We start from the raw sequence: 68,286 nt of genomic DNA on the forward strand, positions 1-68,286 counted from the left end.
CTTTGAAGCAAGTTTGCTGCCACACCACTGGTGACACGGGGAGGAACAACAGGAGCTCAAACCTCAGCACCAGCTCAGCCCTCATCTGACATCAGTTTCAGCAGGGCCAAGTGACCAAAGAACTGGGCATGGATTTGCATTCTGTTTGGATCATCTCATCCACAGGGAAGGTTGGGGTTGGCACAGCAGCAGGACAGAAGAGACTTGCCTTTGTTGCTGCTGCTCACCCCGAGCTGAGCTCGTCTGTTATGCTTATTTCTCCCCAGGCTCGCCAGGAAATTGCCTCATAGAGAGCAGACAGGGCCAGGCTGCAAAAGTTGTCTTGGAGGTGCAAATTTTGGGGGCTGATTCCAGCACTGAAAGTCTCTCTCTCTCTCTCTCTCTCTCTCTCTCTCTCTCAAAAAAAAAAAAAAAAATCCCACCAAAGAAAACCAAACCCCAAACGCTGGGGGAATTCAGAAACCTGGGATTCTGATTCAGCACTCCATGAGGCAGAGGGGGGGTTTGGACCTTTTCAGGACAAGCATGGGGGTGGTTCCAGGTTAGGTTTGGGCTTTGTCCCCCCCATAGTGCAGGATGTATAGGTGTCTCAATCCCAGTGCCCCATGCCCACAGCAGAAGATGCTTTGCTTTAAGTTGCTCAGCTCAGAAAATCACTTTTTTTGGTGTGGCCACTCATAAGCTCTACCCCTGGTTAAACTTTAAGCCTCAGGAAAAGCTGAAACAAGGGTCTCCTGTTTCTGCTGCTGGCAGGACGCCAGCAGGGGCTGAGTAAGAAGCCAGCACCCCAGCATTCCCACCTTGATCCTGTAGACCTTCTCAATAGCTTGAGGGTGCTTGCAGGAGGCTGCCAGAGCATACACGGTGTCAGTGGGGACCCCACACACTGCCCCAGTGTTCAGCAGATCAGCAATGGTCCTCAGGCCACTGGTACAGTGGGACCTGGGGCAGAGGCAGGGTGGAGGAGCCTCGGTGTCCTTCTCAGAGCTCACAACCTGGCAACAAGCAGGAGGCAACAAATCCATCACCGTGGGAAGAAGCAGGCACACGAAACACAAGGCAGGATTCAGACCAGGCAGGTTCCTGCCATGCTCCAAGGTGATCCAAGGGCAGAGGCAGCACTTGGAAGGATGCTGCACGTAAAGTAGGTGAGATGAATCACAGAGGAGCAGTGACTAGTTCTGTCCCACAAATAAAGTGAGAGGAACTGATGCTGCATATGAGAGGAGATGAATCCCATCCAGCACAGTGCCTGCTTCCTGCAGGGATAACTGTTCTCCAAAAGGACACGAGGAAACTTGCCTGGGCATCTTAAATCCAGAGGAACTGAGTAATCTCAAGTTTCAAGTGCTTTCTCATGAATCCCCACGGTTAGAAATGCTGACTGGATAAAAATGTTCCTCTGCAGGAACTGTCAGGTCAGACAGCCCAGACAGGAGCTTGGCAGAGGAGGTTTTGGGGTAACTGATGGAGAGGGCAGCCCTTGCTGTCCACTTTGGGAAATGTTTAACTCCCTACTTCCCTGTCCCCAAGGTCGTGGCCTTTAAAACCTTACTCTGCCCACAGTTTTTGGAGATGGCTAATTCCCCAGGACCCTGGAGCCAGGCACCTTGGAGCCAGGCAGGGGTTTTGGAGGTATCCCTGCCTTTTCCCCAGGTTTCCATGCATGGGATTGATGGGAGGGAGCTTCCTTTCAGCTCCTGGTTCCCTGCAGAAGTGTGGTGACTGGAACACCAAGTGGCACTAAGGGATCCAAAGGAAGGATATGCCATAGAAGCTGGAACTCCTTTAGATAAGACCAAAGCCCCAGGATACCCCTCCTGGCCAGGGAAGCTCCAGCATCATGCAAGAAGTTTCTTACTGTCAGCAGAGGGGGTCCCATCATCACGAGATCCTTCCCAAACATGCAGTTTGTGAGGGATGCTGTGGCTCCATAGAAGCAGATGATGCTGAGGATGCTTAGCATCACAGCTGGGAAAAAACCAAAACACCAAAACCATAAACAGAGAGGCAAAAGCTGGAAGGGTGATGATAGAGTTCTCTCCTCTTCTGCATCCCCCAGCTTCCCAGCATTGCAAACTCACTCTTGTTTTTCCTGTCACGCAGCACTTGCAGTCCAGCATATTTGTGGGTCTAAAAATCCATGGCATTTCCATGGCATTTCCATGGCATTTCCATGGCATTTCCATGGCATTTCCATGGCATTTCCATGGCATTTCCCACCTCAGCAGCTCTTGCCTTCTTTTTTTTTTTTTTTTTTTTTTTTTAAATCCTGGCAGAAAACCTCCTACAAAGCATCTTGCTGAAACCCTTCATGTAACTACAGATAATAAACCCCTCACTGGCTGCAGAGCCAAAGCTGGGATGGGACTGCAGCCATCCACCCCAAATTCACCCCAGAACTCACTCTCGAGTGGCAGAGGGAGGTTCTCCAAGGTGAAGAGCAGAAAGCAAACGGTCAGGAGCTCCACTCCCAGGGTCAGGCAGAGAAGCACCACGTTGAAAGAGGAAGCTGGGGAAAGAAAAGGAATCACCAGGGACTGGTATCAGAGAAGGACCCATAAAACCAGGTGTGGAACAGCAGAACTGCTCCTCAAGCAGCTCCATCTTCTTTGTTTCAACGGAGGGGTCCCTGCTGTGACTTCCCAGCTCCCGAAGGAGCAGAGAGGCTCAGCTATGGTTTGTTCAGCCCTCAGATCCAAGAGATGAGCTGCCAAGCCCTTGATCTGCCAGGACACTCTGCTCACATGGAAAACACTCCTCAGGCAGCCAGAGGTTCTGATTTACAGCAGCTGGGCTGGAGGTGACTGTGGACAGACACCAGCGGCCCCATCCCCCTCACACTTTCACCTTATCTGAACCTTTTATTTGCTTTGAAATGTTCTTCCTCTGGGCATTCCTGCTCAGCTCCTGCCCCTGACTGCAGGCAGAACATCTCCGTGCCTAATGAGTCCTGGCAGAGAGCAACCTGAGATGTGCTGAGGGCTCTGACCCCAGGTACCCCCCAGCAAACAGCCACACGGGGTGCTGCCACTTACCTAAAATCACCAAGAAAGCGTTGAGCACCAAAAAGGCAACAGACCCAGCTCTGAAGCTTCCCCTGTTCTCCTCACTGATGTTCACCAAGTGGCCTGCAACAGGAGCAGGGGACGTGGCTGTGAGCAAAGCCCCCAGGGCAGTGGGACAAGAGGCTGAGCATCCCTGCAGCTGGAGGGACTGCAAACCAAAGCAGCTGAGGGATAAGGAGAACCTGTCCCACCCAAACCTCACAGCAACACAAAGCATTTTAGGGATCAGCTGAAGGGTGGTGATGGCTGCCCAAAAAGGATTTTACCTCCAGCTTGTAATAAATGAGCTCTGGCTGAAAGCATTAACAGCTTCTGGCTGGTAACAGCTTCTTGCAAGAGCTTTCCTCACAGGTGTTTCCTTTACTAGGACCTGGCAGGGAGGCTGGAGGAACATGCTGCCCACCTGGAGCTAAATGAGGCCTTTAAAAGCCCAGCTCATCACTCCGAGGTCTGCTATGGCCAACTGAGATGAATTGCTCCAGGTTCCTGAAGGGTAAACCCAGAACCTGGAGGCTTCCACTGCCTAAAAAGCATCTCCTGAACTGTTATTCTGGGATATCAGCCTGGAGGCAGTCTGAGGACTGTCTCATAAAGGCTGGGTGGGAAAACCTTGACCTCTGTTGGAGTTGAAGACACGGCTTAGAGTCCTGCAGCTGTGAAGGCACCAAGTGACTGCAGCAATGACCATCAACCCTCTGAATACCAGCTTGGGTGTTACCTTTTTACTAAGAGGAATGGGGGTAAACTGGGTGTCACTGAATCTCCTGGGAGAAGGAATTCTCTTGGAGATCTGAAGTTGCCTTAAAACATCCCCCTTTTGTCTTTATTTTTATTTTTTGTGTAAGCAAAGTGTTATTCCTTGCCTTGGGTTACCTGCAAAGCGAAGCCAGGTCCACGCTCCCCAGAAGACAGCGTAGCAGAACGGAAGGATGCACCCAAACCTCCTCCCTCCTTGGACCTGGATCCTGCAGACGTAGAGCTGCATGATGACTCCTGGGATGAGCACGGAGGGCAGGGAGAGCTGCTGCCTGCTGGGGTCACTCCAGCTCCCCTGGATGGCTGAGAGGGCAGCCAGCCCATTGCAGATGTAGAAGAAGGCATCTGGCACTTGAGTGCTGGTGCCGCTTGGGAAGTCCTTGGACCTCGTGAGGAAGACTCTGGCAGCCATCAGCGTGGTTTGGAGAGCTGAGCTGGACATGGCCTGTGGACCCGTGGGAATCAAAGCCTTCTCACCGATGGAGTTGATGAGGCTGGCGAAGGTGGCATAGGTGGAGAGAGCCACACAAAGGCTGCAGGCAGCCCCCAGGAAGAGGTAAGAGCCTGGCGTGGGGATCTGGTGGATGGAGGAGGCCGCCAGGAGGACGAAGGAGAAGTTTTGCAGCATCTCCAGGGTATCTCTGTGGGCAGACATCAGGAGGAGCAGGCAGGCTGTGGCCAGGAAGAACCATCCTCCAAACATCCCCATCCTGCTGTGCTGAGCCTCGGGCAGCCCCGGGAAGGCGGTGAGGGTGAACTCCTCCCAAGCCATCACCAGCCAGAAGAGGCTGTGGACGCCGAGCTTGGTGGTGCAGTAGGCATCACCTCTCAGGTAGCTGTAGAAGCTGGAGAGCAGCTGGCAGCTGGAGATGATGGATATCCACGCTGCTCCGAGGCAGAAGGTCTGCACGTACCCGAAGAAGTAGAAGGCAAACAGAAAAGCAGAGACGGTGTCGCAGATGTTGCCCAGGGCCATGGGCTCAGCGTACTTCGTGTTCTTCTTCTTTTCTTCCCCGATGGCCTTGGAGGAGCCTTTCTGCCCTGAGCCCAGCAGCAGGATGTTGAAGAGGGGGTGCCCGAAGCCCGGCAGGATGTGCCGTTGGGTGATGCCCTTGAAGAGCAGAGCCAGGGCCCCGTACAGCCCGCAGAGGACGATGCCGAGCTCGGTGACGCCCGAGACCACCAGGGCCCACTGCCCAAACAACGCCACGGCCTCGAACACCAGAGCCAGGGCTATGGCCCCGAACATGAAGGGCATGATGTAGTTCACTGTGGCCGAGCAGAAGGAGAGGATGAAGGAGATGGAGATGTAGGCCACCAGCCCGGCCACCGCGCTCTGGCTGGCAGAGAGGTGGGCCATGCCCGTGGGCAGGAGGTGGGTGCTGTTCCCCACAGAGAGGGTGAAGTTCTGCGGAGAGGGGTAGGAGGCCACGATGATGCGGGTGGCCCCGAAGCTGCTCCACAGGGAGGAGAAGGTGAGGAAGGCTGCACCTCCTAGGTGGTCATACTTCCGGAAGGCAAGAAATCCTGCCAGGAGCTGGACAAAGCCTCCAATCAGGATGAGGTGGACACCTGAGAAACGGGTGAAGAGGTCAGAAAGGAAGTGGCACACGAGAAGGGTTGAGGTGCAGGAGGCAGTGCAGCATCTCCAAGCTCTGGGGGACACCCCACCACAGGTCCCATCTGGCCTGTGACCAACCATATGGCTTCTGTCTTCACATCCCTCCCCACCCTTGGGACAAATTTCTGTGCTGAGCCTTGGTGCGTGGCCACCGAGCCCCTCGGTGTGGCAAGCAAGTCCAGGAGGTGTTTGGATCTATGAAGGTGGGGGAGTGGCTCATGAAATGTTAAGACTGGATTCCTGATGGAGTTGTTGGGAAAGGAAGAGGAGCCATCCATCCTTTAGGAGGACACAGACCTCCTGACCATTGGATGAAGCCCCCCTTCCCCTCCCTGCCCCACCAGTGCCGTCTGTTGGCTCACGGGGATGACCCTCGAAGATGTGCACGGGAATTTCACCTCCTCCCGGCAGCCCCTCAGCCCCCAGGTGGGCAGCACCACCACCCACCTGCCAGGATGTCCTCTCCTCCCTGTGGCCTGAGGCCAGTGTGCACCACGGCCAGGTTCTGCAGGCAGAGGAGGAAGGCGCTGACCACGTTTGCCAGGAGCCCCAGCACCGCCGGTTCGCTGTAGAAGACGGCGGCGAAACCCGCGGCGCTCGCCATGGCCTTTTCAGACAAAACAAAGAACCTCGGCCCTCGCCCCCACAACCTCGACGTCGGCCACGTCTAGACCGGCCCTGCTTTGGCTCGGGCTCTCTGCCAACCTTCAGAGCCCTGCTCCAAAGAGGGAGAAGCTGGTGACAGGCTCAGGTGTTGCCATCGTTGCCTCCCCACTCGTCGCTCCAGACAAAGGCTCGATTCAAAGGAGAAATTTAGGTGCCTACTTTCCGGAGTCCTATCCAGAAAAAACACACACAACCTTATTTAAGCTCCCAGGATTTCTGGCAAAAACATGTTTAGGTGCCCCAAAGCGCTGCAGGTGGTGGTGATGGTTCCTGCCCCCTCTTCTCCAGGCTGCTGGAGATGGAGAGGTATGAATAGCCCAACACAAACCAACAAACACTCAGACGAAACCCACAAGGTATTTTTTGAGCCGTTCCAGGACATTTCTTATCCACTGTTGCAGACAAACAGGCAGGCACGACGCACACATACACAGTCTCCCTTTCCAGATGGAATTTTCCAGCTCCATCCCTTTCTTGAAGCCCTAATGACTAAATCATCTATTTTCAAACCCTTCATATTTCTGCCATTAACTCGTCTGTTTGCCGGCAGCCCCCACATTTCCATTCCTCTGCACTCCTGGGTACCAGGAGCCGGAGTTTGCTCTCTGGAGGTTTCTGTGAGGAAACAAAGATGAAAATAAAACAGCAATGTTCTTGTTGTCCTCCTATTTTTAGAAGGAGCTGGACCAGGAGCAAGTGATGTATTCTGTCCTCAGCCACTCCAAAAAGCCTCTTGGAAGGCAGGGGAAGCAGCACTGCCACTGGTAAGGGAAGCGAGGAGGAGTTGGAGGGGCACCACCCAAAGGAGAAATGGTTTTGTGAATATTAATGATCCTAAATCCCAGTGTCTGCTCTTAAAGTGTTCCCGGGAAAACCTCAGTCACTCTTAGGCTCTTTTGTTCCTTTAACCCCTCCGTGTTCCCCTTCCCTCCATTGATTCTACAGGGTGTAATTCTCACCAAGCTGCAGAGCAGAGGATAAGGTGACCCTGAAGAGCTTGGAACTGGCTGAATGACTTAAACTCTCCTGAAATGTGGGAACTTTCAAGTGGACCATGGGGGTGGGGTGAGGTGAGGGGTGGGCTCAATTAATTAATTCAGTTATTTGGTTGTAGTAGAAGTTCAATTTTGCTGAGGATTTTTTGGCTCAGAAAAAGAGAGGCACCAAATCTCTCTTTCAACAGCAGACATCTGCATAAACCACGGGCTTGACGAATGGGGCACTCTTAGGAGGAGCTGAGCAGCTGCTGTGGAGTCCATGCTATATGTATATTTATATTTTTAAGTGACACTGACATATAAATAAGCGCTTTGGGCTCCCATGGTTATAGTTGGAGGAGGGCCACAACATTAAATTCCTCCAGATGTTTCTCTCTCCAGTGGCTCCGGCAGCGGCTTTCGAGGCACGCGGCAGCAAGCCCCTGGTTGTGTTGGTGGCTGGGGGAGGATGAGGTGTGTTTCTGGGGGAGGAAGAGGGGCCTGCCAGGGGACTGGTTTGCAGAGGTTGTTTTTAAATATGCCAAGGCTCATTTGGTTGGTGGTTCCTGTGTCATGAGCCATGTGAGAGGTTTTAGAGCCCGTGACACGCAGTGTGGTTTTGGTTTGGGTGAGGAGACACAACCAACAGGTGGGTCAACCTTCCTAGGGCATCTGAGGAGGTGAGAAAGAAATACCAGGATATTTCAGGCTATGGAGGTGTAAAGGGGAAGGAAGTGAGAGGATTTAGACCAAGACATGGAAAAGGAGGAGGAAGAAGGAGCTTCCCTTGGGAGGAAAAGGTTTTGGGGTTGGAAACAGCTGCAGAGCTCCTCACTGCTTGCACGTACCCACCACGTCTCCCCATGCACTGCAACCACAGACCTGGGGTCCTTGTCCCCAGACCAACCCAGCCCTTGGGTGTTGCTTCACTCCCTCTGCCCTTGGGGGGGGGGGGTTTAAGAGCTCTCTGTGCACCCAGGGTCCCAGCCAGCACGGCCACTCTCCAGGAAACCGCAGGGGTGGAAGTGTCCCCACTGTGAGGAGGAACCTGGAAACCTGCCCAGCCTTTTGGAGAGCAGCTCTACTAAAGGAAGGGGCAGCCCGGGGTCACCCTTCCCTTGCACAAACCCCTTGTGCAGCACAAAGGCAAAGCCACCTTTCACACCCCCACACTCCCCAACCTCCTCCCTCTTCTTTTCTTTTCCTCCTTCTCCTGGGGTTTGCAGAAGTGGCTTCTGAGGTCCTCCCTCCATCCTGGCTCCTCCATCTCTGAGCTGTGCCCACGTGGTGCCCAGGGAGCTGCAGCCTCCCTGCCACCTTTTCCTTGTCTTGCTGCCTTGTCCTCAGCAGCTCCCTTCCCCCTCTCCAAAAGGGGACATTCCCCTCGGTGTCCCCTTTCCATCCTGCAGTTCCACCTGGGCTTTTGCGGACACCTCTGGAGGCATCAGCTCTGTTCTCCCAGCTCCTGCCTGCCCTGCTTTTCCTTGACTGTCAGTGGACATTGGACGTTGTCTCATGGGAGGCTGGAGCGAGGCTTTAGGGCACGGATGCAAACACCAAGGTGTGAAATTCTCAGGCACTTTCTCCCTGGTGGCATTTGGACACTTTTTCCATCCCACCTCGTTAAGCATAAGGATTGTTTAGGTAGCCCTGAGAAAACCCCACAGCAGGAGAGGGAAGCACGATGCTTTCTGGGGAGAAGCACACAGCAAAGATGAACAGTGCACAGCAACACCCTGCAGCTGGATTCAGCATTCCAACCCTGACCCTCCTCTGCTGGAAACCAACACGAAGCCTCCTCAGATGCATTGCTGCACCCACAGGAACCGAGTGGGCTGGTGGTGAGCAGCAAATCCCAGCTGGTTTTTACACACAAGGTGCATCACCCCCTGTTGCTATCTACACCCCCACACCCCAAAACCCAACCATTCCCATAGGGTCCCAACATCTGGCAGCTCCAGGGCTCCTCATCCTCTCTAAGGTTTCAATGACCCAGCAGCACAGAGCCCATGAGGAGGAGGAGGAGAGCCACAGAAAGCTCCAGCCAAAGGACAAAACCCCTTTCAAGGAAAGCATCAAAGAAAAACCACCACTGGCACACTCCTCCCACTGCAGCCTGGATTTACCTGGTTTGGTGACACTTCTGCTCAATGGGAGGATGCTCTTGTCCCTCTCATTTCCTGGTGAGTACCAGTTTTATAGTCCTCCTCGGGAGGAGGAGCCTGGGGCCGGTTGCTTCACCCATTGGCACCTGTGGAATTTTTGGAGACAGGAATTTCCTTGAACCTTGTCAGTTATTGTCTAAAGTCTTTTTTTTATTATTATTATTATTATTATTTCCTGAAACCAGGGTGCAGCGGGGGTGGGGGGTGGGGGGGTCCCTTCTGTTGAGCAGAGGAAAAACCACCCCTCCTCATCAATTCCCCCCACCCTCTCTGTCCCCAGAGACTGATGTCATCATGTTTGAAATTCAGCTGCAAGGGGAAAAAAAAAAACAACAAAACACCAAACCCAAAAGGCAAATGGCCTTTCAGAAGCATATATAAACCCCGAGAGCCAAGCACCTTGCAGACACCTCTGCCATCCCTCTGAGCGAGAGCAGTGCCGAGCTGGGACCCAGCAGTGGGAACAGCCACCACCATGGTCTACTTCAGCTTCCAGGTAACTCCTGTTGCACCTCCAGACACTTTCCACCTCTGAGTTTTCCTCTTTTCCCTCTGAAGGAGATAAATGTTGTTTTGCAGGCGGTTCCTCAACAGGTCAAAACTTGTCGTGACATTAAATGGTAACAAACTCAGCTGGTTTCCAGGGACACTTTACTCACAGTTACCAATATCTTTGCTCCATGCCTGCCCCTTTTATCCATGCCAGATGTGTTCTGCACAGTGCCACTCTGGGGCTTGTTGTTTTTGGGTGGTTTATCTTATTCCCCCCCATCCTCCCTGGGCAGCAAGAGGATTTGATGGCAGGTCTGTGAAGGCTGTGCTGTCCCTTCTCCTGGATGGCTTCGTTTCTTGGCACTCCTGCTGGACTCAGCTTTGGAAAATACCATTTATTTTTTTCTTTCCTGCCTTAAACACGGAGCTCATTCCACCCGCTCGTTTGATCTGCCTGACAAACCCTGGCTTGGAGGCACAACCGGGAAAACGGCTCCGAAAAAGCCCCAGCAGCTTTAGGTGACAACTTCTTCTTCTTCTTCTCTGCCTTTGCTCTAGAAATCCCAGAAGTTCCTGGCGAGCTCCCGGCAAGTTCACAAAACTGCTGCTCACGGTTTGTATCTCTGCAGGGCATCCTCTCGGGGGGTTTTTTTTTTTTTGTTTTTATTTTTTAAGGAGCATCCCCAAATAACCACACCACGGCTTTTAAAAGCAACAACAACAAGAGAGGAATGTGGTGGGTGAAGTGGGCTGAGATAAAGCCCTCACTCAGGCTTTTTGGAAGAGGAAGCAACACCCTGGGGGCAGGGGAGGGGGGGGGAGTCCTGTGGGGGTTTTTGAGGAGCAAAGAGAAAAGCAACAAGTGGTAAAAACGCTACTGGTTACCCCTGTGCTGAACAAGAAAGTCGAACTGATTTGGAACCAGACTTTCCAAATTCTTACTCTTTGGCCATAAGTGTGAGAGATTTCAATGGGAGCTGCCAGATCCTTAGCTCCCAGCTTGGGGGTTGCTGGCAGGGGTGCCTGGCTCACTCCCTGCTCTCTTCTCCACCCCCCCCCCCCAGTTTCTCTGCTGCAGCCAAGTCAAACAGAACTTTGCTGGGCAGCCACTTGGTTTATTGCATATTTGCCTAATAATTCAAACAAATTCGACAAATGGTGGTTGGTGAACATGTGAGAACAAGAGAACCGCGGATAATCTGTGCAGGTTTGCTCCTGGGCAGAGCTTTATTTTATTAATTTTATTTTATTAAGTGGGACAAAAGCCACCAGAGTCATGAAATGCTTTTACCTGAAGGGTTAAAAAAAAGCCAAAACACTTCCTCCTGAAGTGTTTGAGTTTGGTGAGGGGAGGAATAAAAGTGGGTTTTATGGGTGTGCTGATTTTCCCTCCAGCTTCTCCAACCCCATCCAACTTCAGCCTCTGTTGGTTTGGTTTTAGTTTGTTTTTTTTTTTCATCTGCTGAGGCTGAGGATGCTCCCAGGGCAGGCACAGATTTTCTGTTCTCAGCTGCAGGTTTCCAGGCTGCTGGGATTGCAGAACCCAAGGGCTCCAGGGAGCTCTGCAAGGGGGGAATTTTGTCCCCATGAGTCACGGGGCGCTGGGATCCTGGGCTGTGTTTGTGGGAGGGTTTTAGGTGAGCCCAGCAGGGAGTGAGTCAGCCAGGGTGACATTTAAGGATGAATACAGGCTGGGGAAACTGGGGAATGCTCTTTTTAAAAATTATTTTATTTTATTTATTTTATTGGGATGTTTTCTGCTCTGAAAACATTAAGTGTCAGGCTGGAGCTGCTGGGTTTTGATGGGGTTTCCTGTAAGAGGCTGAAGCAAAGTGTTTTTGTTTTCATGATTCTTCGTTTTAAACTTTTTCATGGGGTTTGTTTCTTTTGGCCATCAATGCCATTTTCTAAATCTGTATCCAAACGTGTGTACCCCCCCTCCCCCCAATCCAGACACACCTCTGTGTAGACATTTGCAGTCATGCAAGCACAGCTAGAGCTGAATTTTCGGGTTTTCCTGCTCTGGGGTACAATCTCAAAATGAGACTTTATAAATGATAACAGGTCTTGAGAGTGATCATCCTAGGAATTATAAATTTATCCAAACAAAAAAGCAATTTGAAGCCAAGGTCCTGAAGCCCCAGGAGGTGACTCTGGGCCCAGATGACCTGGGGACAGCAGAGGGAAGCTGTAGGTCACCTCCCAGGGCCATGTGCAGCCTGGGACATGCTGAGCAGATCCCCCCGTGCTCTCCAGCTGCCTTTTTGGATAAATTCCACGAAACCAGAGCTGTGAGCTGTCAGCATGTGTCCCAGCCCTGCCTGTACCCCCTCCCCTCTCTCTTGGTGCTGCAGTGGTGTCCAGGAGTGCTCCGGAGCAGCCCGTGACCAGCAGCTTCGCCTCCTTCATCCACGCGGTCCGACCCGAGCACTTGTCCCAGACCGTGTGCCACAGGAGCAAGAGGATGATCCTGGACAGCCTGGGGGTTGGTCTGGTGGGCACCACCACCCACGTCTTCAACATTGCCCTGCAGTACTGCCGGGTAGGAGCAGCCCCAGCCTGGTCCTCCCCCTGACACCACCACCCCCGGGACCCACCCTGGTCTGGGGGCTGGATGTGCAGTAAGAGGGGGCTCTGGCATCACCCAGGGTCCTCACCTGGGTTTTCCTCTCTCCCTTCCACAGGAGCTGTACTCCTCGGTGGCTGTCAGCTCTGTCTATGGGAAGCCAGGGGTGAAGCTCTCCCCCACCCTGGCTGCCTTTACCAACGGGGTGGCGGTAAGGTTGGCCCTGCCAGGAGCAGCTCTGCCTCAAGGGGATGAGAGCTGAGGGAATCAGGATGGTGACTGGGAGGGGACAGGAAGTCATTGGCTCCTCTGGGACCCAGCAGACACCACGGGGGACCGCTGGGTGACTGGGTGGATGTTGTTACAGGGTAGAGTTAGGTGAGAACTTAGGAGGAAAACTTTCCTGTGAGATGCTGAGCCCCTGGCCCAGGTTACCCCCAGAAGCTGTGGCTGCCCCATCCCTGGCAGTGTCTCAGCCCAGGTTGGATGGGGCTTCGAGCAGCCTGGGCTGTGGGAAGTGTCCCTGCCAGGGTTAAATGATCTTGAAGGTCCCTTCCAACCATTCAGGGATTTTATGATTCTCGTATCACCAAGGAGCCTCAGCTTCCAGCCCTCCCACCAGCACATCCTTATCTCTGCTTCTCCTGCAGACTCATTCCATGGATTTTGATGATACCTGGCACCCTGCTACTCACCCCTCAGGGGCTGTTCTGCCAGCTCTTCTGGCAGCTTCCCAGATGCTACCTCCCAGTGCCAAACCCACTGGCATGGATTTCCTGCTGGCATTTAACGTGGGCCTGGAAGTGCAAGGAAGACTCATGCATTTCTCCACTGAGGCTCATGACATTCCTAAAAGGTAAAGCTCCTTTTCTTCAGTGAGTAAGAAGAGAGCTGGTGAGTCCCCTTACAGCCCTGCTCAGGGTTTCAAACTGAGAGTTGAAGCCCATCCAAACTTGGGATCAGGGGGAACCTCACTGAGAGCCAAGTGCCAGTTCTGCCAGAGCTGATCAGGCACCATTTGGTGACATCTTGTCTCAAAAATAACCATCAAGAGAACATCACTGGGTCTGCAGTCTCATCATCTAAACTAACCAGGGCAAGAGCCCAGGACAGGCAGTGGGCTCCAGTCCCTGGAGCAATTTCATCCTCTGCCTGTCCAACAGGCATCCCAAGGGATGGCATCAACCAGCAGCACCTTGGGCACGCTGAGTGAGGACACTTAGTTAGGCTAGGGGGACAAAGTTTGGCTGGATGGACACCACGGGCTGTGCCACCTCCTCTCAGCCAAAGTCAAAAATTGCTTTTTGTAGATGCTGAGCTCACTGTGTTGTCTCTGAGGAAGTTTCAAGTAGACACTTGGTTCTCAGGTGAGAACTGAAACCCAGAGTCAGGTGAGGGATTTCCACTGGATGCCTTGGCAGCTCAGGACCTGGAGGGGTTTCAAAGCCACAGAGATGTGGTGCTGTGGGCCGTGGTTTAGTGGTGACTTTGGCAGTGCTGGGGTAAGGCTTGGACTGGATGATCTTCAAGGTCCTTTCCAACCCAAACCATTCTCCCATCAGCAGGTGGGATGTGTGGGTGCTCCCTGGGCCCGGGCAAGCAGGGGTGCTCATATCTGCCATCCCCCCTTTAGGTTCCACCCTCCCTCAGTGGTGGGCACCATGGGCAGTGCCGCAGCCACCGCCAAGCTGCTGGCTCTCAGCTCAGCCCAGTGCACCCACGCCTTGGGCATCGCCGCCTCGCTGGCAGGGGCACCCATGGCCAACGCTGCCACCCAAGCCAAGCCACTGCACATCGGGAATGCCACCCGCCTGGGCTTCGAGGCAGCACTGCTGGCTGCCCGAGGGATGGAGGCCAACCCCTTGATTCTGGATGACATCCCGGGGTGCTCCGGGTTCAGCGCCTTCTACGGCGTCTACCAACCCAAACCGCTCTCCACGCCCAGTGACCGCCACGAGTTCCTCTTGGAGAAGCAGGATATCGCCTTCAAGAGATTCCCAGCTCACCTGGGGATGCACTGGGTGGTGGATGCTGCCTTGTCTGTCCGGAACCTCTTCATCAACTACGCTGGTTCCTTCTCTCCCTCTCTGATCCGCACCATCGTGCTGAAGATCCCGGTGTCCAAGTACATCAATCGGCCTTTCCCCAGCTCCGAGCACCAGGCCAGGCACTCCTTCCAGTTCAACGCCTGCACTGCCCTCCTGGATGGGGAGGTGGATCTCAGCTCCTTCACCGAGAGCAGCATCCACCGCCAGGAGCTGAGGGAACTGCTGGGCAAAGTGGTGGTGGAGCACCCCGAAGACAACGTGGCCAACTTTGACAAGATGTACGGGGAGGTGGCACTGCTCCTGCACAGCGGGGACGTCCTGACAGGCAAATGTGACACTTTCTATGGGCACTGGAGGAAACCTCTGAGCAAGGAGTCGCTCCTGAAGAAGTTCCGATCCAACGCTTCCCATGTGCTTCCGGAAGAAAAAATAGAAGCCATCATCACTATGGTGGACAACCTGGAGAATCTGCCCGATAGTTCCCAGCTGGCCTGCAGCCTGTGAGGGAACAGCAAGTGGGGTTTGGGCGAAGGATTTGTCCTGGTGAAACTCTGATTCCTCTCTTCATTGGTGCTTTACCCTTGATCTCCAATGACAGGGAAGTTCCCACCCCTGGAAGTCAAAGCAGACACTTCAGTAATACCCAAGGAGCCCGGGAGGCAGGAGCTGTGGCTGGGTCAGGAACTGGGACACAGACTCAATTTCCACTCATGGCTGATGCTGTCTGAGGAGCTGAAAGGCCACCACAGTGACAAAAAATAAATCCCACGGGAACTTGAGAGCCCTGGCATGTCATCTGGAAGTGGTTCTGCAGGAGGAACCCTGTCTGGGTAATCTCAAAGCTGCATTCAAAGGGGTTTTTGTGGTTTTTGGTTGGTTTTTTTTTTTTTCCTCTCATCCTGGGAAGCTCCACTGCAAAGTGTGTGTGTTTTTCTTAGTGCTCTTCTGATCCCTGTTAGCTCATGGTCCCACAGCCCTGCTGGGCAGATGGAAACCCCACCAGGTGCTGCAAACATCCCTGCCTGCAAAACACTCCAGCACAAAGGGATTTGATTTGATTCACTTTTCCAGTATTACTCCCATTTCCCCAGCACTTGGGAAGGGTTTTTCCCTTCTCTGTGTACCAGGGATGGTTCAAAGGCCCTCAAAAGCTGAGGTTCTTTTTTGAAGAAAAGGCAGTGGGTGGGTGAGGAACCCTCCATCAGCCCTGCAGCTCCTGTGGGGAGATTCCTGACTGTCCGAAGGCTCTGTCCCACCACCCCTCCTGCCCAGGCACCTCCTCAGAGGTGGGTCCAGCAGAGGTGGTCTCTCCAGCCCCTCTGGAGATGGGCACCTTGGGATGGTGACTCAGGCACACGGACCCAGTGACTCACCTTGGGAAATTCCTGATTGCCTCCCCTGGGAGGAGGGAAAAAGCTTCCTTTTGGAGACTTGGTTCTGAACTCCTCTTGCTCATCCAGATGGGATGAACTCAGCTCTTGTGCTCCTTCCACTCCCTGAAAGGTTTTTACCCCACCTCCCTCCTGAACCATGCAAGGTTCCTCCCTGTTCTAAACAAACACTGACTGTGGATCCAGAGGGCTTGTTTCCAACATCATCCTGATGGGATGGGGTCTGCTGGACAAGTGAGGGTTGTCTTCTGTAAGGGGGACCCAGCTGGGACTAGGCAGGCAAGAAGGAACGTGGGTCAGGTCCTTTCTTGCTTGCAGAGAACTTCTCCTCCAGAGCAGAACAGTTTGCCCGCCTGTTAATCAACTTTCTCATCCTGTCTAGCATGTTCACACTGAACCTTTCTGAATAAAGAAATTATTAAGTTAATTTTTTTTCATAACTATTTAATGCTACCTTATATAGACCATCAGGTTTCCCAGTGTTCTCATTTCTCTGCCTTCTGCCCCGTGCTGCCCCCTGACAGTGAAGCAGAGCAGGAGAAGGGGGGACCCAGCACCTCTCCCCTCTTGGTGCCAGACCAGCACAACCACGCTTTCCAGTTGCATTGCAGGCTACAATTTGCCCCCAAGATCCAGAAACTTTGCTAGACCCCGTTCATGCTTGGCTGACCCATCAGGTGCAGTCCTGGCACCTTGCAGCACACAATTAGGAAAAGAAGGCCCAGGAAGGTTGTCAGGGTCCAATTTACCTTTTATTTAGCCCCTTATCAGATGAAGCAGTACGTGGCTTTTCCAGAGCCTCGAGGAACATAAAAGATACCTTAATTTTTTTTTTTATTTTTTTTTTTTCATTCGTGATGTTTCCTCTAAAAACCAAGGACCCAGAAAACACCTCCGGTGTCCCAGCCCAAGAAAGTGTCTCACTCATTATTTTCTGTTTCAAAAAAGCAAATGTTTCATATCCTTAAGCAATTAAGGAGACTCAACCCCCTGGCAAGAGAAGCCAGGCTTTAAAAGAGCCAAGGGGATAAAAAAAAAACGGCCTGTGAAAGTTACAGCCCAGCTTGTGTGTCACTCAGGGTATGCAGTGATTAATATGGTGCCACCAAAGTCCCTAACCCCTCCTCTCAGGGTGAAGAAGAAAAGAGCCATTGTCCTTCTCCCTCCTGCTGTTCCAAGATAAACAACACAAAATTAAGAAGAAGAAGAAGAACATTTTTTCCACCACCGTGTTTACATCAGCAAGCTCAGGGAACAGAAGGACATTTACAGGGCAGGGCCAGACAGGACCCCGGGGTAGGAATCCAGCAGCATCTACAGCTCCAAGCCAGAATGAGGAGGGCTCCCCTGGCACAATCACAACATGTTTGGGGCTGGAGGAAGCTTAAAGATCATCTGTTCCACCCCCTGCGTGGGCAGGGACCCCTCCCCCAGCCCAGGCTGCTCCGAGCCCCATCCAACCTGGGCTGAGACACTGCCAGGGATGGGGCAGCCACAGCTTAACCAGGGTCAGGGTCTCTCCACCTTCACGGGGAAGATTTTCCTCCTAAGATCCCTCTTCGGTGGCATCAGCCCTGTCCGTGGGGCAGAACCCACCCGTGGAGTCCCGGGATGGGACGGACAGAGCCGCGGAGCTTCAGCACCTTGGAGAGCGGCCGGGAGGGCGCGGGGGCTGCGCAGCCCCGGGGGGTCCCTACCAGGGGGTCCCTTCCTGGGGATCCCTCCCTGGGGGTCCCTTCCTGGGTGTCCCTCCACTGGGGTCTCTTCCTGGAGGACCCTCCCCGGGGGTCCCTACCCGGGAGTCCCTTCCTGGGGGTCCCTTCCTGGGGGTCCCTCCACGGGGGTCCCTTCCGGGGAGTCCCTCCCTGCGGGTCCCTCCCCGGAGGTCCCTCCCGGGGGGTCCCTTCCTGGGGCTCTCTTCCGGGGGGTCCCTCCCCAGGCGTCCCTTCCTGGGGATCCCTTCCTGGGGCTCCCTCCCCGGGGTCCCTTCCTGGGGGTCACTTCCTGGAGGTCCTAGCGTGACGCTAGCGAGGTGCTTGGGGTTTCTGCCATGGCAGCTCTTGTCTTGAATGGCCCTAAATCGTCCATCTCGAGCCCTGTGGCCTCCCCCAGCACAAGCAGGGGGTTATTTTAAAGTTTTGCTTGGTGGAGAATTTTGGGTTTCCCACGAAATGACAACAGAGAAAAACCAGAACAGACAAAAAAAAATTGTGTACAGTTTAAGGATAATTTAAATTTTAGAGAGGATTTTGACTGTAGAGGTCAGAAGGATCCTCTCTGCCTTCCAGCAGGGTTTCTGTGCTGATAATGCTGCTACTGCAGAATGGCCATCTGGGGAACTGCTTTCCCTGAGATGCCCCGAGTCCTTCTTCACTGTTTATGCTTTTTAAATAATGGAGGATCTGCTTTTAAAATAATAAAAGAAAGAAGAAAACCGAGGACAGTCCCAAGAAGAGACACAGAAATTTTCATTTGGGTAAAAATGACAACGAAGAGCAGAGGAATGAGAGGTTCTTGCATGGTCATAGTGGACAGCATGGAAATGAGGGGCTGCAGCTGCAGCACAAGGGCTGTCAGATACGAGGGGAAATGTCCCAACAAGAGCAGTGCAGCAGCAGGATGGATATTCCAAGAAGGTCCCGAGGTCTCCACTGATGGTGGTTTATGAAAGTGAGATTCACAGCCAGGGCTGAGAGTTGGTGGCTCTTGGGAAAGCTCTCAAGGCTCCCCTGACTTTATGGCTGGGATTTGAGACTTGTCCTAGCTTTGAAAAGTGAAACCTTGAGCCTGAACTGGCCATCAGGAACCTGCAGGCATCTGCATCCTCTCTGCTGCTGGGACACAGATCAGGGGTCCCCCAGGCGGTCAGGGATCCCCCCTGCTGACTGCAGCTCCAGCTCTGCTGTATCTGGAGACCTCGATCAGATTCTCATCAGGGTCTCGGAAGTAGATGGAGGTTATGGGACCCACAGCACCAGTTCTGGCCACAGGACCTTCTTCAATGGTCACCCCACAGGCCTGGGGGGAGACAGAAGAGGAGGGCTGAGTGCTCCAGGGCATTGGGCACTCTCCCCTCCCAGCCCTGAAAACAGGAGGTGTTGGGGGAGACACTTTTGACATTCTCTGAGACACAGAAAGTGTCACTTGGGGGGCTTTGGCTTCACACTGCCCTGTGGAGACACCACCTCATCCTCACCTGCAGGTGATCCAGCAGCTGCTCCAGGGGCACCTCAGTGATGAGGCAGAAATCTGCAGAGCCAGGGACTGGGTGCCGAGCCTTGGGTTCAAACTCCTTCCCAGCCTCGTGCAGATTAAACTTCTGCTTGCCAAAACGTAAAGCTTTGCGGGTTCCCTGTCCCCAGAGGACAGAAGGGAAGTGCAGGGAGACCTGGAAGCCTCAGCAGCCTCCCACCTCTGCAGTCAGAGCTTGGTGGCCTCCAGCTCATGCTGGCCCTGCCATCCCCACCCCAAGGATGTGCCCAGAGACCCTGTGAGAGGTCTGCAAGGACCAACCCGGCCCAGAACTGCAGCTGCAGGTCCCCTGGACCTGGGATGAGTTGTTGCCCACGTTACCTTGAAAGTCACCACCTCCATGCCCAGGACTTTGGAATAAAACCCCACGGTGTCCTCGATGTTCTTCACAGTCAGCACAAGGTGGTCCAGGCTCTGGATTAAACATTGGGGTGGTTTCATACCCTCCTCCTTCCAGGACATCTCTGGGCTGGGAACAAGTATGGAAAACCATAGAAGATGAGGATGAGGAGTGTGGGAAAGGGTGCAGGCAGCTGGGAGCTGTGAAGGCAGAGCAGCCAGGTTGTCTTTCGGTCTGTAGGTGGCACACAAGCACAGAAGTAATAAATCCTGCTCCCTGGAGGACCTCGGGTCCCTGTTTTGCTCTGGTGGGACCTGTGCCTGTCCCTGTGCCTTTCAGAGCCCCTGGATGTGATGGGCCAGCTGGGTGACCTCACTGGGGGCCGATGTCACCGAGATGTCACTGAGCTCCCAACGCACCAAATCCTGAGTGCACCAAGGATGGCCCAAATGTCCTGCTCTGGCAGGGGACTTGGACTCCATGACCTTCAGAGGTCCCTTCCAACCCCTGGCTTGGCTGCCCCTCCTCACTGCCAAGTCCTTTCCACCTGGGAAGTCCTTCTTGGGTGCTCCCAAGTGGCAGGGTGCCCGTGTCCCATCACCTCTCTGACCCCACCAGCCCAACCCTCCCCTCCCACCTGAGGCCCCCAGCAAACAACAGGAGGGGAAGGGGGCTGCAAACCCCTAGTACCCACCAGAGGGGATGGAGAGCTGGGCAATCCCCTGGTGATTGTCCTCTGCCTCTGCCCACAGCCCAGCAGAACAGCAAACAAAGCTGTGAGATCAGGAACCGGAGCCAGAAGCAGCATGGGAGGTGTACATTGACCCAAAGGACCCGGAAGTCCAACTACAAAGAGTTGAAAGAACCAAGGACAACCCTGACAGACCAGGATCCACCACACCCTGCCCACGGGCAACGTGCCCAGTTCACTTCTGTGCCTCCAAGGTTATTTTCTCCCGCTGTTGTCTCCTTGGGTACCTTGGATGCCTCTTCCTGCAAAAAAAACTGACACGGCCAAAGGGGTCCTCTGCTTCCTGAGGCAGAGTTTGAGATTTTCTTTCTTTACAGAACCCAAAATGGAATTTTGGAAGGCCTGAAGCTCTCTGGGCTGTTGGCTACAAAGAAGGGAGTAGTTCAGGCTGCAGGCAAGTGGTCCAAGGGACATGACATTGAGTTAAAACTGTTCTGTCTGGCCATTCTCCTCCCAGGCTGCCTGGGCTGTGTACAGCAACATGAGAACTAAAGCCACAAATAGCTGAAAATATTTTTTTTTCCCTCAAGTCAAGGGAAAGGACATCTTTGGGAGAGGGCAGTCAAAGTGCCTGTATCCTTCTCGTACATCCTTCCTGGATTTTTCTGCCCACACTGTTAAAGTTGGTCCAGAGAATTTCCCCCAGAGCTGGTTCATGACTTTGTCAGCTGCTGTTAGCTGGTGATGGTGAGGAGGTCAGAGAGGGGATCTCAGGACATGCAGCTCCATCCTCCTGCTTGCCTTGCCCTGCAGGTCCCCATGGCTTTACTGAGCACCCCAGGTGGAGAGAGGTCCAAGAGCTGCCCAGTGGGGCTGGCAGACAGGGACAAGTGGCAGCTGGACCTCCCAAACCTCATTTTCTTTAAACCAAAAGAAGGGAAGGTTTTGACTAGAGAGTAGGAGGAATTTTTTTACACTGAGGGTGGCAAAACACTGGCCCAGGTGGCCCAGAGAGGGGGGAGATGCCTCATCCCTGGAAACATTACAGGCCAGGTTGGATGGGGCTCTGAGCAACCTGCTCTGCTTGGAGATGTCCCTGTTGGACCAGGTGACCTTTAAAGGTCCCTTCTCACCCAAACCATGTGATGGCTTTGGGGGAAAATCCTAATATCTTTTCTGTACTAAAAATCCCCAAGCTGTTCATAGAATCATAGAATCATAGAATTAGCCGGGTTGGAAGGGACCTCAGAGATCATCTAGTCCAACCCTTGACCCACCGGAGCAGTTGCTAGACCATGGCACTGAGTGCCACATCCAGTCTTTTTTTAAATGTCTCCAGGGACGGAGAATCTACCACCTCACCGGGCAGTCCATTCCATAGCCTGATCACCCTCTCCGTGAAGAAATTCTTTCTAATATCTAACCTAAACCTCCCCTGGCACAACTTAAGACTGTGTCCTCTTGTCTTGTTGAAGGTCGTCTGTGAAAAGAGTCCAGTTCCCACCTCGCTACAGCCTCCTTTCAGGTAGTTGTAGACAGCAATGAGGTCTCCCCTGAGCCTCCTCTTCTCCAGGCTGAACAGCCCCAGCTCTCTCAGCCTCTCCTCATAGGGCCTGTGCTCGAGTCCCTTCACCAGCCTGGTTGCCCTCCTTTGGACCTGTTCCAGGACCTCTACATCCTTTTTAAACTGAGGAGCCCAGAACTGGACACAGTACTCGAGGTGTGGCCTCACCAGTGCTGAGCACAGGGGCAGAATCACCTCCCTGGACCTGCTGGTGACGCTGTTTCTGATCCAGGCCAGGATGCCATTGGCCTTCTTGGCCACCTGGGCACACTGCTGGCTCCTCTTCAGCTTCCTGGCAATCCAGACTCCCAGGTCCCTTTCTGCCACTCTGTGCCCAGCCTGGAGCTCCCCATGGGGTTGTTGTGGCCAAAGTGCAGGACCCGGCACTTGGCCTTGTTGAACCTCATCCCCTTGGAATCGGCCCAGCTCTCCAGTCTGTCTAGTCTGCAGCTGTTCCTGCAGCTGTTGGGGTTTTGGGGGCATTAATTGGCTTTGACCATCCTCGCCTGGGGGTTTGACCCCCCCTCTCTGGGCTCTGGAGCAGATTTAAGTTCCCCCAGGGTCTGGGTTTTGTTGGGGGGTGTTGGTTGCCAGCATAGCCCCAAATATGCCTCCTCCTGGCTCTGCTGCTCTGGGCTTCAGCTTCTGGGGTTATGTCCTGGTCTTTCACCTTCTGCCATTGCTGTGGTTGTTATTTTGTGTGAAACAAAGAGGTCAGGATCTTCAGGGTTTTTAGAGAGAAGGTTCTGATGGAAGTTCTGATGCTCATCCCACCAGAATCATCACGAGGTACAGAGGCCAAATTTTCAGCACCAGAAACCTCTCAGCCAGTTGTGCCACTTCTCTAGGGTGTTCTACAAAACCTGGATAATCCCTGAAGAAACCAGCTTGGGCCTCTAGAATGTCAGCAGCTGCTCTGCTCCAGTTTGCCTGTGAGTAAAAACCTCCTGTTCACATTTCCTGCCTTGTGTCTCATCATCCTCCTGGGTTACACATCCTTGGAAGGAAAGGGGCTCTGGGGACCCCTGACATTTCCCCCATGGGCTGACCAAGTCCTGCTCCTCCTGGTGTCCCTCCCCTGGCTTTGCTCTGGTTTAGCAGTACCTCTTGTCCCAGGTGGATGTGACACAGACCTGGAATTGGTTTTCCCCATCTGAGCTACTGAGGGCTGAAGGAAGGGAATAATTCCAGCCTTGGCTCTTCCCACTGCCATTTTTCTGGGGAGGAATGCCCTAAATCCAAAGGGTTTTCAGAGGGTGAGATGTTTCTGCATGTGGAAGTGCTTTTCAAACCCAGAACTGGGCTCCTACATTATTTAGGTCCCTCTGGAGGTCAGTGGATCGTGCTCACAGCTGGAAATCCCTGAGCAGAATTAAATCCATGTTATGCCCTCCTACCCTGCTCTGCTTTGTTGTGAGGAAATGATCCTTCCCTCTGACCAAGGCAGGATTTGAAACCATTAACTCAGCCCTGCAGGAGGCACCAAGATGCTCTTCCAGTCAGGATGTTGGACACCAAAGGCTGGGAACAAATTGAAAGGAAGAAGCCCTGTAAATAATTGAAGCTGAGCTGGGGCTGTGAGACGTTTTAGGTCAATGAGAAGAGAAGGAGCAGAGCCAGGAGGGGGTCTGAGGAGCAGCCGTGGCCTACAGGAGGAGGAGGGGGGTGGGGGGGTGATGTCTCTCTGAGTTAGTGGCACTGGATGCTCTCAGCTCACTTAACAGAGCAGCTGCTTGGGGAGCCTGGAGCTCTGCTGAGGCTCTCAGCCCAGGCAAAAGGAGCCCAGGAGGTGCCAGATGCAGGCACAGGGGACTCTGAGGGGCTCCTGGGGCTCCTGGGGCTGGGCTCCAGGTGGTGAAACCCCCAGGAAGTGGTCAGGGGAGGGGTGAGAGCATCAGGGGTGGGACAGCACATGAATGGCATTGCAGAACCATGGCATGGTTTCAGCTGGAAGAGTTCAAGGTTGTCTTGTTCCACCCCTTCCTCCCTCCCACCAGCCCAGGTTGCTCCAAGTCCCCTCTGTCTGCTCTGAGAACTTGGGATTTGGGTTTCATTTCTTCTGCCTCATATTAGAGCTGTGTTTAGTGCTGTGGCTTTCCTGGACCTATCCATGAAGCTCAAATCCCTTCTCCTCTGTCACCAGGAGGTCTTGAGCTTCCCTCCTACTGCCACCAGTGACCACTGCTGGAGGACAACAACCCAGCAGAGCTCAGGTATCTGTCAGAGGTAAGCAGCCACCCCCCTGTCCCTGCTGGGGCTGAGAGGGAGAGGAGCCAGCCTTGCACTTCCCTCCAGGAGCTGCAGCTTGGCAGAGCCCTGCTGTAGCTGGAAGAATTTCTGCATCAACTGCTGCTCCCTGGTGCAGAGGAGCTCCCTCAGGACCTGCTCCAACATCTGCTTAGAAACCAAGGGGAATGTCAGCAAACCCCTCCTAGGGCCCTCTGAGGATATCAGAGGGGATGCCCACGGTGTTGGGATGGATGCCCATGTTGTTGGGATGCTCACATTGGGATGGATGCCTGTGTTGGGATGCCCAAGTTGTTGGGATGGATGCTCATGTTACTGGGGTGCCCACGGTGTTGGGATGGACGCTCATGGTGTTGGGATGCTCATGTTGTAGGGATGGATGCTCATGTTGTTGGGATGGATGCTCATGTTGTAGGGATGGATGCCCATGTTGTTGGGATGCCACCCAAGCCAGGTGAGCAGTGCAGAACCTCTCTGCTCCTGCTCCAGCCCAAGCAGCAGGAGCAGGGGATGTTCTGCAGCGTGGCCACTGCCCTCTGGGACCCCTGAACCCTGGAGCTCCTTACCCTGCTGGGATGTCCTTTGTCTGCTGGGTCCTCCTGGGAGGCTCCCCTGAGCCTGCTGCCTGCTCCCCACTGCCTTTCCAGGCTGCAGACCTCTGGGGGTTTGGTACATGGTCAGACATCACCCCCCCCTTGGCCTCTCCAGCTCTTCTGATCATTTTATGAGATTTAAATGTCTCTTTTTATGTCTGATCTGATGGGGGGATTGGCCTTTTCTGGCTGGTTTATTGATGCAGGCTTTGCTCTCATTTTTTTTATCTGCCTTCTCACCTGTTCCTCTCTCTTTCATTAATCTTTTTTCCTATATCTCTCTCTGATCTTATCCCTTTCCTATTTAGTGCTGACTCTGGAGGGTTGGGGGATGAAAAATCCCCAGCTAATAAGAGCATAAACCAGCAGAAATACCTGAATTTCAGGAAAAATGTTTGTTGCTCAGTTTTGATGCCAAATTGCCATAAAACAGCACCCAGGCAGGCTGGGGGGAGGGTTGGCTATTTTCACAAGCTGGCCTGTAGATTTTTTTTTTTTTTTTTTTTTTTAAATTCACCCAGAAATTCACACACTTTTCAAATTTTACCATTGTGTTTCCACTGTCCTGTGTGGAAAGCTGAAAAGCATCTTTGAAACGTGTCATTAATAATATATTTATATAGAATGACTTCTAGATAATGTCATTAATATTCACAGAAAGAAATGCACAGGGGAACATCCCTCCAGCCTAGCCCCAGAGGTGCTGTGTTTGTCAGGCCAGCTCCCCATTGCTCCTAAAATCCAGAATATCCTGATTTAAGCCCCCCCTGAGCAGGGCTTTTGCCTTGGGAAAGGATTTGTCAGCAGCCCAAGGTGCTGAGCAGGGATGAGGGATGAGAGCCCAGCTCACAGCCTTGGCCTTGCTAAAACCATGGGGAAAACGAATGAGCTGCTTCCAAAGCTTTCCCTCCCTCCCTCTCATGCAGTGGTGGTGATGATTTCCCTTGCTGGGAAGTGGCCAAAAAGGAAATTATTAAAAAAAAAAAAAGAAATTTGCCCCATTGGAAACAGGAAAGAGTTTTCTAAGTGTGAATTTCTGCGTTGAAAAGGGGAATGGGAGAAGGAGACTTAAGTAATTATTAGCTTCAAATTAATTATAAACAGCCTGAGCTTTTCCTTCTAAACTCTCCCTGAGCACAGAAAGGAGGCAATAAATCACCAGGTGGTTTATTTGGAAGGGCTTGATGTGAATAATCCTTCACAAGGCCAGGGAATCAACCCTAAAAATCCCCTGCCAGGGTAATGAGTAGAAAGGCAGAGCAGGGCTGAGGGATGTGATCAGGCAAAGTGTCCTTGCCTGCAGCCTGGGCTTCCAGCCCTGCAGCAGCTGCCCCCACCCAGCAGGTGAAGCATCAGGAAAAAACCTTGGCTCAGGTTCCTGCAGAACTTCATCAAAGCCAAACCTTCCCTGCAAAACAGCAGGTTTGGCAGGGACAAAAAAAATTATTATTTCAGCAGGAGCCTCTGAAGGGCCCCAGGAGACTGCTGGCTGCCTCTGCACCACGTCCTCCAGCCAAGAAGGGCTCAAGCCCCCCACAAGCCCCAGGGAAGCATCAAAGCATTCTCTTCTTTCTTTCTTTTCTTTTCTTTTCTTTCTTTTCTTTTCTTTTCTTTTCTTTTCTTTTCTTTTCTTTTCTTTTCTTTTCTTTTCTTTTCTTTTCTTTTCTTTTCTTTTCTTTTCTTTTCTTTTCTTTTCTTTTCTTTTCTTTTCTTTTCTTTTCTTTTCTTTTCTTTTCTTTCTCTCCTTCTCTCCTTCTCTCCTTCTCTCCTTCTCTCCTTCTCTCCTTCTCTCCTTCTCTCCTTCTCTCCTTCTCTCCTTCTCTCCTTCTCTCCTTCTCTCCTTCTCTCCTTCTTTTCCCAATGGCCAACTTTGGAACTGAAGGAAAGGGCCCTGGAGAGCCACAGAATCCTGTGCCAGGGACTGAGGCTGCAGCCTGGGGAATTTCAGGACATCTCCTTCCAGGTGCCCATGGCCCAGGTGCCCCCCCATCCTTTGGGCCCCCCAAGGACACAATGGATTTCACCCCAGCAGATGAAGTCTGGGCAGATGTTGAGGCAGCTGGACAGGGGCCACTGGTGTCACCACAGCTGGGACCAGCACAGCAAGGACAGAGCCTTTCCCTGGGATCCTGTAGCTTTGGAATTGGCCTTCCCTGAGCTTCATCCCCTGGCTCCAGGCTCCAGACACAAGTGATGAAGTAGGTGCAGAGCTGGAAGAAGCTGGGCTTGCACTCTGATGGACTAAACACTCCAGGCAGAGGTTTCTTGACATTCAGGCTTGGCCAAGCTGGCATTGAACTTTCCATTACAGCACTTTGTTTTGCTGAAGGAAAAATGTGCTTTCTGCCCGATCAGACACTTCCAGAGGAGACAGATCAGTTTCTCTTTTTATCTTTAGAAACCTCTGACTGGAATATCTGGAGTCAGATGCAGTGGGTTGCTCTTGGAATGATCACCTTGGGACACGACAGCCTATCAGTCAGCTCACTGTGAAACCATTCTGCTCTCCCAAATCCTACTGGGAGGACTCTCCTTTCCTCCAGGAGCTGGGAAAACAGGGAAAACAGGGCTGGAGGAGTCTGTGCTCTGATGCCATGAAATGTGGACCCTCAGCCAGGCAGCCCCATGGGGAACCATCTCATCTCCCTCCCATTCCTGAGCCCTCTGGAGGGCAGGGGGAGGATGTCTGGGACAGAGGTTGGTTGCTGTGTTCTTTACTTGCAAATAAATCCCAGCCCCAAAATCATCTCTGCCACTCACTCCCTTTTCTTCTGCCTTACAAGAAGGTCTTGGCTTCTTCAAAGAAGGCTTTGATCTCCCTCTGGTAGTCTGCTGAGGCTCTGGGCATAGATCTGGAATGACAAGACAGGCACAGAAGTTCCTGGTGGTCCTCCCCTCTCTGAGCAGTGCCTATTTCACAGGTTTTTCTTTACCTTCCTGCTTAAAACACAACTCACTTGATGGAAACTGACTGAACCTCCAGGTTTTGGTGTGTTAAGACCTTCAGAAGGCAAAGAACAGAACTGAAAAACAGAAATAAAGCCTCAGTGACACAAAAAGAGCCATCCCAGGTATTTAACAGCATCCCTATCAGCAGAAGGGATGAGGACTTCATAGAATCACAGAATGGGCTGGGTTGGAAGGGACCTCAGAGCTCATCAAGTCCAACCCTTGATCCACTCCCCCCGTGGTTCCCAGCCCATGGCACTCAGTGCCACATCCAGGCTCTTTGGAAAGATCTCCAGACACGGAGAATCCACTACTTCCCTGGGCAGCCCATTCCAATGCCTGATCACCCTCTCCAGAAAGAAATTCTTTCTCATCTCCAACCTAAACCTCCCCTGGCACAACTTGAGACCCTTTGTGCCCTCTTGTCTTGCTGAGAGTTGCCTGGGAAAAGAGCCCAACCCCCCCCCTGGCTCCAACCTCCTTTCAGGGAGTTGCAGAGAGTGATGAGGTCTCCCCTGAGCCTCCTCTTCTCCAGCCTCAACACCCCCAGCTCCCTCAGCCCTTCCTCACAGCAATTCTGCTGGATCCCTTCACAGCCTCCTTGCTCTTCTCTGGACCTGCTCCAGCACCTCAATCTCCTTCCTGAGCTAAGGGGCCCAGAACTGGACACAGGACTCAAGCTGTGGCCTCACCAGAGCTGAGCACAGGGGCAGAATCCCTTCCCTGGACCTGCTGGCCACGCTGTTCCTGAGCCAGCCCAGGATGCCATTGGCCTTCTTGGCCACCTGGGCACACTGCTGGCTCCTCTTCAGCTTCCTGGCAATCCAGACTCCCAGGTCCCTTTCTGCCACTCTGTGCCCAGCCTGGAGCTCCCCATGGGGTTGTTGTGGCCAAAGTGCAGGACCCGGCACTTGGAATGTTGAACCTCATCCCCTTGGGATCATCCCAACTCTCCAGTCTGTCCAGGTCCCTCTGCAGAGCCCTCCTGCCTTCCAGCTGATCCACACTCCCCCCAGCTTGGTGTCATCTGTGAATTTGCTGATGATGGACTCAATCCCCTCATCTAAATCATCAATGAAGATATTGAACAGCACTGGGCCCAACACTGATCCCTGGGGGACACCACAGCCGCCATTTTGATGCAGCCCCGTTCAGCACCACTCTCTGGGCCCGGCCCTCCAGCCAGTTCCTAACCCAGCACAGGTGACTTCAGATGTCCCTTCCCCCAACATCATGCTGCCAAGTTGGTCAGAGCTTCTTCTAGAAGGGCCAAATGGTGGAAGCTCAGGGTTGGTGGAACCAAGGTCTCACCATGGATTAACCACTTTGATCTGTTCCTGGTGGATAATCTGCAATCCTTGCTGAGGACTGAACCCCTCCTGACCTCCCCCTACACCAGGCTGTATCTCCAGACCCTGTGTGAGGACTTTCTCCCCTCCATGCTCCACCTGGGGATCACGATAAGCTGGAGCAGCCAGTCCTGCTCCTAGACTAAGTGCCAGGGACATTTTATTCAATGTTGCTAAATCCCAGGCACCAGCCTCCTGTCAGCCCCTTCAGATTGTCTCATTAGGGCTTAACAGGCCCAGGAGGGGTCTGGCTGGAGGAAAGCATCACTGGTGACATCAGAGGGAAAGGCACTGAGTGTCCTGCTGGGGGTGGCACAGGGCTGCTGGGAGCTGCTTGTTCTCCTGCAGGTGCTGGGACCCCACAAGTGCACTGGAATATCAATGTTTAAATCAGAGCTGGAGGCTCTCCAAGTGTCCTGGCCATGCTGTACCCCCTCCCAGGGAGCAGATCAGTCCTCTCCTGCTGCTGGGGGGAGGGGGTTTGGCCATGCCCAGAAGAGGGGGTGTCACCTGAGAGGAGGACAAGGTGTTATCACTGGGGTGTGGGGAGGAAAACCATGTAAATATATGCATGTGCTGGTCTGCCTCACCTGCTGCCAGCAGCACTTAATAGCCCAGATTAAACCTTTGGAATGGAAACATCTCATTAATTAGTCTGGCTGAGCAGTGAGTCCCATCCAGCCATTAGAGGGCATTAAAATAATGCATTCAGCACCTTTCATCTCAAATAACTTAATAGAGGTTTATTGGTTGCCCTCGGAGGATGCTTTACAGCCAGGAAGTGGTCACAAAGCACTTGTAGGATTTGAGGCCTCAGGAGTTTGGGTTGCCAGACGGATTCCCAAGCCTCCAGGTGTACCAGGCCATATCCAAACAAATTTGGAACATGGCAAAGACTGGAGCTAAAGGAGGTTGGAGGTTTGTGGTTTCTTGTATGGCTTAGGATGTTCTTTCCCCCCGTGTGCTGCTGGTCCTGATGTCCTGGGTAAAGGAGGGAGGGAGGTGCCCCACAACACTGCAGCTCCAAGCTTGGAGGTCTTTGGTAGCCCCAGGAGGCCCCAGTGTGAGTGGAGATCAACCCAGGGCACTGAAAATGAGAGGCTGCACAGCAATCCTGCCCCTAGAAGTGGGCACCAGGATGCCCACAGTGGGTCAGACCAAGCAACCAACCAGTCCCAGGGGCCTGATCCATCAGGCTGATTTCTTTATGGAAATCCCTCCCCTTTGGCTGCAGGTTTGGGGGATGAACACTGATAAATTTTGACAGAGGCCAGTGGCAGATGCTTGGGAGGAGAAGCATTCAAAGGGCAAGTCCAGGGTTATGTTGCCTTCAGGATTCCCTGCCAGCCCCAGCAGCTCGCTGAGCCAGAGGTCATATCCACAGCTCTGTGTTTAACAGCCCTTGAAGGAGCTGCTGTCCCTCATCTCCTCTAATGGTGTTTTATTTTTTTTTTACTTATTCATAGCACTGGCATCTCCAGCATCCAGAAAAATGAGTGAAATGAGAAAAGGATGAGAGAGCTGCAAGCGACTGCAGTGAAGCCTTTGGGGTAAGCCCAGCACCCAACCCCCTTCCTGCTGCAGATCCTCTTCCCCCACCCCCTCCGAAACCTCCAGCCTTGTCCCTCAAGAACTGGGAACACCCAGCAAAAAAAAAAAAAAAAAGAAAAGAAAAAAAACCCCACAAACAAACCAGCAAGAGGCTCCCAAGAGCCCAGTCCCAGCTCTGTGTCACTCTGGGATCACCCAGGGGCCCCATTGCCAGGGAGGGGAAGGTGACCTGGGATAACAGGGGCATGGCCAGGAAAGAAAAAAACCCAAAAATATTTCTCCAGGTCGTTCTCATCTGTGTCACTATCTCTACATCCACCTGTGCCTGAAGGATGTCATCTCCATCCACAAGAGGCTCCCTTTTGTCCCCGAAGTGGTGGAGAGAACCGGGGGGGTTGCTCGACGGGGAACATCCCCGAGCAGGAAACCTCCTGCCCCATCCCTCAGCCTGACCTCCCCTTCTGGAGACCTCAAGAGCCACCCCTAGAATTACCAATATTAATTGTCCCGGCGGCTCTGGGAGGTTCTGGGGATCGGTGCTGGCGGGGGGTTCGGTTTCTCAGCCCCTCGCAGGGATCCCGAGCTGGGAGGGATGGCTCAGGGCAGCGATGGAGCCCGGGGCAGGAATTTCCCAGGAGCTACCAAAGCCTGGAGGCAGCTGGGAATCGCTTCATAAATATTCATGAGGCTTGGGGCAGGGCAGATGGAGCTTTTTAGCACTGCTGGACCTGCCGTGTCAGTCGCTTGCTGGTACCGGGAACCAGAACAGACCTGAGGACCCAGCCCTTGCTGTGTGCTCTGAATATCAACCCAGGAGCTGCGGTTTGGCTCTGCTCCACGCCATCTGCTCAAGCAGCACAGGAGACTTCTTGCTGTGGTTCTCCGTGGACCTGCAGCAGGGAGGGGACTGGGCTGTACTGGGAAGCTTGCCTGGTGCTGTACTGGGAAGCTTGCCTGGTGCTGGGGTCTCCGTGGGGGGACCCTGGGAGGTGTCAACATCTCCTGCCTGCAGGAGCTGGGCAGCAGATCCCATCTGAGGAATGACCTGGACAATCCTGGCTGCTCATGGTCAGGAAAGACAAATTCAGCAAGGATGAGAGCTCCAGGCCTGATGGAGGGCAGGGAGATGTCCAGGTCAGCCTGCTCACCCTGCCAGGAGGAAGGTGACTGGGAGTTAAAAATGTAACTGCCAAGAGGAGCTGCTTAACCCCACAGCACCAGGGAAAGTGGGGATGGTGTCCAGGAATCCAGGCTGGGAGTCAGGAGAAGGCTTCAGCCAAGTTCTCTATTGGCCTCCCATTAGGAGAGAGGTTCCAGAATGCCCCAGTGCTTCAAGGCAACAAACTGGGACCAGTTTGTCTCCTTGGGGTGGCAAGTGATGGGGAAAGGACTGCAAATCCTGGAGGTACCTGCTAATCCTGACTCCTTCCAAGCCACAGAAGTCCTGGTGAGCCAGGCAGAAGCAAGGCCAGGCAGGAGCACAGCCTCTATTCCCTTCCCTAGAGGACAAGGTGAGGCCACGAGGGATCAGCTCAGCTCTGCCCAGAGGATCAAGGAGTCCTGAGACCCTGCAGCCAGGAGTTCCTGCAGCCCTGCTGTGCACATGTACTTTCTTTGCTCTGGCTGGGGGACTGGAGAGCTGTTAATTTGCCTCATTTATTTCTCTGCTTCCGAAAACCCAGGCACCTTGCCAAAGCCCCTGGAACATTCACATTCATTTTAAAAAAAACCCTAATTATAACAACTTTAACGATGTTCTGCCAGCCCCAGCAGCAGAAAGGGAATATCTTGTCTCTGCTTTCTTTCCCAAAACCCCTTCATGTCACAGTAAAAGCTCAGACTCCTGCTGACTCCAGCTCTCTCTCATCCACCTTTCAGTAAGTGCCTGCCTTTAATCTTGAAATACCCCCAGGAAATGTCTGCTGAGCAGCTTGGTCAACCTGGACCAAGAGATGGGCCCCACAACTTGGTCTGCAAATGCTGGAGCCCTAAGAGCAGAGCTGCCAAGAGCTCCAGGAGATCCTGTGCCCAAGGGACAAGAAAGGGACAAGAAGGAGGGGAAGGTTTGCCCGTGGATTTTGAGGGAAGCTGTGTCCAGACAGTGGTCACCCATCAGGTGAGGATCCATCCTGCCTGGATGAGTCTTCCCAGCCACCACCTTCAGCTCTGCTAAAAGTCACCTCTAGGTGACCTTGTTCTGCCCTCCTTGATCTCCTTTGATCTTCACTGGCCTAGAGGTGTCCACTGAGGATGAGAGAGATGGGGAAAAAAAAAAATCAACAAAAAACCCACCCCAAGCAGACAAAACCCCAACTCAATATTCTTAGCCCAGCACACAAGAGCTCAGAGTGAGGACCAGGTGCAGATGGACCCAGGCACTGACTCTGCATGGTGGTTGTTTGGAGAGATGCTATGGGGCTTCTGCTGCCTTTTCCTGGACTATTTCCACCTGGAAACTGTTCCCCGGGGTTTAATCCAGAGTCCACAGAGGGATGCCAAATAATTTCAGTGAGTTTTAAACCAATGTGTTCTGCACAAGTCATTTTGGGAAGATCCAGATGTGCTGGGCAGGTTGATTAGTTTATCTCATTAACAGCCACAAAGCAGCCTGCTGGCCCTGTAGGGTCCAAAAGCTCCATCTCCTGGAAACTGGCATGGATAATTCTAGGGGTAATGCATGGGGTTTTTAATGCTACTGGTAGGGCAGCATCCTCCTCCTTTGGAGTTATTGATGGAAATCATCCTTGGAGATATTCCTCCTGCACTCCATTGAGTACAGAGGGACTGGAGCACATCTTTTAGGTCACACACTCTGGCTAATGCCATCAGAAATTCACCCTGTATTAGGTGACTATGCTGAGTAGAAGCTCATTGGCAGGAAAGTTATTCCCTTGTCCCAAAAGAAAAAAAAAAAAAAAAAAAAAAAAGGGAAAAGTCTATGCTAACAACTTCTCAGGAGTGGTGGAGCAACCAGAAGAGCACAAGCTGGAGGAGATGCAACATTTTCCAAAGGATTTGCACCTTTGGATCCTAATCAAGTGCCTATGGACTGCCAGAACTCCACCCAGAGCAGGGAGAGGAGAGGCTGGGATGCTGCTGGAGTGGGGTGTTGCTGACCTCTAATGCCTGAGCCCAGCTCCCTGCTAAGGGAATGCAGCAGCACGACCCTTCCTGGGAGCAGAACTGAAAAGCTGCTTGTGAAACCCCCTCCAGTTTGTGGGGAGAAGCTGGAAAGGTGAAAGACCTCGGTGAAACCTTCCTGAGATGTTGAGGGAGGTGCCCACCACCCACCTGGGGCATCTTGGTGGTGAGGAGCCTTCGAGAAGCAAAAGGTTTCCTGGTAAAATGAAAGCTGCAAGAGGAAATAATAATTAAAAAACAAAACCAAACAGGAAGCCTGAAAGACCTGAGTGATGCTGGTTTGAGGTTGGGGCAGGAAACCCCTGATGCAAAGGCTGCAGGTGGAGGGGAGGGGCTGGCACCCAGGGCAAAAATCATCCTCCAGTTCTGCTTCTGTTCCTTAACATTGAAACAGGGAGTGGAAAGCAAGTGGGGTTTAAACCCGTGTCAGGTGCTGGCTCCCAACTCTTCCTCTTTGAAAAAAGGGTTCCAGGAACGTCCAGGAGGCTCAGGAGCTGGCAGGATGCTCAGGGCAGGATGCTCAGGGCAGGGGCTGTGACCTCATTGAGCATGAGGCTTAATCCTGCTGCTGAGCAGAGTGGAAACCTCGTGTTTCTTGCTTCCCAGGGTCCCACCACCCTCACAGGGCAGAATTTCTTCCTAATGTGAACTTCTTCAGTGCCTCCATCCATCTCCTTAGCAGCACGAGGCTGCTGGAACACAAACCCTGCCATGAATAAAACATAACCCCTTGGGTTTCCCTGCTCTCCTCACCTCCACTCACGTTTTTGCTGGGCTGATGGTTTTTCTGCCATGCCCCAGATAACTCACCCAGCTTCATCTCCCCGGCCCTTTCCACCCCCCTGCTCCTCTTGCATTTTTCATGGAGCCTCTGACTCTGCTGGCACGCTTCTCAGCTCCCTGGGACATCAGGGGGGATGGGTGTTTTAAGCTCTCTGCCTTCCTGAACACCAAGATAAATCAAAGCAGAGCAAGAGGACAACAAGCAAGGTCCTTTCTTCCCTCTCCCCACCCCAGTTCTGGCTGTAAGGTGTGTTTGGGATCTCAGCAAGCCCCCTCTCCATTTTTTGGGGTGAAAATGGTGAAACAAAGACCGAGGAATGACTTTTCCCAGGCTCTTCTGGGTGAAACCACCCAGCAGAAAGCTCTGGGATATTTGGTTACCCCAAGAGCCTAAACCTGGGTCAGTGCAAAGTCCCCCAGTAAACCCACCTGGTGCTCTTGGATGGACAAACCCCGTAACTTTACACCTTCCTGCTGAGCTCAGCAGCCACCAGGTGAGGACCAGGATGGTGAAGAGTTCATGGGGGCTTCCTTACAGCCTGCAACACCCTGTGGAATCAGAGAATCCTTTTGGTGGGAAATGGTTTTGGGGTCCCCACATGGGGTGTAAGGACAGTGATCCTGACTGCTATGGGGTGTGAGGACAGTGATGCTGATGGCCATGGGGTGTAAGAACAGTAATCCTGATGCTCATGGGGTGTGAGGACAGGGATCCTGATGCTCATGGGGTGTGAGGACAGTGATCCTGATGTTCATGGGCTGTAAGGACAGTGATCCTGATGCTCATGGGGTGTGAGGACAGTGATCCTGATGCTCATGGGGTGTAAGGACAGGGATCCTGATGGCCATGGGGTGTGAGGACAGTGATCCTGATGCTCATGGGGTGTGAGGACAGGGATCCTGATGCTCATGGGGTGTAAGGACAGGGATCCTGATGGCCATGGGGTGTGAGGACAGTGATCCTGATGCTCATGGGGTGTGAGGACAGTGATCCTGATGCTCATGGGATGTAAGGACAGGGATCCTGATGGCCATGGCCACCCCAAGCAGAGGGCAGTGTCAGGAAGGGAGGTGAGGATGGCTCTGAGAGGAGGCAGGAGCTCAGAGAAGGGGGATGGAGCAAGGGCAGGGGCTGAGCCCAGCAGCAAACCCTTGCACAATCCCCTCTCACAGGGGGATTTCCACCTCCAGCTCCCAACAACTCGGAGAAGCTGATGAAGTCGAGCCTGCTTTTGGTTTGCAGGGGCAAAAGAGGTCCCTGCTCTGTGCTTTGAAAGCATCATGGCCTGGGTCACCTGCTCTGGTGGTGGCAGGAGCTGTCACCAGGCTCTCTCTGGAGCTGGAGCAGGTGGGAGATGCTGTGGAGCAGAGGCTTCTGGGTTTTCACTGGGACACTTTGGGTGTTTGGGTTTTTTGCAGTTCTGGTTAAATCCCCCTGTGAAACAGCTCCTGAGTGGCCTTAGGTAACATTTGGGTGGTTTTTAAAGCAGAGCTTGGGCTTGGGGAAGGCTCCACATTCTTTCCCATCTCCTGTGCCCAGGCCTGCAGAAAGGGTCTGTGGAATACAGAGCACCTGGACTCATCCTTTGAAGCACAAAGTGAGTGAAGCTGAGCCTTTTCCTTGACCTTTTGGGCACCACAGAAAGCAGCAGCAGCAGCAGCTCTGTGACTTCAGTGCTGAAAATCAACCCAGCAGCCTATAGGAGGAAGCATTGCCCAGGGGTTGGAGCACAGCAGGAGAAGGGCTGGGACAGCTGGGGGTTTGCTTCAGGCTTTGGCTGAGGAGTGCTGGGAGGATAATTAAAGGGGAAAAAAAAAAAAGATGAAGAAGAAAATAAATTCTTAAAAAATTAAAAAAAAAAATAGATCCCCACTTGGTCCTACAATTCAGTGCTCAGTGCACAACAAGTGACCTCAGGAACAGGAACCCCTTCAAAGTCAGACTCAAACCCAAGCACTTTCGTTCAAGCTCTTCCTTTTCCTGCTCCTGCTGGAGACCCTGCCTGGTGCAAAGGGGATGGGGGGTCCTGGTCCCCCCTGGCTCTGGTGCTCAGAGCATCCCTCTGGAAGGGTCTCTGAAGAGATTTATGGTCTCTTTTTTTAAGGTGTGTGTGGGTTTCACAGTGGCTGGAGCTCTGCAGGATGCATGCAGGCGTTAGAGAAAGGTTTGGTCCAACACGAGCTGCAAGCTGGGAAGGGGTTTCACACATTTGTCCTCTGGTTTCATAGCTCCAGCACAGTGAGACAGTGATGATGCAATGAATAATTACAAATATCTGCTCGTTCAGCACATTTAGCCAGCTAGTAATATTTCTTTTTTTTCCTAATTGATTGTACAGATCATCAGCTCACTCCCTCCAAGTGATGCTGGAGCCTCTGCAGCTGGGCTGGGCTGGGCTGCTGGGTTTTCCCCCTATGATTCCCCCCTTGGATCCAGCCAGGGTTTTAATTTCCCAGCTGGGAAGAGGCTGGGAAGAGGAGTCTGCACCAGATGTCCCCACTTCAAGGACGAGCAGTCTCAGGGTGGCCACCCAGTTCCTGACTCCAGATGCTCCTCAGTGGGAAGGTGGAGTTCTCCTTACCACCAGCAAACGTGGGACAGGAGGATCCCCAGCGTGGCATCTCCATCCTCCCTGCAGGCCCTGGGGATGGTGCTGGGTCCATCACAGCCCCAGAGGACCTTAGAAAACCCTCCTGTGGTGATGACACCTTTGCTCCTCAGCAGCTCCCATGGTTTGGGAGGAGCTGACAGCCTGGCCCTCCTCCTGCTGAGGCTTTCTAGCTGTGCTTGGCTGCAGGGACACCCCAGGGACAAGCCAGCTGAGGTCTCTTCTCCCTTCCCTTGCCCAAACCTACCAGGCAAAGGCCAACACCTGGATGGAGGGCAGACACCACTGAGCATCACAGAATGGGCTGGGTTGGAAGGGACCTGAAAGATGATCAAGCTCCAACCCCCCCTGCCTGGGCAGGGACCCCTCAGGATGTGTAAGCAAATGACTGAACCTGAAGTCCCCACCTCAGACCAACGGGGTCAGGAGCACGTGGGCTCTTACCCTGCAAAGCCACCTGAGCTCCTCACCCAGCAGAAGCAGCTTAACCACTTTTTAATAGAAGCTGGCACTGGCTGCAGGTTTCCCTGTCCCATTCCCCAGCAGGGTGTGACAGGAGGTGTGACAGGAGGACCATCACTTTTGTTTAACTTCAGGGGTGCCTGTGGCCCCAAGAGAAGGAGAGGAGGGAGTTGAAGGAAAGGAGTCTCAGTGGGGCTGGTTGAGGGGGGTGGTGCTGATTTGTGGGCATCTGACCCCCCACTATTCCCACCCACACCCCAAAACCCCAAGGGGGGTTTGAATTGGTGTGTAGAGAGGGAAGAGCAGGAGGAAAGCTGAAAGAGGGGGAGGGAGAGAGGAGGGAGGACAGTGGAGGGGGGAGCAGAGATGCTTGGAGGGGTAAATTTTCCCCCTGCCTGATGGCCACAAGACCCTGAAGGGATGAAAAACCAGGCAGTGCCCCACCAGAGCCTTGCAGTCGGGGTTTCTGCTGCCTTTTTTAGGACTGCTCCACGTTGTCTGAGAATGAAATGAGATTCCTGCATTCAGCCCTCGTCCATGAATCATGACCATGGCCCAGTGGAATCCAAACCCCTGGCACACACCAAACCTGGGAGGTTTTGCCTCTGTTAAATTCCCCCCTCTCCCCACACATTTCTGCTCCTTATCTCCAGATAAGAACCTGACAGAGCAGCTGTAGCAGCCCCAGCTCTCTGTGACAGCATCCTTGCAGCGTGATCTATCACAAGATCATCAGCAGTGGGGTTTTTGTGTTTTCTTTTTTTAACCAAGAAAAAAAAAATAATAATCAGGCAATGGAAAAAAAAATGTGTCTGATCTCCAGTTTGTAGTCCCTTTGGCCTTTAAAAATATGTATTTAAAGACCACTTAAAGTCTTTTGGAGCAGCACAGTGGGGCTTTGGATGATGCTGGTGATGACCCAGGGCTGGGCAGGAGCCTCTGTGGATGAGGAGGGGAAGGCATCAGGAGATGAAGTGACCTGTGCCCAAGCTCTGGAAACACAAAGAGCTGGAAATAGCAGCCAAGAAGCCACACCAGTCCCTGCCTTGCAATCACCAGACAACATTCTGGGTAATAACAGAGTGGCCATGAACAAAGACACATGAAGCCCATTCCTCTCTTCTGCTGGGAGGGGGGGGGAATCCTCTGCCACCCCTGTGGCTGAGAAAAGGCTTCAGGAGGCTGAGAGGGACCTGAATGGTTTGGGGTTTTTTTGTTTGTTTGTTGTGGGGATGTTTTGTTTGTTTGTTTGTTTGTTTAAGCACTTTGGCTGCTTTACAAAAACCTCCTGGCAACTTTTTTCCCAGTTTCCAGATCCCCTCATCACTTCCACAGTGCCAGACATCTTCCCCTTTTCTCTGGGATCACACCTCAAGCTGCCTCCAGCCAATGCCCTGGACACTTTCCCTCTCAGCTCATCAAAAGGTTTGCACCCAGTGAGTAAAGGGGAGGACAAAGCCCCCGGGGGGGGGGGGTCAGGAATGACCCCACTGACCCCAAAACAAGGCCCCCATCCCTCCAGCCTGGCAGGGGGGACTCCTTGCCAAGGACACTGGGCAGAGCAGTTTCTGTGGGCAGCCTCCACTTCATTCCTGGGGGCAGCCTGGCTTTTGTAGCCTCTCCAACACGTCCTCAAACTCAGGTTATTTTTAGGCTGTCTTCCCCAGGAAATGAGATTAATTTAATGGCAGTGCTGGGGTTGGGATTGGGGGCTCTGTGGCTGAATTTTGGGGGCAATTTCAGCTCGGTTTGATGAGGGAGCACTGGGAGGTGGCTGGCAGAGCTGGGGAAAGTGGTGGAGTGGACAAAGGAGGAACTTCACCTGAGCACTGCCTGCAAATAAAGGTTGATATAAATGCAATAGGTAAATCAAGGCAGCAGATGGACTGCTGCAGCTTCAGCCTTCCCCACGCTCAGAACTTTCAGAAGCGGGGGTGCTGAGGGCCACGGGTTAGGGATATGGGAATGGAGCTCAATGATCCCAAGGGGCTTTTCCACCCCCAGGGAGTCTATGGAAGTAAACACCAAGATGTTTGGAGTCAGGGAATTTCCCCAGCTTTACGGAAAAGTGGCTTTTTAAAACCAACAAGAAGAAAAAGAAGAGCTGGATTCCCTCCTCTCACGCCTGCCTCCCCCCAGCAATAAATCTATCCCACAAGGGGACACTTTGGGCAGCAGCTCCAGAGCTCCCACTCCCTTCCCCAGCCCGGGGCTTGCAGCCCCCCGAGGAACCTCCGAGGGGGTTAAGGGGGGACCTGTGTGGGTTGGATGGAATCCTGGTGGCGTTGGGATGCTCCCTGCTCTCCCAGCTTTGCCGGGGAGGGGTCTGTGGGTCTCTCCCCGCCCGCGCCTGGGTGGTTGCAGGATGCGGGGCGGAGCTGGGGGGTTGGGATGGAGGCGGGGGAGGATCCAGGGTTGGTTTTCCCCGCCCTCCTGGCTATAAAATACCCAGAACTGGGCTGGGGAGGAGTGAGAGGAGCAGAAGGGAGCCGGGACGAAGGTAACGGGCGCGGATGGAGATGGATGGTGGGGGACTCGGGGAGGTCTCTTAAGGGATGCGGTGCCAACGCGGGGAGGGCTGGGGACGCGGGACTCGAAGAGCCGGAGCTGCTCCCCAGCCCCCCCTTGGCACTGCAGGTTGGTTTTTTTTTCATTATTTTTTCTTTTAAGGGAGAGGATTTGGGAAGCTAAAAGCCAGATGGAACAGGCTGATCCTCTTCCTTGGCAAGAAGCTCCACGGGCAAAGCCCCTTCTCCCCACGGGTGATGAAATGCGGGCTGAGTTCCCACCCACCCCACCCAAAAAAACCAAACCAAACCAGAAAGTCCCCACCGAGTTTTATCTTTTAAGGCTGGGTTTGTTTTGGCTGTGGGGTTTGACTCCGGAGGAGGGGGGGGGGGTTGTTGCAGGAGGCTTCTGCCAACTTCAAAGCAGTCCCAGAGCTTCGGAGCAGCCCAGTGGGACAGCACAGGAACCCCCTTTGTTTTGTGGTGTTTATTTTCTCTCCGTGGGCTCCCAAGTCCTAGCACCAAGCAGGGGTTGGAGGCTTTGCTGAGCCAGGTTTATGTAAGCCCCGGGTTGTGGTGGCAAGAGCCCAAGGCTGTGCTGGCGTTTTGGTCCCTGACCCTTCCTTGGAGAGCTTCTCCCACCACTCCCTTGCTCTCAGCTCCGTCTTGAGGATCTCCTGGAGATTTCCCAGCAGCAAGGATGGAGCTGGAGTACCAGGCAGCACTGTCACCCTCTCCTTTATGGGAGTATCTGGCCCTGCTTTTCTGGCAGAGTTGTGGGTGCTCCTTGGTGGGAGCCCATCTCCCAGGAGATGCTGCTGTCCTGCAGAGTCTCTGGGTCAGCAGCACATGCCCAGGGGTGACAGTCCTGCCTTTCCTCCTGTGAACACCAAGCCAGCATCACGGCACCCCCCTTGGGCAAAGGTGCTGAGCCCCCAGCCCAGGAGGTGGGTGTTGGGAGGGCTGGGGGTGGTGGTGAGGCTCAGAGCAGGAGCAATGCTCTCCCCCTCTTGTGGTGGGGATGCTGCTCACCCCAAGAGCAGGGATCAGGGCTGGAGGGTGACTGCTGGGCTCCAGACAGGGGCCTGATCCTGCACTGTGCAGCCCGGGGAAGAGAAAGCTCCAGGGAGACCTTCGAGCACCTTCTGTCCCTGCAAGGGCTCCAGGAAAGCTTGGACAATGCAGGGATGGGAGGAGAGGGAAGGCTTTCCAGAGGGCAGATGGGGAGGAGATCTTGGGGAGAAATTCTTTGGTGTGAGGGTGCTGAGCCCCTGGTTTGCCCCCAGAAGCTGTGGCTGCCCCATCCCTGGCAGTGCTGAAGGTTGGATGGGTTTGGAGCAACCTGGGCTGGTGGGAGGTGTCCCTGACCATGGCAGGGGGGTTGGAATGAGCTGATCTTGAAGGTCCCTTCCAGATCAGTCGCTGATGCCCTCCTGCTGCCCCAGGGTGGTGTCAGTGGGGGTGCTGAGGAGCTGTGCTTGCTGGCAGCCCGGGTTGGCAGATTTCTGGTGTGTGTTGCAGGTGGGTGGCAGCAGGAGGTCAGGATGGCCCTGGCAGACCCCGCGGGCTGTGCCAAACCCAGCGAGGACTTCTCCTTCCCGGAGATCATCGAGCTCAACGTGGGCGGGCAAGTCTACATCACCCGTCACCCCACCCTGGTCAGCGTGCCTGGATCCCTCCTCTGGGAGATGTTCACCCAGAAGAACGCCCGTACCCTGGCCCGGGACAGCAAGGGCCGTTTCTTTGTGGACCGGGACGGGTTCCTCTTCCGTTACATCCTGGATTACATGAGGGACCAGCAGCTGGTGCTGCCCGAACACTTCCCGGAGCGGAGCCGCCTGCAGCGAGAGGCCGAGTACTTCATGCTGCCCGAGCTGGTGAAGCTGCTGAGCCCCAAGCTCAGCAAACAGAACTCCCTGGGGGACGATCCCTGCCAAAGCGACCCCGAGGAGCTCTCGCCCAGCGCCGAGCCCGCCCGCAACCTCGCCTCTGCCTCCCTCCCTGCCGCCGGCCCTGGAGGTGCCACCGCCACGGCCACCACCGGCGGGGCCACCGGCGGGGATGCCCGCAGGGCGGGGTTCATCACCATCGGCTACCGGGGCTCCTACACCCTGGGCAGGGACAGCCAGACGGACGCCAAGTTCCGGCGGGTGGCACGGATCATGGTCTGCGGGAAGACCTCGCTGGCCAAGGAGGTCTTTGGGGACACCTTGAACGAGAGCAGGGACCCAGACAGGCCCCCGGAGAGGTACACCTCCAGGTACTACCTCAAATTCACCTTCCTGGAGCAAGCCTTTGACAAACTGGCCGATGCTGGCTTCCACATGGTGGCTTGCAACTCCACGGGCACCTGTGCCTTCGCCCACGAGCAGACAGATGACAGGATCTGGACCTCTTACACCGAATATGTTTTCTATCGTGAGTGACACCAAAAAAAAAAAAAACAAAAAAAACCCAAACCAAACCACCCCCAACAAACTGAACACCACTTCTCCCTTCCCTCTCCTGTGCTGGCTGTTGCCTAGAAGGTAGAGATCCACCCCCAAGTCCCAGCGTCCCCTCTCTGACCTCCTTTTGAGTTTGTTCTTGGGTTTTTTCTCCCTCTCCTTCCTCCACGTTGAACCCCTTCGGCTCGTCCTTGTAGCAGCTGCTGACCACCAACCTTCTTCCCAACTCCTGCTGTAGCCACCCGTAGCTCCCAGCCCTCCCTGGATGTGTGGACTTGGACACTGTTGGTTTGGGTGGGAGGGTGGGATGGATGCATGCAGCAGACTGAGCTCCGGGCTGGAACCCCTGCACTTGGACAACCTTGTCCTTCTTGGACGTTGAACTTGACTCTGGTGCTCTGTAGCTCCCCAGGAAGGTTCCTCCTACCCAAAAAAAAAAAAAAAAAAAAAAAAAAAAAGGGGGGGTAGGAGGGAGCAAGCGTTGGTTTAAGGACACAGAGAAAGGGTGGAGGGGGGCAGGATGGAGCCCAGCAGCAGGGCTGTGATGCTATCAGCCCATGTAAGCAGCTTAGAGCTGGGCTGCCAGGGCTGGGGAAGATCAGATCAAGGCTCCCCCCGTGCCTGCAGAGCTGATCCCAAACCTCACTGCTGCTCGGGGGGGGGTTGGCTTTTATTGTGTGGGGGGGAGGTGGCTGGGCAGCTGCTCTGCTCATGCATCCACAGTGGGAGGGGGGGGTGGGGAAGGCTTTATGTGCTTGTAGGGTGTCAAATGCTTCTACAGCTCTCCAAAAAGCTGGGGGGGAAAAAAAAAAAAAAGGACTTTCCCCTTTTCTTTGGAGTCTGGGGGCTTCAGAGGAGTGGGGTTGGGACCCTCTCGTGTGGGCTCCACCACCACGGCTTCCCGGATCCAAGGGAATCTTTTCCTGGGTGTGAGAACCTTTGTGCCCTTCTGGTGATCTCTTTCCAAGGTCTCTCCAAGCCCAGGGCCTGCCTGGGGTCCTGGGGCTGCTGCACCACACCTGGGCAATGCCTAATAAAGGAGCAAAAAGGAGTGAGCTGTGTGTGCCCAGGTGAGGAAGGGGGTGCTGGGGGTGCCATGGGCACCCAGAGGTGGGCAGGAGCAAGGTGCTGGGGTTGGGGTTGTTCAGCCTGGAGAAGAGAAGGCTCCAGGGAGACCTTAGGGCACCTTCCAGCACCAGGAAAGCTGGGGAGGAACTTTGGACAAGGGAGGGATGGGATGGAGGGGAAGGGTTTGCAGAAGGGAGATGGAGAGGAGATCTTGGAGAGAAATTCTTTGGTGTGAGGGTGCTGAGCCCCTGGGTGCTCAGGTTGCCCAAGGAAGCTGTGGCTGCCCCATCCCTGGCAGTGTCTCAGCCCAGGTTGGATGGGGCTGGAGCAGCCTGGGCTGGGGGAGGGGTCCCTGCCCATGGCAGGGGGGTGGAATGAGCTGATCTTGGAGGTCCCTCCCAACCCAACTCAACTCAAGCCAGTCTGGGGTTCTGTAATCCATCCCTGCTCCTCCAGCCCTGGCTGCACCTCCAGCAGCTCTCAGGGGATGGATGCTGGGCAGAATTCTGGGGTTCATTTGAGAAGAAGGTTTGCAGCTGATTTCCCAAGGGGTGGGAGGGCTGTGAGGAGCACAAAGAGCCCAGCGAGGTGGCCCCGAGCCCCTGGAGAAGGAGAAGGTGCAAAGGGGATTTTTCTGAGGGCCTTTCCTCATCAAAATAGTTTGGGGTTGGGGTTTTTTTGAAGAGGAAATGGAAACCAGCTGTAAACAAAACAAAACAAAAAAGGAAGCTGAGCTCTGGGTGGGCACAGAGAAGCTGAAGGACAGAATTAAAACCTTTTAAATTAAAACCTCCTCAGTAAAGGGGGAGGGGAGAGGCCCTCTCAGTCTGCTTTTTTTTTTCTTTTCTTGTCTTTTTTTTTTTTTTACTAAGGAATTTTCTGATCATTATTAATTGGCTCTGATTGGAACAAGAAATTGCTGCCTTGTGAGAAATTCAGAAAGTTTGCTTTTTCCTTCTGGAACTGAAAAATTGATTGCACAGGGGGGAAAGGTTTTTTCCTGAGGGAGAGACCATAATGGGAAAATCAACTTTGAGGTGGGTTTGATCTGCCAGGTGACGTGATCTGGGCTCTTAAACCTGATGCCTGAGATGAAATCTGATCAGAGCAGATGGAGTCACTTCTGAGTCACTTTGGGATCCAATGGTTTTCATGAAAACTGATAACTGGTGAGAAAAAGCTTGGAGACCCAATTCAAAGCCTCAAGGTCTCGAAAATGCAACAGATTTGGGGGTGTTTTCATTGTATCTAGCCAGGAACAGAGCTGCTGCCCACAGGGGAGGGGGAGAACCTGGTTTATTTGATCCTTGGGAGAAGCCATTGGCAGAGAAGTGGTGGCATGGGAGGAAAAAAAGAGAAAAATCAGAGGTTTTCATCCTCTGAGCAACGACTGCAAGTCACTCAGCTGGGCAAAAGAAGAATCAAGTGGCTGCTGAGGGCTGGGAAGGTCCCGTGGTCCCCAGGGCTTCGAGGAGGTACAGAGCAGGAGCTGCTTTTCCTGATGTCTCTTGTTGGCTTTTCCTGGGAATGTGCCTGGATTTTGGGGTCTCCAAGTCTTGGGACAGCCTGGAGGTTTCTTTTTGTAGGCAAAAGGTTTAACAAAACTCAGCCTTTGAGCTGAGCTCAAAGCAGCTGCCATGTGCAGAGGAGGTGGGAGAAGGTGCCAGGGCATTGCTGGGCCATGGAGAGACCTCAGGGTCTCCTTCCCAGGGCTCTGGGAGGAGCAGGAGAGGAGCTGGGGCTCTGCAGGGGATGTTGGTGTGTGCTGGAAGTCCTGAGAGCCAGAAGGTGCTTTTGGGTCGGGTCAGTGGTTCTGGCAGCTGGCAGGATGCTTGCAGGAGCTTTGCCAGAGGAAGCTCCTCCAGCCCGTACTGACAGCTTGTGCTGAGCTGAAGGAAGAGGCATTTGGGGACTTGGTGACAGTGCAGATGGGTTTCTTAAAAGGGTTGTGGTGTTTCAAGAGGTTTGGCTTTGTTCTGGGGGGTGGATGTCTGGGGATTGTCTCACCTCCCCCCTGGCTGCAGCACCTGACAAACCTGTTCATGCAAAGGGGCTCCACCAGGTTCCAGCTGAATCAGAGTCCCCAGGACCCCCCCTGCACCCCAGATGTTCCCTCTTTAACCCCTGTAACCAGCACCCAGCCCTGCTGGATCCCTGGGCCCAGCCCGGATCCGGGTGCTGTGGTTCTGGGTGCAGCAATAAGTGAGGGTCTCAAAAGAAAAATTCCTTATTTCAGGAAATGGGACAGAGGATGCAGAGCAAAGCTCCAAGGGAGGGCAGGGGACCTTGAGAGGTCCCTGGGGACTTCTGTTTGTCCCATCCAGTCAGCTCCAGGACCCGGGGACACCAGGTGGGCTTTGGAGGGGCCCTCCTGCTCCATGGAAAAACTTGGAAGTCACAGGAGGGGCAGGAGCAGCCCTGGGAGCTCCTGATGGGCCAAATCAAGGAGAAAGAGACCCAGCTGGAGGGTTTGCTCTTCCCATCCCTGCAGGGCCAGGGGTGCTCAGCTCCTTCCTCTGGAGGACATCTCTGCCACATCCCCACCCCAGGGACTTGACATTTCCACTGAAAAGCAGGGCTGGGCAGGTGACAGTGAGGATGGGGACAGTGCCTGAAGGGATGGGGGGGCTCCTCTGGGCTCCTGCTGCTCTGCCCCAGCTCAGGGCTCCTCTGCACTGGTGATTACAGGGTCCCAAACTGGTTTGGGTGGGAAGGGACCATCTAGTCCCATGGGCAGGGACACCTCCCACCAGCCCAGGTTGCTCCAAGCTCCATCCATCTTGGCCTGGAGCACTTCCAGGGATGGAGCCTGTGTGTAATGCCTGTTATTCCAGGGCCTTCCTTTTTAATTGACTGCTTTAATCAACTCAAAGGATCAAATGAGACGAAGGAGCCTGGACGGGAGTGGATTCCAACTGCAAAGGGGCAGGGGTGCTGGGGACAGGCACGTGTGTCCTGTGTCCTCTCAAGGGACAAGGGATGGGGGCAATGGGGATGAGGCTCTGCCCTGGGCTGCTGCAAAAAGCAGCAGCTGAGTCTGTGGAGTCATTAGTTGAGGGGAAAAAAAAAGAGAGAGAGAGAGAGAGGAGTAAACAGGAAACAGTTTCACAGTTTCACAACCCTGCAGGCACCAGAGCTTCTCCCCACTGAGCTCCCTGGGGTGCAGTGGGGATGGGGTGTCCCCCCTGGGCTCTCGGGGATCTGCTTCCCATGTGCTGCTCCTGGCTTTGTGGGGTCTTTTTTCTGCAGATTTTGCGGGGTTTTTTTTTTTTTTTAATTATTTTTAATTCTCATCCAAGGCAGCTTGAGCTCCTTGCCTGGGGAAGTGGAAAGGTCTCCTCTGCCTTCAGTGGCTTTCATGGAGCAGCTCCAAACCTGCAGGAACCCAACGTTTCCCCAAGGGCACTCCCAAAATGTTATTGTTCTTTTCCTGCCTGGGGAAGATTTAACATCAAACCCCCAGGAGGACAAACAACAAAAACCTCAGGAAACCTCCCCAGTGCAGCTCTCATTTTACTCCGGGGGAGCTGAAGTCCCCAGGTCCTGGCTTGGAAGGATTCCCAGTCTTCTAAAAGTCACAAACAGGCAAGGAAAGTATTCCTGAGCCTGCTGGAAAGCTGAACGTGTCCCAAGCTCCTCGGGGTCATGAAGAGGGCTCCTTGTCTTCTGCCAAATTCCTCCCTCCCTTTGGTGTCCTTGCTGACTCCACCTCCCAGCAAATTGTTCTTCAGCAGCCTCTGGAAGCAAAGACATCTCCTTGGGATGGGATGGGATGGGATGGAGCTGTGTTTTTAACCAGGAGTGGCGAGGTCTTGGCCCCAGGGACCTTTGCAGTGGGCATTTCCCTTCCTTCCCTCTCTTCCTAAAAGTTGGGCTCATCCCTGGATGTCCCGGGAAGGCAGGACAAACCTCTCCCCTCCTTCCCAGCAGGAATCCTTCCCAGCTTTCCTGGCAGCCACCCCAGCAGGGCAGGATCCTCCCAGGTTTTCCATGGGCTCCATCCAACATCTGCTGCCTGGGTTGTCCCAAAATCCCAAATCCCAGCTCAGGTCCTCTGGGTTGTGGCAAGGCCATGGGGAGGCTCCAGGTGAGCCAAGGGCCCAGGCAGAGCTGCAGGAGATGCAGGAGCACTGGGAGGAATCCATGGGCTAAGGAGCTTTGCTCCCCTTGCCACCAGCTCTACCTGGGTGCTCCTTCTCCAATTTTTATTCCAGGAACCGAGTTTCTTTTAGTCAGCCATTAAAAACCCACTAAAAACTCCCCTGAAGGCACTTATTCCCCTCCCCAGTTTGGTTTTTTTTTTTTTTCTGAAGAGCCAGGAGGGAGCATTCCTCCACCAAAGGAGGAATTTTGGGCATGAGTCAGCAGGAATGAGCTGCAGGTTTCCTGGAGGAGAAATGTGCTCATCTCCCCAGCCCAGACTTCTCTGGGGGCTCCTGGCCAAACCATGGTGATCCCCCCCAGCTAGCAGGGGTCACCATGACCTCCTGGGCAGCTGCACATCCCCCCAGAGATAAGATCAGCAGCTCCATGTTCTGGGAGAACACTCAAGATCCTGGAGGAAAAGTTTGGAGGGAGCTGAGGGGGGAGTGTGGATGAGCTGAGCTCTGGGCCTGGGATGCCAAAGAGGGAGCTGGGAGATGGCCTGGAGGGGTGGGGAAGCTCAGGCACCCCCTGCACCCTAGGTGGGTGCTCCAGCAGGAAAGGGAGGAGGGATGGGAGGGTGGTTCCAGTTGGGCTTGCAGCTCCAAGGCAGATCCTGGGATGGAGGTGACTGCTCTGCCCCAACTGCAGCACAGAATGGTGGGGTTGTAGGGCAGAAAAGACCCCTGGAAGGGCTTGGGTGGGAAGGGACCTTTAAAGGTCACCTGGTCCAACCCCCTGCAGTGAGCAGGGACAGCTCCAGGCAGAGCAGATTGCTCAGAGCCCTATCCAAGCTCACCTGGAATGTTTCCAGGGATGGGGCATCTCCCACCCCTCTGGGCCAGCACTGCCTTGTTCCCTCCAGGAGCCCCAGAGAAGAGCCCAGCTCCAGCCCCACCAAGGTCCCATCCTCCCCAGAGCATCCCCAGCCAAACCCCACAACCTCCTCCAGCCCAGCCCATCCCATCCCTCATCCCCAGCAGGGGCAGCTGGCTTTGGGATGGGGGGAGGAGGGAATTCCACTCATTTACAATCCCCTTTGCTCTTCAGGTCTGGAATAACTCAGCACCACCTGCAAAACAGCTGCTTTTAGGTTGGGTCGGGGGTTTTTTTGTTTGTTGCTTGGTTTCCACTCCCCCCAGATTTTTCTGAAGCAGGGGGAGGACGTGGGCTGGAGCCCAGCCCAGCCCCACATCTGCACAAACACAGCCTGGGGACAGCATCCATTTGTGGAGAGAGGTTTGAAAGGGGCTCAAACCAGTCCTTAAAATAACATCCCTACCCTGTGTTTTCTCCTTTTTGGAAAACACAACCCAGAGAGTAAAGGAGAAATTGCAGGTTTGGGTCTTTTTTTTTATTTTATTTTATTTTCATGGGGGGTTTTGTCTTCTCTTGGTTGCATTCTTCTGGGTTAGCATTTCCTGAGCAAGCTGCTTGGGTCGTAGCTCAGCCCTCGAGGGTCTTGAACACCCCCCCAGGGCAGGGGGGAGGCACTGCTGGGATGAGTTTGTGAGGCCTCCTGCCTGCTCTGGGGGATGCAGGGACCTTGTGTCCACCTCAACCTCGACCTCGATGGTGTGGGGAGCAAACCTTGGGGAAGCAAAGGGGGGAGGAAGAAAAACAAACCTAAGAAATAGTCCAGAAATAATGATTTTAACTCCCTCAGCCTGGCTCCAGAGCAAAGCTGCTCCAGCCCATCACCCTCATGGCCTCCTCTGGCCTTGCTCCAATCTCCCCATGTGTGCTGGAGAGCCCAGAACTGGACACAGCTCCACAGATGGGTGGCTCAGGGGTGGCCTCCCAGCCCTTGGGGTGCCTTTTCCCAAAGGGGGGGAGCTTTGTAAGGAGCTGTGTGCCAGGCAGGGATGTCCTGGGGAGCTCTGCAGGCTGTGGTGCTCTGCCCCAGGACTGCAGGGCAGGGGGGTAAGGAAGATGCTGATGAGCTGGAGGAAATCCAGAGGAGAAGTATGAGCAGTGAGATGAGGATCAGCCACAGCAGCTTATTAGGAAATGTTGGAGGAGCAGGGTTTGTTTAGTCTGGGAAGAGGAAGAGAGGAAAAGAGCCCATCCTCAGGCAGGGTTTAACCATGAGCTGGATGGTCAGATCCTGGGGAAGGGCTGGCAACAAAAATCCCTGGATCCCCCATGGGGAAGGTGCAGGTTGGACCTTACTGAAAGCATTTGAACAGCTACAGCAGGAAGGTGGGGCAGGAGAACCAACCTCCTCCCTTCCTTCCTGGAGGATTTAAGTCCAGAGATGGGCTCTGCTGGCTCGGGAGAAGATGCTGCCCTCTTGTTTCTCCCATCTCAGTGCTTTGCATTGCCTCCTCTCCCTCTCCTCTGCCCATGCCCACCTCAGGAGGGTTTCTCCTTACCCCACACCCCCCAGCCCTATCAGCTCTGGCATCTTGTGCTTTGCTGCAGGAAATGAGCTGGGTCGGGGGGGAGGTTTCTGCACCACAACTTAGGTCAGACACCTCCCTGGGTGATAAACAGAGGGAAGGGCTCCAAAATTAGGGACCCAAGTGAGGTTCTGGGTATCTCAGGGTGAGCTCCTGCCCCTCAGGAGCTGGTGGGGGAGTGCCCTCTGCTCAGGGAATCTTCAGGAAGTCCCAGACCTGTCCTGGGACCTGATCTGGGCTGGGGTCCCCTCCACCAGCATCCTCTGTAACCCCCCAGCAGGGAAGGACCCATTTTGCTTCTCAGTCTTCTCCTTTTCTTTACAAAAATCCTCTTGATTCTCTCCACCCACACCCTAATTCCCAAGGGAAGCCCTCACAGCTCACCCCAAAGGCCCCCAGAGCCACCCAAAGGCCCCCAAAGCCACCTTGCTGCAGCTTTTGTGCCCTTCTCCCCCCACAGCAGGACTGAAATCAGCCTGGGGGGGGATTGTAAAGAGGGAGAGGTTTGCCTTCACCCCTCACCTTCCCTCCTGGCCATCCCACCCGTGTTTACCCACAGAACAACCCCGTGAAGCTGTGATTTCTCTTTTATGCAATTTTACAGCTGTTCTCAAACCAAATCTGGGGATTTTGTGTTGGTTTGTGTTTCTTTTCCAAATCAGCTAGACTAAAAAACAAAACAAAACAAAAGGCCAGGCCATTGGTTCAATAATTGGTGGGTGGGACCTTGGCCTCAGCGATTTGAAGGGATTTGCCTCCATCCTTCCAGCCTGGTGGGCTGCAATTTCCTGATTAATTCTCCCCCAGGTGACAGGGGTAAAAACAAACCAAGCAAAACAGGAAAGAAAAAACCAAAACAAAACCAAAAAACAAACATCCCAGCCTTCCCCCTGCTGAAGCTGAGGATGGGCAGGAGGGGCTGGACCAGAAGGGGTGATGCCAACCCCCTCCCTGCTCTTCCTCCTCCTGCCCCTCTCCCTCCAGGCTCTGTGCCCATCACACTTCTCACTCCTTTCTCAGAAGGATGAGCTCAGCCCTGGCTGGGTCCTTCAATCAAATCAGCCCTGGCTGAGGCAGGGGGGAAAGGGAAAAGCTTCCCAGGAATGAACAAAGCACTGGGGACGCTGCGGGAGCAGCCTGAGAGGCAAAGTGCTCCACCAGGAAGCAAGAACCAGGCTCTGCCCATGCTCACTCTTATTTAAAGTTCATTTTTTGGACGGCTGGGGAAGGAGCCCCCATCCGGGTGGGTTTGGTCTGCTGGCCATGCTCCCTCAGATTTCTCCTTATTTCATAGAATCATAGAATGGGCTGGGTTGGAAGGGACCTCAGAGCTCATCAAGTCCAACCCTTGATCCACTCCCCCCGTGGTTCCCAGCCCATGGCACTCAGTGCCACATCCAGGCTCTTTGGAAAGATCTCCAGACACGGAGAATCCACTACTTCCCTGGGCAGCCCATTCCAATGCCTGATCACCCTCTCCAGAAAGAAATTCTTTCTCATCTCCAACCTAAACCTCCCCTGGCACAACTTGAGACCCTTTGTGCCCTCTTGTCTTGCTGAGAGTTGCCTGGGAAAAGAGCCCAACCCCCCCCTGGCTCCAACCTCCTTTCAGGGAGTTGTAGAGAGTGATGAGGTCTCCCCTGAGCCTCCTCTTCTCCAGCCTCAACACCCCCAGCTCCCTCAGCCTCTCCTCCTCCCTCTCCTGCTCTCCCTCCTCACCCTGAAACTCCCTCCAGGCCACTGGGAGCTTCAGGACCAGCCTGGGGCAGCCTTTACCCTCCCTGCCCCCAGGAGAAGTGCTCAGGACTAAACTTAGACCCCTGCTCCCTTCCCTAGAGACATTTCTGATGGTTTCTGTGGTTCCCCCATCCCCCAGCCTGTCTGCTGACTCAGCATTTCTCCACCTGCTCCCTGCACACCCCTTACATTTCTTTTTTTTATTTTATTTTTTCCCCCTCCTTCCCCTGAGGCTGAGCTGAAGCTCCTGAGCTGCAGCACACAAGAAGTTCAGCTGAGGTTCCCCTGATGGAATTTCATTCCAGTTCCCCTTCCAGCCCACCCCAGAAGATTTTCTAGTCCCCAGAATGAGAATTTCTCTTTTTTCTCTTCTCCCCTGGTTAACAAAAGCCTTTCATCCCCAGCCAGCCTCCCAGGGACCTCCTGTTATTATGTTATTTATCTGCCAAGGATGAGCCCTCCATCCCATTTCTCCTTTTCCTTAATAAGCTTTTAATAGAGTGGGGAAGTCACCCAACCCCCCTCTGCCTATTGGGTTTCCTTAAAAGCCTCAAAAAGCCCTGAGGAAAAGAGATCACCTGCTCCCCACCAGCCCCCACTTTGGTGACTTCACAGGAGATGAACTGGGTGGGTTTGGTTTGATGTTTTTAACCAGGTTTTAATGATTATTTTGTGTTATAAATAATTTTTGCTATAGATAAGAATAATAATTTTTGTTTTATACAATATCATAGAATCATAGAATCCTTGGGGTTGGAAGGGACCTCAAAAGATCATCTAGTCCAACCCCCCCTGCCAGAGCAGGGCCACCTAGAGCACTTCGCATAGGAACGTGTCCAGGCGGGTTTTGAATGTCTCCAGTGAAGGAGACTCCACGACCCCCCTGGGCAGCCTGTTCCAGGGCTCTGTCACCCTTACAGGAAAAAAATTCCCTCGAATATTCAACTTGAACCTCCTGTGCTCCAATTTACACCCATTACCCCTTGTCCTATCACTGGTCACCACTGAGAAGAGCCTAACTCCATCTCCCTGACACTCACCCCTTACATATTTGAACACATTGATGAGGTCACCCCTCAGTCTCCTTTTCTCCAAACTAAAGAGACCCAGCTCCCTCAGCCTTTCCTCATAAGGGAGATGTTCCACTCCCTTCATCATCTTAGTAGCTCTGCGCTGGACTCTTTCAAGCACTTCCCTGTCCTTCTTGAACTGAGGGGCCCAGAACTGGACACAATACTCCAGGTGCGGCCTCACCAATGCAGAATAGAGGGGGAGGAGAACCTCTCTTGACCTACTAACCACACCCTTTCTAATGCACCCCAGGATGCCATTGGCCTTCTTGGCCACAAGGGCACATTGCTGGCTCATGGTCATCCTGGAACAGGTCCAGAGGAGGCAACCAGGCTGGTGAAGGGACTCGAGCACAGGCCCTATGAGGAGAGGCTGAGAGAGCTGGGGGTGTTGAGGCTGGAGAAGAGGAGGCTCAGGGGAGACCTCATCACTCTCTGCAACTCCCTGAAAGGAGGTTGGAGCCAGGGGGGGGTTGGGCTCTTTTCACAGACGACCTTCAACAAGACAAGAGGACACAGTCTTAAGTTGTGCCAGGGGAGGTTTAGGTTAGATATTAGAAAGAATTTCTTCACGGAGAGGGTGATCAGGCTATGGAATGGACTGCCCGGTGAGGTGGGAGATTCTCCGTCCCTGGAGACATTTAAAAAAAGACTGGATGTGGCACTCAGTGCCATGGTCTAGCAACTGCTCCGGTGGGTCAAGGGTTGGACTAGATGATCTCTGAGGTCCCTTCCAACCCGGCTAATTCTATGATTCTATGATTCTATGATTCTCTTGTCTACCAGGACCCCCAGGTCTCTTTCACCTACACTGCTCTCCAGCAGGTCAGCCCCCAACCTATACTGGGACATCGTGTTGTTCTTCCCCAAATGCAAAACTCTACACTTCCCTTGTTGAATTTCATCATGTTTCTCCCTGCCCAACTCTCCAGCCTGTCTAAGTCTCTCTGAATGGCAGCACAGCCTTCTGGTGTGTCAGCCACTCCTCCCAGCTTAGTGTCATCAGCAAACTTGCTGAGGGTACATTCTATACCCTCATCCAAGTCCTTGATGAAATATAATAATATAATATAACATAATTTATTATCATTTATATTATATTATGTATAATATAATAATATATAATATATAATATTATATAAATATATAATAATATATAATATATAATATAATATATAATATATAAAATAATATATAATATTATAATATATTATATATATTATATTATATATTATGATATATATTATTATATATATGATAATAAATTATATTATATTATTATACATATTAATATTTTATTTTATATTATATATTTTATTTTATATTATATTTTATTATATTATATATTATATATAATTATATTATAATATAATTATACTATATATATTATAATAGATTATTTTATTATATTAGATTATTTTATTATATTATATTAGATTATTTTATATATAATATATATAAAATAATAAATATTATAATAATATAATATATATCTATAATTTTGCTATATCTAATTTGCTTGCTGCCTGTAGGAGTGAGCCCAGTTCCTAACTGGATCTTTGCACACAGGCTCAGCTGAACCATTTCTTTGCTGAAAAAAAAAATAATGCAGGTTTGAGGTTAATGAAGCTGAGGTGCAAATTGATCAGAAAGCACAGGAGTTAGTGCTGAGTGGAACAAAAACCTTTTTTTGTGTTGGTTTGTTGGGGTTTGGGGTTTTTTTTTTTTTGTTTGACATGTGAAAAACGTGTTCCCTTCTGCAGCTTTTTAAAGAAAAAAACTTCCCATTTCCCCTTTCCAAGCAGGATTTCAGGATTAAGTGACGTTCTAGCCTGCCTCTCCAGGCAGGGTTAATGACTTCTCAATAGCAAGCAGAGAGGGAGAGGTGGCTCAGTTCCACCCCCTCCTCTGCCACATTAATTAATTAATTAGCAAACCCAAGGAACTAAGGAACCACCTGGGGCTGCCCCCCCAGCCCTTCTCCTCCCCTCCTGCAAGCAGAGATCAGATTTTTGAGGCCTCCCTCCAGGTTTCCAGGGATGAAAACCAGGGGTTGACGAGGTGGTTGGGATGCCCAGGGCTGTGGCTCCTCCAAGGAGCTGAAATCCTAAAGCAGGGCTTTGCTGTGCTCCCAGATGTTCCTGGTCTCAGGGAAGAGACCCCTTGGAAACAAATCCTCCCTTCCAGCAATGCCTCAGGTGAAGCAAACCAGGGAGGAGGGGTAGAGCTGGGGAATTCTTTCCTGGCTCAGGGGGTTCTCATCTTCTTCCCTACTGAAGAAGGTGCTGAGATGCTCTGGAGGATGCTCCCACAGAGGGGGGCTACAGGGGAGCAGAGAGCCATCCCAGGGGAGCAGGAGCCACCCCAGGGGAGCAGAAAACCATCCCAGGGGAGCAGGAGCCATCCCAGGGGAGCAGGAACCATCCCAGGGGAGCAGAGAGCCATCCCAGGGGAGCAGAGAGCCATCCCAGGGGAGCAGGAACCATCCCAGGGGAGCAGGAACCATCCCAGGGGAGCAGAGAGCCATCCCAGGGGAGCAGGAACCATCCCAGAGGAGCAGAGAGCCAAACCCACACCTTTCCCTTACCTTCCAGGTCCTGTGGGGAGGGCCCAGCTCTCCAGGCAGCTCTCCAGGCACTGCAGCCTCCCAGGTAACAGCCCTGCAAGGGATGCTCCTGGTTAGGGGGAGGGTGGTGGTGGGGAAGATGAGGGTCTGAGCAAGGAGGTGGCTGAGGATCTGAGATTCACTGGTGGCTTTGGGCTGCTCAGGACTCCCAGGTGGCCCAGGGCTTGGTCTCACTGGCCCTGAGAGCCCCTTTGGTGGCTCCAATCCCTTCCCCACCCCCGTGGGCTCTGTGGTTGTTGGACAAACCAGGTTGGAGACCAGAAGTGAAGCTGAGCCAACACCTTCCAGTGGGGACCTGGAAGTCTTCCCAAATCCTGGGGGTTTGGCTGATCTGCAGGTGCTCAGAGCTCAATCACACATTGGGTTTGGTTGGAAAAGGACTTTCAGACCATCAGGTCCAACCCAGCACTGCCAAGGCCCCCACCAAGCCATGTCCCTGAGCACCAGCATGAAGGAGACAGACAGACAGACAGACACCTCTGCCCTGCTGTGTGTCTGGGTTTGCTCAGACTCAGAAGGAAAGCAGCTGTCCAGGCAGTTCCCATCACACCAGGACACCTTTGGACATTTGTTTTCCCCTAAGATGCATCACTAAAAAGAAAGTTCCAAAGCTCCAGGAGTGATTCTGGAATGGATTTTTGTTTCAGGAAGGAGAAAGATGAACACTCTTTGTGCTGGTTCCAGCCTGGTCCAACTCCAAGCTTCCCATCCCAGAACATCCTTGCAAAAAACAAATGGAAACTCCAGGCAGGGCCCAGCTGTGACTTTAAACAAAAGGAGGGATTGAGGCAGCTCTGCTGGCAGAGCCCAGACCCCACCTCCCCTTCCAGAGCCTGAGGGATTAACCCAAAATCCCTGAGAAGCAAGGAGAGGGGAGCTGGAGAGGAGCAAAGGCTCAAAAGGAGAAGTGCAAAGCTCTGGGAGGAAAAAACCCCCCCAGCCCACACCCCCCTTGGCCTTTCTGCTCCCCCCTCCAATCCTCTCAGCCCTGGTGGGGATGGAGCTATAAGAGGCAAAGCTTCTCTTCAGCAGCCCTGCTGCCAGCTTTTCCCTTCTAAATCTTCCCTAAGCACTTCCTTGCCCAGCTGCTCCTTGCTGCAGGAACCTGGTGGCCTGGTGCCCACCAAGGGGCTGGGGGCTGGGCTGGGGACCTCAGCTGTGACAGTGCAGTGATGGAGCTTCAGAACCACCAGAACCCCCCTTCCTCCTCTGCTTGTGGGCCAGAACCTCAATTCCAAGCCCTGTTCCCGTGTTCCCCAGGGAGGTGACAGCTGCTGGGGGGGCACCCATCACCCCAGGGGAGTGGGAAGGTCCTGCACCCCAGGACACTCCTTGCCACCACTCCTGGGTGGCTGAGTTCTGCTCTGATCACCCCAAACAGCTCCCTCCATACAAGGGCCCCTGGGATTGGGTTGGGTTCAGATTTCCTCCCCCAGGGTTCAGTTTGGGGCTGCAGGAACAGCTGCTCTGGAACCCTCTGGAGATGCTCTGCCAGGTGGTAACCACAGGGGCTGTGCCAGAGCCTGGGGAAGGATTGTGGTGGGAGGGAGAAGGACACGATCCCAGCTCAGCAGAGAGTCAGGAACCGGCTCTCAGGAACTGGGAGGGTGAGGGTGGCAATGGGCAGGGAGTGGGTCAGGATCCTGCTGCCCTCTCCTGGATGCAGCATCACTGCTGGGGGGGTTGGAGCATGGCTGGGTCCCCCTGACCTCTGCCTTCTGGCAACCAGGAGCCCCAAGGGACCACCCAGCCAGGGCTCGTGAGAGAGCAGGGCACCCACTTCTTCCCATGGGGAAGGGGCTCAGGCTTTGGTTGGTGTCAGGGTGACCTTGGCCAAGTGCTGCTGAGGTGGCTTCTCTGCAGGGTGACCTTGAGAGCCACTAGCACAGAGCTTCAGAGAGAGGCAGGACAGCTTCAGAGGAGGAGGAAGAATAGCAAGGCATGGAGGGAGGCTGTGGGAGGTGGTTCCAGGCACTGCCCATCATCCCAAGAAGGGCTCTGGGAGGCACTGGGGATGGTACCAGCAGATGCTGCAGGGGTCACTTGCCACCCCAGGCCTCCAGCATGGTGCTCTGGGAGCTCCTTTGGACTCTCTGGACACCACATCCCACCCTGCCTCCCTCTCACACTCTCTGTTCATCACTTGCCTTCTCATTTTTTCTTCCTCTTTGAGTCTTGATTTTTTTATTTTGTTTTATTTTAGGCAGCTCCTGGCTGAGCATGCCAGCCCCCCAGCCTTCCGAAACAGAGCACAGCCCAAAAAACCACATGTCTTCTTCTGAGCCCATCCTGGACCTCAAGACAGAGCTGGCAGAAGCACTTCCAGGTAAGAAAGGTGCCAGAGCCTGTGCCTGGTGCCTGCAGCAGCCACACCATGCAGAGCCAAGCTGGGAGGATGGGACATGGGCTGGAGGCTCCCTGCATGCAGACAAGCTTTGTGGGTTCCTTCTCAGCCTGCTTGCACCCCTCTGAGCAACCTGGGGAGCTCGGGTTTATCCCCCAGGACCCAAATGCTCAGCTTCATCTCTGGAGGGTGGCAGAACATGCCCTGGGCCAGGCAGTCTGGGGCCTCCACACAGCAGCATCAGTCCCAGGCCAGGTGGAGCCTTCAGATCAAGCCTTTCCCTGGCTGTGTTTGTACCCTGTGGTCTCCAAGGCTGAGCAGGAGCTGTGCTGGACACCTCCTAAGGCAGATCTTACCCAAAGTGATGGGATTGATGAGAAGTGCCATGGAAACCTCTCTCCTGGGTCAGATGTTCTGCTGATGGCCAGCTGCATGGCTTCCTTGGCTTCCTTGGCTTCAGTTCCAGCAGCTTGCAACATCCCAGGCTCTGGCTCTGCACTCTCACCCCAGTCTGACCTCTCGTGTCTGGATCCTTTCTGCTCTGCCAGTACAAAACGTGTCCCAGTTCCCATCCCTGCCCTCCAGCTGGAGTCACTGTGCTGGAATAGCAGTGCCAGATGGAGCACTGGTGTGAGACCTCAGCCCCAGAAAGCTGCTGCCCATCATCCCCCAACTCCTCAGCAGCTCCCAGTTCCCCCAGAGCAGCTCCTGCAGCAGACTGGGTGCAGAGGGTGCTCTCAGGAAGGGCTTTGCCAGGATCTGGCACACCCCAGACCTGTGGGAAAGCAAAACTTCCCCCTACCCATGCTGGAGGAGGCAGAAGAGCTGGAGACCCTCAAAGAGAGGGGGGGATTTGCTGCTGCTTCTCCTCCCCCTCCCCGAGGAGCACCCGAGCTGCAGCAGATGTGTGCAGATGTTCAGTGAATGGGTGACATCCCCCTTGGGTGGCTGCCCAGCCCTGCTGAGCACGGGGAGGGGAAAGCAAGATTCTGGGTTCAAGGCTCAAGAGGCACTCTGGGCTGGTTGAGTCATTTTCTTTTTCTTTCTGCTTCTTGCTGAGAGGTGTCAGGAAGGGAGAGCCAAGAGCAGTCACCTGCCAGCCCTGCAAGGAGGTTTGGGGCTGCAGCCTGAGCCTGCCTGTGGCAAATCCCTCCTTGCCAGGAGCTTCCTGCTGAGCTGGGCACCTCCTGCCAGGGGCTCCAGTACTCCCTGGGGATCCAGTTCGGTGGGAGAGGAGACTTCCAGTGCTGCCTGGCAGGGCACAAAGGACACATGAAGCTCCTGGTGCCACCCACCAGCTGGATCCGTGCCCCTTAACAGCCCTTAGAGAGGATGCCAAACAATCCTTTCCACCACCACCTGTCTGCTGGGCAGGGTCCAAGATCCATGGCACTGCCAGTTTGACAAGAAATCTTTTGGATGAAGAGCAAATCCACTCCCCAGATGCACTTTTGGGACAAGAAAACCTCGGGTTGGCACAAACTGTTCAGGGCCACGTGCACAAACTGAAGATGCTCTGCCAGCTCTTGTTTTGAAGCTGTTTTGTCCATCTTTGTGCCACAACCCCTTAAGTTTAGGAGGCTGGAAAGGAGTTTAATGAGCTTGTAAAGGAACTGACATTCCCCTCTGACCCCAGGAGATGTGCTGTTGCTCTTTTTTTTTTTTTTTTTTCATTTAATTACTGGCAGGAAAAGAGCTGTTGGAATCGAGCCATGGAGTAGAAACCATCAGAGATGCACAAACCTTTGCTCCCATGGTGGGGTTTTCTCTCTGAGGCCCAGGCCTCTGCTTGGAAGGGACCTGGAGAACCTCAGCCATGATAATGCAGTCATGAGACAAAAGAAAAAAAAATTGTCCCTTTTTTTTTTTGAAATTTGGGTGTCTGCAGCTGCCAGTGGGAGATGAAAAGCAAGCCCAGGGGCCAAGGCATCCTGAGCTGAAGATGCCCCCTTTGGCTGGAGAAACACCCCAGAAGGGAGCCAATCTTCACATGTCAGGACCTTGTGTCAACCCCCTCCTCCTGGCAGCCAAACCCCTGGGGGGATTTCATGGTTGCTCTCTGCAGCCCCTTGGGAGGAGGTTGGAGCCAGGGGGGGTCGGGCTCTGCTCCCAAGGAACAAGGGATGAGACAAGAGGAACTTTTGGCCTCCAGCTGTGCCAGGGGAGGTTTAGGTTGGAGCTGGGGAACAATTTTAGGTTGGAGCTGGGCTGCCCAGGGCAGGGCTGGGGTCCCCATCATCCCTGGAGGGGTTTCAGCCCCTGGAGATGTGGGGATGAGGGACATGGGGCTGTGTTCCCTGGGCAGTGCTGGGGTCACTGCTGGGCTTGGTGGCTGCAAAGGTCACTTCCTTCCAGTCCAAATGACTCCCTGGTTCTGGGGTGGTGGGATGGGTATCCCAGAGTCCCAGCTGGACTTGCCCAACCGAGCTGAGCTGCCCCATTCCTCGGTGTGGTTGCCCCCAGCCTTGCTTGAGCTGCCACTCACCCAGCTCTCTGTTTCCCTTCCCCAGCCCACAGCAACCCAGAGGAGCAGGAGCAAAGCCACGGGACAAGCCCTGGTGGTGGGGACAACCTTGCAGCCTCCAACATGAGCAGTCCTGGTGAGCCCAGCCCAGCTCCAGAGCCAGATGGGACCCTCCCAAGTGGAGCCTCCCAGTTGGAGGCAGAGGATCCCAGTCCCACCAACTCCTTGCCGTGGCCAGAGGCTCCCGAGGAGGAATGTCCAGCCCATCCCACCCATCTGGACTTCTCCAAGTCCCTGAAGAAGTTAGAGGAGGTGAAGCAGATGGGGCAGAGGAGGAACAGTGAGCACGTCAAGGAGAACGGGGTGGAGGTCACCCCCGTGGTGGGGACAGTGAGCGAGGAGAGGAGGATCCTGGAGACTGAGCTGGGGAAGTGCATCGAGGACTTCCGAAGGATCAAGATCCCCCTCACCTTTCCCAACAAGAAGAGGCAGTGGCAGAGTGAGCTGCTCAAGAAATACCATCTGTGAGAGGACACCTCCTCCCAGGGCACCTCCTCTGCTGTGGGGTCACCACCCTTGTCCCCGGGTGCCATCCCAGCGTGACTGCTCAGGGCCAGAGGATGGCTGGGGAAGCCAGGAAGAACCAGGAGCTGCGGTGGCAGATGTGGTCATCACCCTTCCTGGATGGCCCTTTGCTCTCCAGGAGTCCTTGGTCCCTCCCAGCCCTACCAGAGGTGCCTGAACCCCCCACACAGAGGGCTCGTTCCACATCCCAGAGAGTTTCCAGGAGCAGCTCCTGAAGGGATTCACTCCTCTGTGTCCTTCACTCTTTGGTCTGCTTTGCTCAGAGCTGCACTCTGGCCCCTTGGATTCCAGGATTTTGTTTCCATTCATCTTCAACTCCCTGGAAATCCAGATTCTCTTTTCCATACTCTCCGAAGTCAACTTCGGAACACGAGGCCCATTTTTCTCCAGGTCTTTTGGCCCTCAACCTGAGTGGGAGGAATTTCAAGTTCCCCCAGGCCAGGAGCAGAGCCTGACCCTGAGCACAGCCCTGGGCACAAGCTGGGGAAACCTGGTCTTTTTTCTGCCCCAGGTCCTGTTTCTGCCCCAGGTCTTTTGTTTCTGCTCCTGGTCTTGTTTCTGCTCCTGGTCTTGTTTCTGCTCCTGGTCTTGTTTCTGCTCCTGACCTGCTGCATGATGCTAGAAACCTCAGCTCCTGCCTCTTTCTGCAGTTCTCCTCCTTGCCAGTGATTGCACATCAGTTTTTTGCTGAGTGCTGCAAGGTCATGCAGCCCTTCTTGTCTGCAGCCACCAGTGCTGTCCCCATCCTGGTCACGGGGCAGGAGGAGCAGAGCTCACCAGGACACTGCCTCCTGCCAAGGGAATAAACCTCCCACCTTCTCCTCTCTATTTATTTTCCCCAAATGCTTCAGCTTTGCTTGAGCAGCAGGAAGCCATTAATTACCCAGTGACAGTGTTCCGCAAGCATCCCTTAATTGAATGCCATTATCCTTTAATTAATTAAATACCAATTAATTACCAGGAACATCTCATGACATGAAGCAAATGCCATCAGCTAGTTGAGACAGAATAATTTAAAAAGCAGCCAGCGTGGCCCAAATAATGACAGCAAGGACCAGGAATTGTCCAGCAAAGGAAGGCATGGAAATCCCAGAGCCTTTTCCCTGAAGGCAGGTTGGGATGGGCTGATGGGAACAGACCCCATCCCTCTGGGAAGGCTTGGGAGAGCTTTTACCTCTCAAGCTTGGGGTATTCAACAGCCTCAGCTGCTTTCTGCTGGCACCACTCCTGGATTCAAAGCTGATCCAAAATGTCCCAGCAGCTCAGGTCTTCAGCCACCAGAGCTGGATCAAAGGAACTGAAACATTTGGAAGGGCACAGGATGGTGAAATCTGGGGCTGCTGCATTTGGTTGTGGAGTAGCTGTGCTTTTTTTTTTTTTTTTTTTTTTTTTAATGCAAAATTTTTACTTTCCTTCTGGAGCAAACAGAAATGAGATGATTTTTTTATTATTATTTATTTATTTTTCCCCCCATGGAGGAGAAGCTCTGAATTCCCAGCAGTCACCTTGCAGGAGAGGTTTCTGCATGAGCAGCACTGGGGCCACTGGGCACAAGCCATGGGGCACAAGCCATGGGGTACAAAGCCATGGGGTACAAAGCCATGGGGCACAAGCCATGGGGCACAAGCCATGGGGCACAAGCCATGGGGTACAAAGCCATGGGGTACAAAGCCATGGGGCACAAGCCATGGGGTACAAAGCCATGGGGTACAAAGCCATGGAGCACAAGCCATGGGGCACAAGCCATGGGGCACAAGCCATGGGGTACAAAGCCATGGGGCACAAGCCATGGGGCACAAGCCATGGGCTGTTGCCATGTCCCTGATGAAGCCACCATGGCTCCAATCCTTGGCCAGAGCCAGCCAGGGCAGGAGCAGCTCTGACCCTCAGTCCCTGCCCCCCATTTTACAGCCCTGGGACAAGAGACCCCCAGGCACCACCCTTGGGTCCTCTGCTCCGTGGTTTTGTGGCTGGGGCTCTTTGTGCCATGAAACCCACTTTGTTGGGTTGCTTTGTTAGGGTTTTTTGCTTCTTTCTTGGCCATGCAAAAGCCAAAACCTGCAGGTGCTCGTGGTGGCAATGGGACAAAGCCTGGGAGAGGGGACAGGAGAGGTCCCTGAGGTCTTGGATGTGGGGAAAGTGGTGAGTGGGACAGCCCTGGCCACCCAGCCACCAAGGGGTTAAAATCTCCCGTGGCTCTGAGCCCTCTGCCAGCCAAGCAGAGCTAATGGCTTATCTCCAAGCAGTGCTTAATGGCCCTCAGGGAGGTTGGTAAATGGATTACATTTTTATTTTAAACCAGCAGCAAAGCCAGGAGCAGAGCCAGCCAGGGGAAGGAAGGGGTTGATGAGCTTAAAGGTCTTTTCCAACCAAAACACTTCTGCAGAGGGATGGGGACCAATGGAATAATGACCCTTCCAGAGGGAACCCTGGACACACAGCTCTCTTCCTAAGGGTCACCATCAAACACCTCTCCCCAGAGCCTGAGCTCTGCCCTCCTACCTCTTGAGGAGAACTTTCCTTTGGGGTGACCAACTCTGCCTTCAGGTGTCAGAAAGCTCCTTCTGCCAGCAGGAAAACCACCCCTGATCCAGAAAAAGTTGGGGGTGGGACCTGGGGAGACCAATTTGTGGCTTTGCAGCCAGCCCTGACACCTCCTCCAGGATGCTTCCCCCTGGGAACATCCAGGCAGTGCCTTGGAACGTGCTGGGGATGTTCCCAGGGAAGGCTCTGGGGTTGTTTCCACCTGGGAAATGCCCTTCAGGAAACACTGCAACCAAGGGGAAGCCATGCAGAGGTTTTTCCAGGCTGTGTCAGGAATTCAGGCACATCCTGGCACCCTTTCTCACAGCAGTGGGGCATGGGAGGAGGTAATAAATCAGAGGGATGGTGCTCAGAGGTGGCTGTAAGGACACAGCCTGGGAATGACAAGGGCCAGACCTGGAGTCAAACACTTCTTTGACTTTTCCATCAGAAAATTCACACCAGCAACTTCCCAAACCTTTTCCCTGGCCCAAAGGTACCAAAAAGCCACGACCAATGCTCTCCCCTGGTGGTTCTGAAGGTAAAATGTTTAGGACTTGAGAAACTTGAAACTGCTTGTTTTCTTTAAAAAAAAAAAACACAACATTTCTGATCAGAACAGTTCCTTGTGCAGCCAGCAAAGAGAGAAGCATCCTGCTTTGGCTCCATGCATGCAGGGATTTAACTGGGATAATGACCCTCCTGTCCTCCTGCAGGAATGAGGCAGCCTCAGTTATGGCAAATAAACTTTTTACTTTCCACCCCCCCAGCAACCAAACTGATCTATGGCTCTTTCCCAAGCTCTGGGATGTTAAATTCAGGCTCAATGAGCTTTCCAAAACCTGTAAATCAGTCGGGGAAGGAAAAGCCCAGCCTCACCCCACTGGTGGGTGCCGTGGGCCAGGAGGGTCCCCAGGAGGATGGCAGAGGGGGGGTCCTTGGCCACAAGGGGCTGAGGAGGTGGGAGAGGAGCAGAAATCTCTTTCAAGTCTCTTTCCCTCCCCAGGTGTGAGGTTTCCTTTGGGTTTGGGGGAGCTGGAGGGGTGGGAAGCCCCAGGAGGGCTGGGGAGGTGATGGCTTTCAGGAGGGATGGATGAGGCTGGCAGAGAGGAAGGAGAGAGAAACCACCTCCTGCTTGGCAGAACCTCAAGCCCCTGCCTGGGAGATGAACACCCAAGGAATCCCATGGGATTTGCCTCCAGATTGCAGCCTCCAGCCAATCCCCCTCAGTTCCAGCAGCCCCAGCACTGCCTGGGAATGGAGGGGCTTTGTTTCCCTTTGTTGTTTCACTTTATTTCCATGCTCCTTTAGCAGAGACAAACACCTCTGCTCTCCTGGGACCCACCTCGTGGGGCCAAGCCCACCCCTTTTAGGTGTTTCCATGGGGGGTTTGCATCCCAGCTCCTCTCCCCCCTGCTCCCAATTCCCCCCAGGGCCAGCATCACCAGGTGGGATGGGATGGGATGGGATGGGATGGGATGGGATGGGATGGGATGGGGAGGTTCTGCTGGGGCTCAGCCCTGGAGGGAACCTTGTCCCAAAACTTCCCCTGAGGATGCTCCTGGTGCCAGCATCCTCTTCCCAGCTCTGTCAGCAAAGGACCTGGAGAGCAAAGGGGATCACAAAGCTCTGTGGCTCCTGCTTGAATCTCATTATTTTGCTGGCTAATCCTATGTAACTTCACAGCAACAAGGGTGGGAAAACCCCTTTAGGGCCATCAGGTCCAACCATGAACCCATCACTGCCAAGGCCAATCCCACCCCATGTCCCTCATTCCCACATCCCCAGGGCTCTGAAACCCCTCCAAGGATGATGGGGACTCCAGTCCTGCCCTGGGCAGCCTGGGCCAGGCTCTGATGACCTTTCCAGGGAGAAAATTTTCCTACTATCCAGAGGAAAAAAGGCAAATGAGAAGGAGGAGCTGGAGTGGGACCCACTTGCTGTTTAAAATGCAGGAGCAGCCAGAAGTTGTAGCTGCTGTGTAATTAAATCAAACTTGCTCAGTAGATGAGGAAGCATTTATCGAGCAGCCTCTTGGTTCCCAGAAAAGAGAAAAAAAAAAAATTACCATGAAGTTTTCAGGAGAAGGTTTTTTTCCTACCACAGAGGCAAGAAAAATGAAAACAACTTGCAGAAATCCACTGAGAGAGACAAAAACCCGAGGAGCTCTTCTGACACTTCATGAAATAATTGGTGTTATCAAAAGGACATAATCTGGGGTTTGGGGTTTTTTTTTTTAAAGCTGAGGAGCACTGAGAGAACCTGCAGCCTCAGAGAGAACCTGCAACCTCAGAGAGAACCTGCAGCCTCAGAGAGAACCTGCAACCTCAGAGAGAACCTGCAACCTCAGAGAGAACCTGCAACCTCAGAGAGAACCTGCAGCCTCAGAGAGAACCTGCAACCTCAGAGAGAACCTGCAACCTCAGAGAGAACCTGCAACCTCAGAGAGAACCTGCAACCTCAGAGCCTGGACTGGGCTGAGGGACACATGGAAAGTGCCAGGGAAGGGGGGGAGCCAGGAGCCCTGAGGCTACTTCCAGCTTGCTGCTGGGAAGAGGGGATGGCAAAGGGACAGAGCAGATGGTGGGGACAGGAAGAAAAGAGGAGCCCCACAGAGCAACCTTTGGGCAGGCAGGAAAACAGACTGGGCAGGGGGGTGGAGAAGAGAGGAGATTTCTTTTGCAGGAGTGACCCAGGCAGGGGAAAAACTGATCAGGGTGGGGAGAAAGGTGCTTCAGGCCTGGGAAGGGTTTAGGGGGGCTATGAGCAGGAATTTCTTCACCTAAAGGGTTGTCAGGCCCTGGCCCAGGCTGCCCAGGGAAAGGGTGCAATTCCCATCCCTAGTGCAATCCCTCTCCCAGCCCTGGAGGAGCTTCTAAACCCAGGGACATCCCAGTGCCAGGGACATCCCAGTGCCACAGGGACATCCCAGTGCCATGGTCATCCTGTTGCCAGGGACATCCCAGTGCCATGGACATCCCAGTGTCATGGACATCCCAGTGCCATGGTCATCCCTGTGACAGGGACATCCCAGTGCCACAGACATCCCAGTACCAGGGACATCCCAGTGCCATGGACATCCCAGTGCCATGGTCATCCCAGTGCCATGGACATCCCAGTATCACAGACATCTCAGTGCCATGGTCATCCCAGTGCCAGGGACATCCCAGTGCCACAGACATCCCAGTGCCAGGGATATCCCAGTGCCACAGACATCCCATTGCCAGGGACATCCCAGTGCCTCAGACATCCCAGTGCCATGGTCATCCATCCCAGTGCCACAGACATCCCAGTGCCAGGGATATCCCAGTGCCACAGACATCCCAGTGCCTCAGACATCCCAGTGCCATGGTCATCCCAGTGCCATGGTCATCCCAGTGCCATGGTCATCCATCCCAGTGCCACAGACATCCCAGTGCCACAGACATCCCAGTATCACAGACATCCCAGTGCCATGGTCATCCCAGTGACAGGGACATCCCATTCCCCCAGCATCTCCTCTCAGGAACAAAGCCACCAGCAGCCAGGTTAAAATAAAAACCTCCAACTCTTTGGTGCTTTGCAGTCCCAGATTTTTAAGCAGTGTCTGAGGCCTGCACAGCACATTTCTCCTGGAACTCAGCAGGGACAGGACCTGACCCCGGGGCAGAATGAAACCATCCTGAGGTTCCTCACCTCTGCTCCAGCCAGATTTGGGCCATTGGGTCTGCTCTGAGCAGAAAAGGGCAGATGTCCCCAGGAAGGGGGGGTGTGTAGGACCTCTCCTGCCACCGGTCACAGCTCCATCACCTGGGGCCATGAGATTGGTGATGTGGCCCTTGCTGGGGACCTGTGAGGTTCAGTGATGTTTCTTGGAAAAATCCATTTCTGGAGAGAACAAATAATTACTGCCAGGTAACAGCAAGAGCTGGGGACTCAGAGGCAAAACAGCAGCTTGGAAATCAGGCACTGATTGTGTTGGGAAGAGCTCTGGCACGGGTGACCTGATCTGCTTGGACTGGGAACCAGGACAGGGCTCTGACATCCCATGGCAAGGGCTACAGGGAGAGCGGTGAGGGTCCTGAAGGGGGTGTAGGGTTCTGGAGGAGGTGGGGGGGGGGTCCTGGAGGATGTGTCGGGGTTCTGGAGGAGGCATGAGGGGTCCTGGAGGAGGTGTGAGGGGTCCTAGAGGCTTATATTTGGGTTTGGAGCAGTAGAAGTCACCCAATCCTTGCAGGCATGTGCAGAAGGAGCAGAGATGTGACTGTGATGGCTCTGCAGACCTGCTGGAGGAGAGGATGGGCAGAGGAAGGAGGGAGGGAGGCTTTTCCCCTCCTGCTGCTCCCTGCCAAGCTGCCACTTTGGATTTCATGCTTGCCAAAGCGTGAGACAAAGAGCTGAGGGCTCTGAGCAGGTCCCCACACTGCTGCCACGGAGCATCCCCAGCTCTGGGGTGGCCAGGGAGGACAGGGATGTTCTGCTCCATCTCCATCTGGAGGGGGGCTCAGGTGCCAAGGAGAGGGAGGTGTGGGGAGGGGGTCAGTCCATGTGTGACCCCCTCTGGAACAGGAGGAAATGAACAACAGCTGGGCCAGGCAGAGGGAAAAGCAGGACCTGGATTTGCTGGGTGAGGTGTCCTGGGCCATGGCCCTGGCTCTGACCCCCAGGACTCTGCCCACAGGGGGCTGAGGATGGACCCCAGCTGAGGATGGACCCCAGCAGAGGGTGGTCCCCAGCAGAGGTTCTCAGGAGGCAGGGTGGGGGTTGCCATGGGTCCACATACTCTGGATGTTCTGCTGAAGATGCTCTGGGGACTCAGGACCCCCCCAAATCGGCCATGACCTGGGCTCTGGGGGTGCTGCAGACCACCCCTACCCCCTGAGGTTTGGGCACAGAACCTCTCCACTCAGCTGGGTCACATCACCAAGAATGAATGGCCCTGAAGAGCCTCACCTGGGGCACCCACCCACACCCAGGGGTGATCCTATTTAAGCTTGGCCCAGGCTTCCTCTCCTTTCCCAAGCTGGGCTGGAGGAGCTTTGCTCACCTTGTTCCTGGCTCTGGAACTCTTGGATGTGGCCCTCGCTCTGCTGCTCATCCTCCTGGATTC

At 53.7% G+C, this 68,286-nt stretch overlaps 4 protein-coding genes across 4 annotated transcripts; 3 read left to right on the plus strand and 1 right to left on the minus strand.

Moving 5' to 3' along the window:
* The first annotated feature begins 9,728 nt into the window (after positions 1-9,728).
* LOC103534140 (cis-aconitate decarboxylase) lies at positions 9,729-14,863 on the plus strand. Its single transcript, XM_008500071.1, has 6 exons — positions 9,729-9,749; positions 10,304-10,358; positions 12,100-12,287; positions 12,430-12,522; positions 12,962-13,167; positions 13,945-14,863. The coding sequence occupies exons 1-6, from the start codon at positions 9,729-9,731 to the stop codon at positions 14,861-14,863; spliced, it is 1,482 nt and encodes a 493-aa protein (XP_008498293.1).
* A 3,308-nt stretch (positions 14,864-18,171) lies between these two features.
* On the minus strand, positions 18,172-20,750 carry GLOD5 (glyoxalase domain containing 5). Its single transcript, XM_008500116.2, has 5 exons — positions 20,682-20,750; positions 20,037-20,188; positions 19,324-19,471; positions 18,947-19,102; positions 18,172-18,768 (listed from the first exon to the last, which is right to left on the minus strand). Exons 1-5 carry the CDS (start codon positions 20,748-20,750, stop codon positions 18,616-18,618), a joined length of 678 nt encoding a protein of 225 aa, XP_008498338.2. The 3' UTR covers positions 18,172-18,615.
* A 19,003-nt stretch (positions 20,751-39,753) lies between these two features.
* LOC103534141 (BTB/POZ domain-containing protein KCTD12) lies at positions 39,754-43,195 on the plus strand. The gene is made up of 2 exons (XM_008500072.2): positions 39,754-39,781; positions 41,310-43,195. The coding sequence occupies exon 2, from the start codon at positions 41,333-41,335 to the stop codon at positions 42,212-42,214; it is 882 nt and encodes a 293-aa protein (XP_008498294.2). The 5' UTR covers positions 39,754-39,781; positions 41,310-41,332; the 3' UTR covers positions 42,215-43,195.
* Positions 43,196-57,490: 14,295 nt separating this feature from the next.
* LOC115598222 (fibrous sheath CABYR-binding protein-like) lies at positions 57,491-60,617 on the plus strand. Its single transcript, XM_030449419.1, has 2 exons — positions 57,491-57,607; positions 60,136-60,617. The coding sequence occupies exons 1-2, from the start codon at positions 57,502-57,504 to the stop codon at positions 60,615-60,617; spliced, it is 588 nt and encodes a 195-aa protein (XP_030305279.1). The 5' UTR covers positions 57,491-57,501.
* The last annotated feature ends 7,669 nt before the right edge of the window (positions 60,618-68,286 follow it).

This window comes from Calypte anna, chromosome 4 (assembly GCF_003957555.1).
Source record: "Calypte anna isolate BGI_N300 chromosome 4, bCalAnn1_v1.p, whole genome shotgun sequence".
NCBI classification, from domain to species: domain Eukaryota; kingdom Metazoa; phylum Chordata; class Aves; order Apodiformes; family Trochilidae; genus Calypte; species Calypte anna.

Excerpts from the sequence above, each read along its gene's own strand:
- LOC115598222 (XM_030449419.1), top strand. The coding sequence starts at position 57,502 with ATGCCAGCCCCCCAGCCTTCCGAAACAGAGCACAGCCCAAAAAACCAC. Across the intron at positions 57,608-60,135 it reads GCTGGCAGAAGCACTTCCAG|CCCACAGCAACCCAGAGGAG; the intron begins GTAAGAAAGGTG and ends TCCCTTCCCCAG.
- LOC103534141 (XM_008500072.2), top strand. The coding sequence starts at position 41,333 with ATGGCCCTGGCAGACCCCGCGGGCTGTGCCAAACCCAGCGAGGACTTC.
- GLOD5 (XM_008500116.2), bottom strand. The coding sequence starts at position 20,750 with ATGAACCAGCTCTGGGGGAAATTCTCTGGACCAACTTTAACAGTGTGG. Across the intron at positions 20,189-20,681 it reads CAGAAAAATCCAGGAAGGAT|TTGGACTTCCGGGTCCTTTG; the intron begins GTACGAGAAGGA and ends AACTCTTTGTAG. Across the intron at positions 18,769-18,946 it reads AGCTGCTGGATCACCTGCAG|GCCTGTGGGGTGACCATTGA; the intron begins GTGAGGATGAGG and ends GTCTCCCCCCAG.
- LOC103534140 (XM_008500071.1), top strand. The coding sequence starts at position 9,729 with ATGGTCTACTTCAGCTTCCAG. Across the intron at positions 9,750-10,303 it reads TGGTCTACTTCAGCTTCCAG|AAATCCCAGAAGTTCCTGGC; the intron begins GTAACTCCTGTT and ends CCTTTGCTCTAG. Across the intron at positions 12,288-12,429 it reads TTGCCCTGCAGTACTGCCGG|GAGCTGTACTCCTCGGTGGC; the intron begins GTAGGAGCAGCC and ends TCCCTTCCACAG.